Source organism: Bubalus kerabau, chromosome 10 (genome assembly GCF_029407905.1).
Source record: "Bubalus kerabau isolate K-KA32 ecotype Philippines breed swamp buffalo chromosome 10, PCC_UOA_SB_1v2, whole genome shotgun sequence".
NCBI classification, from domain to species: domain Eukaryota; kingdom Metazoa; phylum Chordata; class Mammalia; order Artiodactyla; family Bovidae; genus Bubalus; species Bubalus kerabau.
The window spans coordinates 26,966,140-27,038,228 of record NC_073633.1 but is presented as its reverse complement, the minus strand read 5'-3'; the positions used below and the strand labels follow the sequence as shown (position 1 = coordinate 27,038,228).

At 40.7% G+C, this 72,089-nt stretch overlaps 1 gene segment (V, D, J or C); it reads left to right on the top strand.

Moving 5' to 3' along the window:
* Positions 1 to 42,229: 42,229 nt before the first annotated feature.
* Positions 42,230 to 56,862, top strand: LOC129620745 (T cell receptor alpha variable 27-like). The segment is given in 3 exon segments: positions 42,230 to 42,275; positions 42,497 to 42,991; positions 56,828 to 56,862. Coding segments are annotated over 3 exon segments (576 nt in total).
* Positions 56,863 to 72,089: the final 15,227 nt, after the last annotated feature.

Genomic DNA, 72,089 nt, shown 5'->3' with positions numbered 1-72,089 from the left:
CCGGGTATGCAGTAGTCTTCAATTTTGAGACCATAGAGGCTAAGCCTCTGCCACCAGGCACTTCAGCCCAATTAGCTGAGCTCATAGCCCTGACTCAAACTTTAGAGCTGGGAAAAGGAAAAAGAATAGCCATTTACACTGACTCCAAGTATGCCTTTCTGATGCTACATGCACATGCGGCTATTTGGAAAGAAAGGGGCCACTTGACCACTCGAGGGTCTCCAATCAAATATGGTGATCAGATTCTTCAATTCTTGGAGGCAGTCCATCTGCCCACTGAGGTTTCAGTCTCCCACTGTAAAGGACACCAAAAAGGGAGCACGGAAGTGGCATGAGGGAACCAAGCAGCTGATCAGGCAGGTAAGATTGCAACATTACAGAACCATCACCTAATAGGGATTGCCACCTTAGTTCCACAGACTAATTTGCCAGAAACTCCTTCATATACTGAAGGTGAGACTCTTCAAGCTAAGAGTGAGGGCTTTCAAGAAGATCATATGGGGTGGTTCCAAAAGGAGGGACTCCTTTTTCTGCCTGGGAACCTCCAATGGAAGTTGGTTAACTCCTTACATGCCACTACTCATCTAGGAGGAAAGGCCCTCCAAAGATTACTAGAAAGGTCCTTCAGAGGAACAGGCTTCCAAACAACTATAAGACAGGTGGTCTCCTCTTGTCCCACTTGCCAATTAAACAACCCCCAAGGAGCTCGAAGACCCCAGCTGGCCCAGCCCATCCAACGATGTGGGGCCTACCCAGGAGAGGACTAGCAGATGGACTTCACCCAGATACCAGTTTCTCAAGGGTATAAATAGCTATTAGTTATGATAGATACATTCACAGGATGGATTGAAGGCTTTCCCACCCGGACTGAGAAGGCTGAGGAGGTGGTAAAAAAAAACTGCTCCATGAAATCATTCCAAGATTTGGTCTGCCCTGGTCATTACAAAGTAACAGTGGGACATCATTTACTTCTAAGGTCACCCAAGGAGTCTCGAAAGCATTGGGCATTACTTATTATCTCCATTGTGCCTGGAGGCCTCAATCTTCAGGAAAAGTAGAAAGAGCCAATCAATTCTTAAAATCAGCGGTAAAAAAGATAACCCAGGAGACCTCCCTGGGATGGAAGGAGGCTTTACCAATAGCTTTCCTCTGCACCCACATTGCCCCTAAGGAACAGGTTTGTTTTAGTCCTTATGAGATGCTATATGGGAGACCTTTTGTTTATGTCAATGACCTTTTCCTAGATCTAGAGGTTCAGACCCTCCAGTCTTATACCATAGCCATTGGGCAATTCCAACAGGATACACGCTTGTGGGGTATGAACCAGGACCCAAAAGATTCTAAAGAGTCACCACTATATGCTCCAGGAACTCAAGTCCTTATTAAAGTCCAGCCCACATGGAAGGGCCCCTACCCTGTAATACTTTCTACCCCCACAGCAGTCAAGGTACCAAGACATGACTTCTGGATTCACTACTCACGAGTCAAGCCATGAAAGAAAACAGAAGAGGACACTCAATACACCTGTGAGCCCCTGGGAGATCTCAGATACCTATTAAGAACTACAAATGAGTGCCATTCTAATGAACACCCCCAAAAATCTGGTTTCTGGGGATAACATTTCTCAGGATAACTCTAAGGAGCCAACACAGCTTGACAGAGATTGTACTCCAAGACAGACAGGAGATAGATCTTCTGATCCCTGAACAAGGAGGGACTTGAGCTATCCTGGCGATGTGAATTTAAAATTGACCAATGTCCCTACTAGTCTTTGTTATGCTATATTGATGATGATTATGATTATTCCATGTACTGTCAATTGTGTAACCTGTTTTGTCTCTGTCCAGGTCAGCCAGCTACAACATGCAGTGCCAGTTCAACAAATATATAAAACTACAGCTAACCACGGAATATATCACACACCCTTGGACACCACTATAAGGGCTCTGAGGATTGAGACTAGCAAGAGGGGGAGGCCCAATACACCTCACCACCCCAGTTCAGCAGGAAGTAGCCAGAAAGACCTCAACGCCCCTATTCCCAAAGAATTGGGCCTCCCATCTCTTGAGGGGGGAATGTTAGGTAGGTAGAATAGGGAAAAGGAGTCCAAAATGGCAGTGGCTAAGACAAGGAAGGTCTGAGGACCAGAGTGAAGACTTCAGGCAGAACAAACAGAACAAACAGCACTCCTGGCTAAGCCCAATTTGCATAGGGCAGGCCCAGGTGGAGGAAAAAACATATAAAAGGAGGAGCCAAAGTGCTTTCTCTCGGACTCTCTCTCCCACGTGCGTGCACTCTTTTCTTTCTCTCTCTCTCTCTCTCACTCTCCTGCTATCTTCTAAATAAAATAGAGCTGTAACACTGAAAAAAATAAATAAATAAAAATAATCTGATGATCTGAATAAACATTTTCCCAAAGACATACTAATGACAAGAAGGTAAATCAGAAGAGGTTCAACATCTCTAATCATCAGGGAAATGAAAATCAAAACCAAAAAGAGCTATCCCTTTACATCTGCCAGAATGGCTACTATCAAAAAGACAGGGAATAAAAAATTTTGACAAGAATGTAGAAGAAAGGGAACCCTGCCCACTGTTGTTGGAAATACAAATTGGCACAGCCTCTATGGCAAACAGTGTGGAGGTTCCTCAAAAATTAAAATTAGCTCTACTATGATATTCAGCATTTCCACCTCTGAGTATTCATCTGAAGAAAATGAAGTCATGATCTCAAAAAGATACCTGTACCCCATGTTTACTGCAGTTCATCTACAACAGCTGAGACATGGAAACAACACAAGTGTCCTCTGACAGATGAATGGATAAAGAAAACATGATTAAAAAAGAAATATTTTCATAGATTTACAACAACATGAATGAATCTTGAGGGCACAATACTAAGTGAAATAGATCAGGCAGACAAAGTCAAATACTGTATGAAATCATTTATATGTGGACTCTAAGACACAGGTGCAGGAACACACACACAGAGAGACATATAGACACACAGACACACACCCAGACCTCATAGATACAGAGAATAGATTGTGGGTGTAGGGTGTGGAATAGGTGACTATGTTCAAAAGACAGAAACATCTAGTTATAAGAGAAATAAGTCCTGGGGATGCAATATACAGCATGATGACTATAAAAAAAATTTTAGTGGTGTCAGGGTGTAAACCCTCTTGGCTCAAATACTTTTTTAATTACAAAAAAGTGGCTGCTCTGGGTCTATGCTGCTGCACACGGGCTTTCTCTAGTTGCACTAAGCGGGGGCTGCTCTTGGTTGCAGTGCACAGGCTTACTGTCCTGCCTTCTCTTGTGAAGCACAGGCTCTAGGAGCACAGGCTTCAGTAGTTGCAGCATGCAGGCTCCAGGGCACGTGGGCTTCAGTAGTTGTGGCACACAGGCTCAGAAGTTGCAGCTCTTGGGCTCTAGAGCAAACCTCCATAGTTGTGGTGCCCGGGCTCAGTGGCTCCAGGGCATGTGGAACCTTCCCAGACCAGGGATTGAACCCATGTCCCCTGCATTGGCAGGTGAACTCCCATCCACTGTACCACCAGGGAAATCCTCTCGAAGTTTGTTTTGCTTTTTCTTCTAGTAGTTTGAACAGTTGAATAACAAGTTTGGAATAGGATGTATAACTACTGGACTGGAGTATCTTTCATTGGACTGAAATATGCAAAAGTCAAAATAGGATGTAGTACCCAGATTGGAATGCAAGGTGAGCTGCAGAAGACAGTCACCAGAGATGCAAGAGGGAGAACTAGGGAAGATCTGGGAACCTCAGTAGTAATTCTGTGCCCTCATATGCTATGTGAGTTTGGGGATTCCTATGAAGGAATCACGGAGAATCCAAGGACAATCTATTATAAAATAACTCAGTTAGGTCTTCCCTGGAGGCTCAGTGGTAAGAATCTGCCCGCCAAATCAGGAGACATTGGTTCAACCCCTGATACAGGAAGATCCCACATGTCATGGAGCAGCTGATCCTGTGCACCACAACTATTGAGTCTGTGCTCTAGAGCCTGTGCTCCACAGTAAGAGAAGCCACCGCAATGAGAAGTGCAAAGACAGAGGAAGCCCCTCTCTCTGCAGCTAGAGAACAGCCTGTGTAGTAATGAAGACCCAAAACACTCTAAATTAATAAATAAATAAAATTATAAAAAGAATAAGTTATTCTTATTGGGGTTTCTTTATGAGGTGTTGAAACAAAAATAAAATGCTTGAAATTTGATTAATTTGATGTAAATGACTTCATTAGTTGAAATTTCAGAATAAAATGAAATAGAATTTTCATTCCTTCAATGTCAAGAAAGGGAAATATTTTTATTTTAGAAATATATATTAATTTTATTAATTATATATATATTAATTTTAACAACATATATATACATACATATTGTTAATAGCTTTTAATATTTTTACTGATTAAGCAACATTTTAGGAGAAGTTTTGTCCTCATGACAACTATAATGAGAATTATAAGACTGTACTAAAGAGTATAACTGCATTCATGACAGCACCATGGTCAAATATTTGAATTTAGAAGACCCATTGGTTCTTGCTTCTTAAACCTTTAATAAGCTAATCACAGAGTTACATCACAAATGAATATGACTTTACAGCCATTACCATTCGGTATTCCAATACTCAACTGGAGAGATTACAGAAGTCAGAAGCCTATTCTGTGTTCATTTGTCTGTGTGATATCTGCTATTCTGAAGTTATGTGCTAAAGTTACCAGTTCACATGGTTTGGTGGGTAAACGGGAAGAAAAGGGAGTCCATGGCTTATTGTTGGTCTTTTTTAGGGAAACTAGGGAGCAGTTAGTATAATTCATCTTAGAATCAAAATCAGAAAGGCAAGAGAACAATCAGAACTTGAATGAATATTTGCAATCCCAGCATGATTCATAATGAATTTGTTTCAGAAAACATCCCAGATTTTAGAAGAGATTAATTTACTACTAAATTTGGAAGTTTTAAGTAAAAAATCTGTTTCAATTTCATCCTTCAATTTTAAACTCTGGCTTGTCCTTTACCAGGTATTATCATTTATTAGTAAATCACAAGGGAAGGCAGAACAATGTTTAGGACAGTCTAAATCTTCCAACCTGAGTGTCAGCACATTCAGACTGGATCCAGCCAGAAGCTACACTTTTCAGAGTCAGAGTCTATAATGCAGCTGAGGGAACATGCACCGTTACTGTCAGGAACTCAGAGCAAGGCCATATCAACAAAGGGAAAAACCGCCTTCATGCTCTCCCTGTGTTGTTGTGGGCATTTGTGGTGTCCTCGACGGGCCCCTCAGAAGTGCACAGGGAGGTCCTGCACTCAGCACCCCAAGTCAAGGCTGACTTGTGGACCCAGAATCTGAAAGGAAGTCTATAGGCGGCTGCGATGGGCAAGCCAAAGCGCAGGCGGCTGCAACGGGCGTGCCAAGCACGGCCAAGAGGAGCCACCCCACGTCCGAGGTCAGGGGCAGAAGCAAGGAGGACCCCATGCCTGAAGGGCAGTGGCCAAGAGGAGTTACCCCGCGTCCGAGGTCAGGGGCTGCGGCCGGGAGGAGCTACACCACGCCCCTAAGCCTGAGGCCAGGGGCGACGGGTGGGAGGAGCTACCCCACATCCCTAAGCCCGAGGCCAAGGGCGGCGGCAGGGAGGAGCAACTCATGACGGAGGCCAGGGGCAGTGGCCGGGAGGACCAATCACAGGTCCAAGGAGCCGTGGTTGCGCCGGCACAGGAGGGCTTAGAGGAGCTATCCCACAATGAAGGTCAGGAAGGGTGGTGGTGAGGAGATACCCCTCCTCCAAGGTAAGGAGCAATGGCTGCGCTTTGCTGGAGCAGCTGTGAAGAGATACCCCACGCCCAAGGTAAGAGAAACCCAAGTAAGACGGTAGGTGTTGCAAGAGGGCATCAGAGGGTAAACACACTGAAACCATACTCACAGAAAACTAGTCAATCTAATCACACTAGGACCACAGCCTTGCCTAACTCAGTGAAACTAAGCCATGCTCATGGGGCAACCCAAGACAGGCGGGTCATGGTGGAGAGATTTGGCAGAATGTGGTCCACTTGAGAAAGGAATGGCAAACCACTTCAGTATTCTTGCCTTGAGAACCCCATGAACAGTATGAAAAGGCAAAATGATAGGATACTGAAAGAGAAACTCCCCAGGTCAGTAGGTGCCCAATATGCTACTGGAGATCAGTGGAGAAATAACTCCAGAAAGAATGAAGGGATGGAGCCAAAGCAAAAAGAATACCCCGCTGTGGATGTGACTGGTGATAGAAGCAAGGTCTGATGCTGTAAAGAACAATATTGCATAGGAACCTGGAATGTCAGGTCCATGAATCAAGGCAAATTGGAAGTGCTCAAACAAGAGATGGCAAGAGTGAATGTCGACATTCTAGGAAAGAGTGAACTGAAATGGACTAGAATGGGTGAATTTAACTCAGATGACCATTATATCTACTACTGCAGGCAGGAATCCCTCAGAAGAAATGGAGTGGCCATCATGGTCAACAAAAGAGTCTGAAATGCAGTACTTGGATGCAATCTCAAAAATGACAGAATGATCTCTGTTCATTTCCAAGGCAAACCATTCACTATCACAGTAATCCAAGTCTATGCCCCAACCAGTAACGCTGAAGAAGCTGAAGTTGAACGGATCTATGAAGACCTACAAGACCTTTTAGAACTAACACGCAAAAAAGATGTCCTTTTCATTATAGGGACTGGAATGCAAAAGTAGGAAGTCAAGAAACACCTGGAGTAACAGGCAAATTTGGCCTTGAAATACGGAATGAAGCAGGACAAAGACTAATAGACTTTTGCCAAGAAAATGCACTGGTCATAACAAACACCCTCTTCCAACAACACAGGGGAAGACTCTATACATGGACATCACCAGAGGGTCAACACCAAAATCAAATTGATTACATTCTTTGCAGCCAAAGATGGAGAAGCTCTATACAGTCACAAAAACAAGACCAGGAGCTGACTGTGGCTCAGACCATGAACTCCTTATTGCCAAATTCAGACTTGAATTGAAGAAAGGAGGGAAAATCACTAGACCATTCAGGTATGACCTAAATCAAATCCCTTATGATTATACAGTGGAAGTGAGAAATAGATTTAAGGGCCTAGATCTGATAGACAGAGTGCCTGATGAATTGTGGACGGAGGTTCGTGACATTGTACAGGAGACAGGGATCAAGACCATTCCCATAGAAAAGAAATGCAAAAAGCAAAATGGCTGTCTGGGGAGGCCTTACAAATAGCTGTGAAAAGAAGAGAAGTGAAAAGCAAATGAGAAAAGGAAAGATATGAACATCTGAATGCAGAGTTCCAAAGAACAGCAAGAAGAGATAAGAAAGCCTTCTTCAGCGATCAATGCAAAGAAATAGAGGAAAACAACAGAATGGGAAAGACTAGGGATCTCTTCAAGAAAATCAGAGATACCAAAGGAACATTTCATGCAAAGATGAGCTCGATAAAGGACAGAAATGATATGGATCTAACAGAAGCAGAAGATATTAAGATGAGATGGCAAGAATACACAAAAGAACTGTACAAAAAAGATCTTCACAACCCAGATAATCACGATGGTGTCATCACTGACCTAGAGTCAGACATCCTGGAATGTGAAGTCAAGTGGGCCTTAGAAAGCATCAAACAAACAAAGCTAGTGGAGGTGATGGAATTCCAGTTGAGCTATCTCAAATCCTGAAAGATGATGCTGTGAAAGTGCTGCACTCAATATGCCAGCAAATTTGGACAACTCAGCAGTGGCCACAGGACTGGAAAAGGTCAGTGTTCATTCCAATCTCAAAGGAAGGCAATGCCAAAGAATGCTCAAACTACTGCACAATTGCACTCATCTCACATGCTAGTAAAGTAATGCTCAAAATCTCCAAGCCAGGCTTCAGCAATATGTGAACCGTGAACTTCCAGATGTTCAAGCTGGTTTTAGAAAAGGCAGAGGAACCAGAGATCAAATTGCCAACATCCACTGGATCATGGAAAAAGCAAGAGAGTTCCAGAAAAACATCTATTTCTGTTTTATTGACTATGACAAAGCCTTTGACTGTGTGGATCACAATAAACGGTGGAAAATTCTGAAAGAGATGGGATTACCAGAACACCTGATCTGCTTCTTGAGAAATTTGTATGCAGGTCAGGAAGCAACAATTAGAACTGGACATGGAACAACAGACTGGTTCCAAATAGGAAAAGGGGTTCGTCAAGGCTGTATATTATCACCCTGTTTATTTAACTTCTATGCAGAGTACATCATGAGAAACGCTGGACTGAAAGAAATACAAGCTGGAATCAAGATTGCCAGGAGAAATATCAATAACCTCAGATATGCAGATGACACCACCCTTATGGCAGAAAGTGAAGAGGAACTAAAAAGCCTCTTGATGAAAGTGAAAGTGGAGAGTGAAAAAGTTGGCTTAAAGCTCAACATTCAGAAAATGAAGATCATGGCATCCAGTCCCATCACTTCATGGGAAATAGATGGGGAAACAGCAGAAACAGTGTCAGACTTTATTTTTCTGGGCTCCAAAATCACTACAGATGGTGACTGCAGCCATGAAATTAAAAGATGCTTACTCCTTGGAAGGAAAGTTATGACCAACCTAGATAGCATATTGAAAAGCAGAGACATTACTTTGCCAACAAAAGTTCGTCTAGTCAAGGCTATGGTTTTTCCTGTGGTCATGTATGGCTGTGAGAGTTGGACTGTGAAGAAGGCTGAGCGCCAAAGAATTGATGCTTTTGAACTGTGGTGTTGGAGAAGCCTCTTGAGAGTCCCTTGGACTGCAAGGAGATCCAACCGGTCCATTCTGAAGATCAGCCCTGGGATTTCTTTGGAAGGAATGATGCTAAAGCTGAAACTCCAGTACTTTGGCCACCTCATGTGAAGAGTTGACTCATTGGAAAAGACTCTGATGCTGGGAGGGATTGGAGGCAGGAGGAGAAGGGGACAACAGAGGATGAGATGGCTGTATGGCATCACTGACTCGATGGACGTGAGTCTGGGTGAACTCCGGGAGTTGGTGATGGACAGGGAGGCCTGGCGTGCTGTGATTCATGGGGTTGCAAAGAGTCGGACATGACTGAGTGACTGATCTGATCTGATCTGATCTGATCTACTTAGTTACAAATAATTGGAAACCAGGACATCAGCTGCCTGCCAGCACCCAGAAGTGAAATGGAACAGAGCAGTAGATGTCTCAGCTAAATATAAACTCTCCTCCCTGCATCACTCATTAATGTGTTACTTTGACTTTAAAATCTAAGAACTGGCACTGTTTTAGATATTTCTGTACTTTCTTTTGTACTTGTCTATTTGCCTTTGTTTCTTTTATATTAATTCATCTATTAAAACAATGAAATCAAATGGAAGATTGACAATGACATTCTACATGATCATGTACAGTATGCAAAACTTCAGTCACCAAATAGCTTGGTGTCAACATTTACCAAGTGTTACAGAGACCATATTTTGTAGGAGCGCACTGTAGCATTGTGGCACAGAAAAAGTCAGCATGCTTAGCTTGACTTTACAGAGAAAAATAACAAAACACTAAGAAGAGAAACTGAACACTTTGGGGTAAAAAATATGACATAAGGACAACTTAAGGACAGCGATTCATGGGGTCACAGAGTCAGACACGACTGAGCGACTGAACTGAACTGAACTGAACTGATCTAATAAATACAATTCTACTTGTAAAGACAGCAGGATTGAATATACTGATGCTCTTCAAAGTCTATTAAGTAAAAACTCAATGTCAGATTTCAAAGATTAATATTTTTTCCTGTTAACCATTTCATTAAAAAATACATACAACTGAATAGATTCTGAAAGTCAGGAGTGATTTTTTATCATTTGATATTGAAGTAAATTTATTTATTGAAAAATATAAACAAAGACCTAGAACCAAGTGAAAAAAGAAAAAGATACATTAGTTATTTTGGAAAAGACTGTCTTTTGTCGAGAAAGCTAAAGGGCTTCCCAGGTTGAGCTAGTGGTAAAGAACCCAGCAGGCAATTCAGGAGACATGAGATGCTGGTTCAGTCCCTGGGTCAAGAAGATTCCCTGGAGGAGGACAGGGAATCCTACTCCAGTATTCTTGGCCCTTCCCAAGTGACGCTAGTGTTAAAGAAGCCATCTTCGAATGGAGGAGATGTAAGAGACGAGGGTTTGATCCTTGGGTTGGGAATCCACTCCAGTATTCCTGCAGAATCCCCATGGGCAGAGGAGCCTGGCAGGTTACAGTCCATGGGGTTGGAAAGAGTTGCACATGACTGAAGCAACATCACAGCACACACAGAAGAAAGCTAAAGATCTGTGAGTTTGTTTTATTGTGTTTTTTTTTTCCCAAAGAGTCTTTAAATTCTAGATAAAGAAATGTAAGCATAGGCTAAATGAATGACCAGAATGACCAGTAAGTAGATTATAGGAAGGATTCATAGTGTATACTAATATGTTTTGAATGGGCTGGCAAAACTATTATCAATGTATGTCAGCTTTTTAGTCTTCTGTTTCTCTCAGCTCAAACTCTTAACATGTATGTGTGTTAGTCGCCCAGTCGTGTCCAACTCTTTGGGACCCCGTAGACTGTAGCCACCAGATTCCTCTATCCATGGAATTCTCCAAGCAAGAACACTGGAGTGGGTTGCCATTCCTTTCTCCAGGGGATCAAACCAGGGTCTCTTGAATTGCAGGCATATTCTTTACCATCTGAGCCATCAGGGAAGCCCTCACACACATAATACTAACTGCTTTTTCCATGATGCTTTCAGGATCTACCTAAGGTAGTAATCAGGGAAAGAAAATTAAACATCTGTGAGCCAAAAGTTTTTCCCATCTGTGAAAAAGACCATGTGATCTATGAACATGACAAACCCCACTTCCTGTCTGAAGGAGTCACACAGGAACAGGTACTATGTAAATGTGCTGCCAGGCACACTAAGACACTGAACTCTCAGCTGAGGCAGAACTGAGCACATTTGTGCAAGGGAATCCATGCCTCATGCCGCTCTCCAGCCTGCTGTGGGTGTTCCTGGCCTTCACCTTCTCTGGTAGGGATGCTTCCAAACGTGGGTGCGAGTGTTCAGGGTGAAAGGGCTGCACACAGGCGCATGGAGCTTCACAGGGACTTGGGGAGGAAAGGAGGATTGGAGAAAAAGGAGCATTTTATAATTGCAATTTGATTTGTCTCTGGGTCCTAAATTAGTCTAAATCCCACACTATTTTATTTAGTGCTTCATCTCTGTTTTCTGATTTTTTTCCCCATAGGATCCAGTGTGGCCCAGCAAGTAACCCAAGTCCAGACAGCCATACCCAGTCAAGTGGGGCAGACAGTCACCCTGAATTGTCGATATGAAGTAAGTTGGACCAAGAACTACTACTACATTTTTTGGTATAAACAGCTTCCCAGTGGAGAGATGACTTTCCTTATTCGTCAGTATTCAGTACACCTGAATGCAAGGAACGGCCGATACTCTGTAAACTTCCAGAAAGCAGATAAATCCATCAGCCTCATCATTTCAGCCTTACAGCTCGAAGACTCTGCAAAGTACTTCTGTGCTTTCTGGGGGCTCACAGTGCTTGAAGTAATGGGAAAAGCTGAACAAAAGCCCCAGAGCTTAATAAGAGAGAGCCCCACTGCTTCAGGACCTCAGTTGAAGTGCACACCTGCACATCCCAGAAGAGAGATGGTAGTCCTGTGGTTGCTTCATCTGTGGTTGCTTCATCTGTGGTCTGGATCAGAGGATTTAATTCTAAATAAAAGCTCCTTCTAGGTGGATCACCAAGCTACAGCTGGAACCAGGTGGGCCTGCCCCACAGGAACTGGAGCCTGAAGAAGACAGGGAATCACTGAGGTTTCTCCCTCCCTTTGGACCCCCAATTTCCCACCACTGCTTTGGGTCCCCCTTTTGAGCAGGAGGCGGGTAGATGCTGGAACTGGGAAAGCACATCTTATCTCCTACAACTCCTTTCTGGTGGATCCACTTCACAGCTCTTGCCTCCCCTTTCACTAAGAGTTTCCTCTGATTGCCCAGGTTGATACAGGCTTTCAGCTCTTGCTAGTATCTTGATAATTCCCATCTCTTCTTTGTTTTCCTTAACCCTGTCTGCAAATCTATAAATAATCCCTTCATTAAATTTTGTAGTTAAATCTTCAAGTAAATCAAAGATCTTTCTATGTTATTTGGAAGCAGGTGTCCACAGTAACTTTCTACTAATACATTCTTCTCTTGAACTTTCGACTTTAACTCAATCATACAGAACATGTGTAAACTTGTCTAAAGCTATAAACTTGCTCCATAATAATTTAAAGTGACTGCTTCACTAAAGTACACTCACATCACAAATCTGGGTATACTTATCTGGAATCATTATGAAAATCATTTCCTTAGTCCTTTCTTCTTAAACTTTGTGTTACTTAAGGTACAATCAGGGAAGCAGACCATCAGTGATGTTGAATAAGAGATTAGTTACATATAAAGATTAGAACTCAGGCAGTTGCTAGAGTTGATGGAGTAGTCTATACAAGCAGAAAAGATATAAGCACTCTAATGTTCATTGCAGCACTAATTATATTAGGTGGACATGGAAGCAACCTAAATGTCCAATGATGGAATAATAGATTAAAAAGATATGGCATATATATACAATTGAATATTATTCAGCCATGAGAAAGAACAAAACAGTGCCATTTGCAGTGGCATGGATGGACCTAAAGATTGTCATGCTGAGTGAAGTAAGTCAAACAGAGAAAGACAAGTGTTATCTGATATCTCTTTTATCAGATGGAATTTTAAAAAGTGGTATGTACAAATGAAGGTGTTTACAAAACTGAAATAGAGTCCAGGATGTAGAAAACTAATTATGGTTACCAAAGGGGGAAAGGGATATGAGGGATAAACTGGCAGACTGAGATTCACATATACACACTGCTATGTATAAAATCAGAGAAGGCAATGGCACCCTACTCCAGTACTCTTGCCTGGAAAATCCCATGGACGGAGGAGCCTGGTAGGCTGTAGTCCATGGGGTCACTAAGAGTCGGACACGACTGAGCAACTTCACTTTCTCTTTTCACTTTCATGCATTGGAGAAGGAAATGGCAACCCACTCCAGTGTTCTTGCCTGGAGAATCCCAGGGATGGGGAAGCCTGGTGGGCTGCCGTCTATGGAGTCACACAGAGTCGGACATGACTGAAGTGACTTAGCATAGCATAGCATATATAAAATAGATAACTAATGAAAACCTTCTGTATAACACAGGAAACTCTACTCAATATTCTATAATGACCTATACAGGAGCACAATCTAAAAAAGAGTGGATATATGTATGCATATAACTGATTCACTTTGCTGTACAACAGAAACTAACATTGTAAAGCAACTATACTCCAATAAAAATTAATTTTAAAAGTAGAGATAATAAATCTACTGGAAAAAAATAAGAGTTTTCAGAATTTTGAAAAAACAGTGATACCTGACTTCTCATCCAGACCAATAGAAGTTACAAAGGAAAAGTATTTTTAAAGTGTTTAAGAAAATAAATAAATAAAACTTTCCAGCTAGCTTCTTATGAAAATGAAGATATATATTAAAATGTCTGTGTTGAATATCAATGCTAAGAGGGTGGAAAGTCCATGTGCAGACTTTTAAACTATATTTGCAATGCATATTTCTGAAAAAGGACTCAAATGAAAAAAATATATAAAGCACATACAAATTAATCAGTAAAGAAAACAGTCAAGGAGAATGGGACAATCTTGGAGATCCAATTCAGAAATTTTATATTCAATACCTAATAAATATATTAAAATAATATTATTGTTCATCAGGTAAGTGAAAATAAAGCTTCCTCTGAGTGCTCCGTCTGTGTCTTTTCAGCACCCTGAATGTACTAATGTAGCTAGGAGAATATGACCCAAGAGGACAGGGGAAAATAATGACTGTCTCAAAGAAAATAAGTGATTAAATAAATTTCCTATAGTTTCCCTCATCAAACCAATGTGGTGAAAAAAAAAAAGTAGTAACAAGTCACAGATTCTGGATATTGAAGAAAAGGCAGGTTTCACTAGAAAAAAAGAAAGATGGTATTTCTTGAGCTTATTCTATGTCAGGCACTGTGGTATGCATTTCAGACTCATCATCTAATTTAAATATCAAAACCCTATGAGATAGGCTTTATTGTTACATTTTTTTTAATCTTTGGGAAATGAGGATAACTTTCTTAACTGTGAAATGCTTCTCTACCTTTTATTATCAGCCAGAGTGTAGCATTTTAGGGGGCTCCTGAGGAGCAAGGTCTGGACTACGGAGAAGAACTTGGACTCAAAATAAGGTGGCTGGACATCTGAGTGATGGTGACATTACCGGTTTAAACTGAAACCAAAAGTGAGCTAGAATAGAAGATTCCAAACCTAGGCACAAAGTCCCAGGATGAGTGGATGAGGAAATCATCACTAACCAGTTAACAGTGCTGAATGCTTTAGCAAGTTGTTTATATAATAGTATGCTGGGGAAATTGAGGGCTACGATGGGGTATTATTCTTTAAACACTCCTGTGATGCTGTCTTCCCAAATATCTACATGGTGTTATCTCTGAAGTTCCTTTACATCTTTACTCATCTTTACCTGGTAAATTCTTTATTTAAATCTTTCTTCCTTGAGAATTTTTCCTTCCTTGAGAATCAGACTCCGGCACAGTGTATGTAGCAGGCATGAAAGCTGAAGCACTGCCACCTGGGGTCCTACTCAGAGGTTTTGTGATACTTACACTGGCTTCCTTGCTGCCCTCTGTGCTAAGTCTCTTCAGTCGTGTCCAGTTGCAACCCCATGGCCTGTAGCCCACCAGGCTCCTCTGTACGTGGGATTCTCCAGGCAAGAATACTAGAGTGGGGTTGCCATGCCCTCCTCCAGGGGACCTCCCCCACCCAGGGATCAAACCCACACCTCTTAGATCTCCTACACTGACACTCCTATACTCCTTTACCACTAGCGCCACCTGGGAAGCACTAAATTGTGAGGAAGTCTAGTCAAGGTCAGGAAGCAACAGTTAGAACTGGACATGGAACAACAGACTGGTTCCAAATAGGAAAAGGAGTACGTCAAGGCTGTATATTGTCACCCTGCTTATTTAACTTATATGCAGAGTAAGTCATGAGAAAAGCTGGGCTGGAAGAAGCACAAGCTGGAATCCAGATTGCTGGGAGAAATATCAATAACCTCAGATATGTAGATGACACCACCCTTATGGCAGAAAGTGAAGAAGAACTTAACAGCTTCTTGATGAAAGTGAAAGTGTAGAGTGAAACAGTTGGCTTAAAGCTCAACATTCAGAAAACGAAGATCATAGCATCTGGTCCCATTACTTTATGGGAAATAGATGGGGAAACAGTGGAAACAGTGTCAGACTTTATTTTTGGGGGCTTCAAAATCACTTCAGATGGTGACTGCAGCCATGAAATTAAAAGACGCTTACTCCTTGGAAGGAAACTTATGACCAACCTAGATAGCATATTCAAAAGCAGAGACATTACTTTGCCAACAAAGGTCCGTCTAGTCAAGGCTATGGTTTTTCCAGTGGTCATGTATGGATGTGAGAGTTGGACTGTGAAGAAAGCTGAGCGCCGAAGAATTGATGCTTTTGAAGTGTGGTGTTGGAGAAGACTCTTGAGAGTCCCTTGGACTGCAAGGAGATCCAACCAGTCCATTCTAAAGGAGATCAGTCCTGGGTGTTCATAGGAAGGACTGATGCTGAAGCTGAAACTCCAATGCTTTGGCCCACCTCATGTGATGAGTTGACTCATTGGAAAAGACCCTGATGCTGGGAGGGATTGGGGACAGGAGGAGAGGGGACGACAGAGGATGAGATGGCTGGATGGCATCACCGACTCAATGGACGTGAGTCTGAGTGAATTCCAGGAGTTGGTGATGGACAGAGAGGCCTGGCGTGCTGTGATTCATGGGGTCGCAAAGAGTCAGACACGACTGAGTGACTGAACTGAACTGAACTGAACTAGTCAAGGTTGGGCCTGTGGTTGCTGAACCAGTCAGTAAACTCAATGCAGACATCTGAAGAGAGAGAATTCAGGAGAACTGGCCCCCCCTTTTTCCCCCCTCTCCCTCTCTTTTGCCTGCCGGATATAAAAGGGATTGACGTCAAACATAGAATACAAATACATAGGATGATTCTGGCTGGAGAGTAAGAGGCTACCTTGGAAAGAAAGCTCTAAATTACTTCACAAGGTGAGAGTTTCTTCCCTGATAAGTGAAATTGTGCTTACTGTTATGTCCTTTCTTGTAGTATAGAAGTATCCTGAGAAGTGGGAGCAAGAGTCAATAATAGGAAAAATCAACAATCATAGCAAATATTGCTTGGTTATACTCATTACATATTATAATATTCCACCCATTCTCTCAACATAACACCATATGAACTGATTTCCCATTGACAGTGAGAAACATGATAGACCATGGATACTTAGGATAATACATGCAATATGCTATGTAAACTGATAAAATACACCTGAGAAAAATATTGAGCTTTATCTGTGGGTAGATTCCTCTGCAATTTCAAATTCTGTCTCCCAATCTCCTGCCCCAAGAATTTGTACATCGCCTGCAGCTGGTTGAGTGTTTATAACAGGATTTCTGCATCTCTTCTCTTGGGCAGGAAAAATAGAGGTTAATCATTGAGATGGCTTCCAATTCTGTTCCACTTTTCAGAACAGAATTTAAATTTGAGTATGTAGAAGGCATTGCTGTCTAGTTTTCACACCTACTCTGTTTCCTTTGTTTATTTCAGTTGTTCACTGGAAATAAGTTTATGTAGTCAATTTATACTATCAATTTCTCAGAAGTAGATTTATATTCCTTAATTAGTGCTATCTTGCACTATTAAAATTTCCCTGATTATGTTTTATTTTTCTGACAATATTTTGAGCTTACAGAAAACAGAGAATATTGCTTTTATAACTTTTGGAGCTTAGAAATCATGGGCACAAAATCATTGTTTAAACAAATGTGTGCATGTTCAATGAAACTAACCTGATTCATGAGCTGTGACACAGGCAAAATAGAACATAAATCTTGTCTATTTAACCAGCTATATTGAGGTATAACACATTCTATAAAATTCATCCATTTTGCATCTACAGTTCAATGATTTTTGGTAAATTAGCTTAGTTATAAAATTATTTCAATAATCATAATCATTACCATGGCCCTTCCACACACTTTCTTTTAGTTGTCTCTCAGGGAAGCTGTTCATCTCACCTGATGCCTCACAAAAGCATAAGCTGAGAAAAAGCATAAGTCTTCATGTTTAGTCTCACTACTGCCACAATAGTAACTTTGATGCATCTGTTTATTACAGTGAGTCATCAAGCCAGCACAGATTCAGTGTGCACAGGGTCTACACAAGGGCATGGATAGCAGGAAGCAGGGATCATTGGAAGAATTTCGGTCTCAAATTTGTGATACTTTGTTATGATAGAAGGAGGATTCTAACACAGTTTCTAAAAGTAACGTTTCTAAATGGCTATAGCCAATCTTTGATAGTATACATTCATGGGAGAATGCATTTAAATTGGTCTTTGGCCTATGTTGAGTTCAAACTCTCAAGCATGAAAATACACACATTTATTTATCACTCAACAAATGTTTGAGTGTTCACTATTCACCAGGTATTCAAGTAGTTTCTGGGAACATGGTTATGAACAATAAACAAATATTTGTTTAGTGTATACCACATACCTGGGACTTTAATTATAATATGAAAGACAAAATTTCTTGTTTTCATAGATCTTCCCTTCTAGAACATCACAGTCTAAAAGAACTCTCAGAGGTGGTGGAAATGTTCTCTATTTTCACTGTCTAATAACCCCTAGCCTAGAAGTATAAGTGTGGCCTGTAGCCCAGCAGGCTCTGCAGGCAAGATTCTCCAGGCAAGAACACTGGAGTGGATTGCCATGTCCTTCTCCAAGGATCTTCCTGACCCAGGGATCAAACCTGCATCTCTTATGTCTCCTGCATTGGCAGGAAGGTTCTTACCACTAGCACCATCTAGGAAGCCCCAAAATGAGGCTAGTATGACTGAAAAGCTAAAATTTAAGTCTATTTAATTTGCAGTTCAGTTCAGTTACTCAGTCATGTCTGACTCTTTGAGACCCCATGGACTGCAGCACACCTGACCTCCCTGTCCATCACCAACTCCCAGAGTTTACTCAAACTCACGTCTATTGAGTTGGTGACGCCATCCAACCATCTCATCCTCTGTCAGTCCCTTCTCCTCCCACCTTCAATCTTTCCCAGCACCAGGGTCTTTTCAAATGAGTCATTTCTTTGCATCAGGTGGCTAAAGTACTGTAGTTTCAGCTTCAGCATCAGTCCTTCCAGTGAATATTCAGGACTGATTTCTTTTAGGATGGGAATCCTTGCATCCTAGTTGGATCTCTTTGTAGTCCAAGGGACTTTCAAGAGTCTTCACCAACACCACAGTTCAAAAGCATCAATTCTTGGGCACTTAGCTTCCTTTATAGTCCAACTCTCACATCCATATATGACTTCTAGAAAAATCATAGCTATGTCTAGATGGACCTTTGTTGGCAAAGTAATGTCTCTGCTTTTTAATATGTTTTCTAGGTTGGTCATAACTTTTCTTCCAAGGAGCAGGTGTCTTTTAATTTCACTACTGCAGTCACCTTCTGAAGTGATTTTGGAGCCCCAAAAAATAAAGTCTGACACTGTTTCCACTGTTTCCGCATCTATTTCCCATGAAGTGATGGGACTGGATGCCATGACCTTAGTTTTCTGAATGTTGAGCTTAAGCCAACTTTTTCACTCTCCTCTTTCACTTTCATCAAGAGGCTCTTTAGTTCTTCTTCACTTTCTCCCATAAAGGTGGTGTCATCTGGGTATTTGAGGTTATTGATGTTTCTCCCAGCAATCTTGGTTCCAGCTTGTGCATCATCCAGTCCAGAGTCTCTCGTGATGTACTCTGCATATAAGTTAAATAAGCAGGGTGACAATATATAGCCTTGGGATACTCCTTTCCCAATTTGGAACCAGTCTGTTGTTCCATGTCCAGTTCTAACTGTTGCTTCCTGATCTGCATACAGATTTCTCAAGAGGCAGGTCACATGGTCTGGTATTCCCACCTCTTGAAGTATTTTCCACAGTTTATTGTGATCCACACAATCAAAGGTTTTGGCATAGTCAATAAAGCAAAAGTAGATGTTTTTCTGGAATTCTCTTGCTTTTTTGATGATCCAACTGATGTTGGCAATTTGATATCTGGTTCCTCTGCCTTTTCTAAAGCCAGCTTGGACATCTGGAAGTTCATGGTTCACGTACTGTTGAAGTCTGGCTGGAGGATTTTGAACTTTATTTTACTAGCATGTCAGAGGAGTGCAATTGTGCAGTAGTTTTAACATTCTTTGGCATTGCCTTTCTTTGGGATTGGAATGAAAACTGACATTTTCCAGTCTTGTGGCCACTGCTGAGTTTTCCAAATATGCTGGCATATTGAGTGCAGCACTTTCACAGCATCATCTTTCAGGATTTGGAATAGCTCAACTGAAATTCCATCACCTCCACTAGCTTTGTTTGTACTGATGCTTCCTAAGGCCCACTTGACTTTGCATTTCAGGATGTCTGGCTCTAGGTGAGTGATCACACCATCGTGATTATCTGGGTCATGTAGATCTTTTTTGTACAGTTCTTCTGTGTATTCTTGCCACCTCTTCTTAGTATCTTCTGCTTCTGTTAGGTCCCTACCATTTCTGTCCTTTATTGAGCCCATCTTTGCATGAAATGTTCCCTTGGTATCTCTGATTTTCTTGAAGAGGTATCTAGTCTTTCCCATTCTACTGTTTTCCTCTATTTCTTTGCATTGATCACTGAGGAAGGCTTTCTTATCTCTCCTTGCTATTCTTTGGAACTCTGCATTCAAAGGGGTATATCTTTCCTTTTCTCCTTTGCCTTTCACTTCTTTTATTTTCAGCTATTTGTAATGCCTCCCCACAGAGCCATTTTGCTTTTGTGCATTTCTTTTCCGTAGGGATGGTCTTGATCCCTGCCTCCTGTACAATGTCATGAACCTCTGTCCATAGTTCTTCAGGTACTCTGTCTATCAGAGTTAATCCCTTGAGTCTATTTCTCACTTCCACTGTTTAATTTTATTTTACTTTAAATTAAGCAGCTAGCAGCTTGTAGCCAACATATAGGACAGCTTAGTTCATGATGATAATACAGTACCTGCCCTCTAGGCACATGGAACCAGCCCCCACAATTAACAAACCATTATAATACAAGCTAATAAGTGCTAAGCGGGAAATTCTGAAATTCTGTAGAGCCATAGGATGGTATTCTATTCAACTATTTAGTTTTAAGAAACTCTTCTTAGAGAAGTTCATGTCTGATAGATAAGACTCTTTCAAATTATATTGATTTCTTAAAATCCCTGATATGTGGTAAAGTAACATGGTGAGACAGCCAGTATATGAGCTTATATATAAGAAGATGTAAAACTGCCCCAATTTGCAGACAATATGATTTTCTACTTAGAAAATCTCAGAAAATTTACCCAAAAAAAAAGCCTTTCTAGAACTATTAAATGGATTCAGCAAGATCACTGAATGTAAGATCAAAATACAAAAATAAAATGTATTTCTGTCTCTAACAGTGAACATGTGGACACATAAATTAAAAATATAATACCATTTACAATGGCTCAAAAAAAAAACTCAAAAAACCCAAATCCTTGGAAGTAAATCTAATAAAACATATACAGAACTTTTGTGCTGAAAACTATAAAACACTGATAAAAGAAATCAAAGAAGACAAATGAAGAGATATCCTCTGTTTGCAAATTAGAAGGCTCCAAAAAGTACATGTGTCATTTCTCTCAAATTGATATACACATTTTACATAGTGCCTGTTAAAAAACAAACAACCCAATCAAAAAGTGGGAAAAGGACCTAAACAGACATTTCTCCAAAGAAGACATACAAATGGCTAACAAGCACATGAAAAGATGGTCAACATTGCTCATTATTAGAGAAATGTAAATCAAAACTACAATGAGATATCACCTCACACCAGTCAGAATGGCCATCAGCAAAAAGTCTACAAAAAATAAATGCTGGAGAATATATGGAGAAAAGGGAATGCTCCTGCATTGTTGGTGGGAATATAAATTGATACAGCAACTATGGAAGACAGCATGGAGTTTCCTTAAAAAACTAAGAATAAAACCACCATATGACACAGAAATCCCATTCCTAGGCATATATCCTGAGGAAACCAAAATTGAAAAAGACACATGTATCCCATTGTTCATTGCAGCACTATTTACAATAGCTAGAACATGGAAGCAATCTACATGTCCATCAACAGATGAATGGGTAAAGAAGTTGTGGTACATATTCACAATGGAATATTACTCAGCCATAAAAAGGAATGCATTCTAATGAGGTGCATGAACCTAGAACCTATGATACAGAGTGAAGTAAGTCAGAAAGAGAAAGATAAATATCACATTCTAACACATGTATACAGAATCTAGAAAAATCGTAATGAAGAATTTATTTACAGGGTAGCAATGGAGAAACAGACAGAGAATAGACTTATGGATGTGGGGAGGGGGGAGGAGAGGGTGAGATGTATGGAAAGAGTAACATGGAAACTTACATTACCATATGTAAAATAGATAACCAATGGGAATTTGCTATATGGCTCAGGAAACTCAAACAGGGGCTCTATGTCAACCTAGAGGGGTGAGATGAGGAGGGAGATGGGAGGGAGGTTCAAAAGGGAGGGGGATATATATATATATATATATATATATATATATATATATATATATATATATATATACCTATGGCTGATTCATGCTGAGATTTGACAGAAAACAACAAAATTCTGTAAAGCAATTATCATTCAATTAAAAAAATAAATAAATGTTTTAAAAATCCATGCAGGATTTTTTATAAATACAGGCAAGTTTATTTTAAAATTTTTATGAAAAGACAGCAATACTGGAAAAGCTAAAATAACCCTTTAAAAAAGAAGGAAATAGAAGCCATCAGTCTACCTGATTTCAAGCTATAGCTGCAGTAATCAAGATTGCACATAATTTGATTGGGATTCTGTTGAATCTATAGATTCATTAGGTAAAACTGATAATCTTAACAAATGGAGTCTTCTAATTCATATGATGTCCTGTTCATTTATGCAGGTCCCCTTTAATTTCTTTTATTAATGTTATAATTTTTATTCTAGAGGACTTGCATATTTTATATTAAATTATTTAAAATTGATAAGTGGTGTCTTAATTTAATTTTCCAGAGATTTTTGACTGAAAGGGCTTCCCAGTTGGTGCTAGTTGTAAAGAATCTGCCTGCTAATGCAGGAGGCACAAGAGACGTCAGTTCGATCCCTGGGTCAGGAAGATCCCTAGAGTAGGAAATGGCAACCCACTCCAGCATTCTTGCCTGTAAAATTCCACAGACAGAGGAGACTGATGGGCTAGAGTCCATGGGGTTGCAAAGAGGTGAACACAACTGAGCACATATGCTTTGACTGAAATCTAGAAATAAAATTGATTTTTGTGTTTAGTGACTTTGTAGTTTGTTTATAGATTCCTTTGTATATTCTACATACACAGATGTGTCACCTATGAATAAAAATGGCCTCCTTCTCCCTTTTCAACCTTAATACACCTTATTTCCTTTTCATAACTTGATACCAGAACCTCCAGTATGATAGTAAACAGAAGTAATGATAGTGAATCTATCTTATTTATTACCTTAGACAGAACAATATTGAATTTGGATATTTTCATTGGTACCCTTTATCAGATCCAGGATTTCTCTTCTATTTCTGGATTGTTGAGAGTATTCATCATGCAAGCGTTGGCCTTTTATCAAGTCTTCTAGTTTTTATGAAAGTAAGTTAAGTACATTATTTTCATTTTCATTAAGCAGAGGAAGATAACCTTACTCCATATGGGCCAGAGATAATAAGATCTTTTAAATTCAAGACTCTGAAAAGAGCCAATACATATTTTATGATTTTCCAGCGCCAAATAGAGTGATTTTTGGTTTTCAATACAATTTAAAATGCTACTTTTAATGGCCTCTGTCTTCTAAAAAATAAAGACAAACCAGCAAACAAAAAAGTTGTTATTGCTTTTCTTCTGCAGCGACTTAGCAGTAGCAGCAGCAACAGCAGCAACACTAGCCCAAATCCTTTCCATGAATTTCCCTAAACACTGCTTTCTCTGTTTCTCTTTTCTGTTATCTCTTCCCTTCCCTATTCCTTATGCTCTTTTTTCTTCCCTCTTCCAACTTTTTCTACCAGCCTCACCCACCTCCACCCTGTCCCACCTTGTTTGCTTTCCCTTCTGTCTTTTCTCCCTGCCTCAGCATCCTTAGTGTACCTACAAGCATAGGCATAGAGAACATAAGGATTAAGGACCACTGTTCAAAGAAAATGAGGTGAACACCATCAGAGTCATCAGTTACTATGTCAAGAATGGATGCATTGAGAAATTTCTACCTAGAGGGCAGTAGATGCTTGAAAACAGGGACCTTTATAGGAACTCTGAGCCTGAGCCCCAGAACATTTAACTTTTTGTCTCAACATTATTAATTTTTCCTGCCCTCACTGATCACATCATTGCCTACTTTGGAAACTCACATATATTTTCTGGAATGTGGATAGGAATTTTCATCTCCTTACAACACAGTGGTCAGTTCAGTTTTCTAGGATTAATCAGTGCTTTCTACAAGCTTCATGGGGCATCAGAAAGTTTCTTTAAAAACACAAATGATGGAACAATGGTTGTGGATAGACACAATATTGTGTTTGGTGTTCCTCGTCCAGAGCCAGACTTTAAACTTCACAGGGATGACAGTGGGCACCCTGTGAGCTGGGGATGACTCTTCTTCTTTGGGGGGCATGACTAAAACAGAGGAGGAAAACCCAGACAAGGAACTGCACAATGATTGGCTGAGAAGGTCCTGGCAACAAGACAGTGGTACCTGCACCGGCTGTAAGTCTCTACAAGCAGCAGTTGCTTCTGTTCTCTGGAACCTCTTTATCCAGGATTAGACACAAGTCTGAGCTCTGAGCCCATGACCCTGGTTTATCCTTGAAGTATGAGGCTGGTGACTGAGGTAACTGTGTTTCTGACATTGGGTAAGTGTTCTGTGTCTGCAAGGGATGATTTGAAACTAAAGGACCATGAAGGGTCATTTGCTCTCTACTCCTCTCCCTGTGCTTTATCCAGCGTTATAGTAATGGAATTGAGAAATGATCTGTGGGTAGTTAGGGAGCACAAGCTTCTACTGGAGTAGGAAATGGCAACCCACTCCAGTATTCTTGCCCAGAGAATTCCATGGACAGAGGAGCCTGGCGTGCTATATACTCCATGGGCTTGCAGAGTCATACACGATTGAACGACTAATACACTTGCACACACAAGCTTCTACATGACAGGTCAAATTATCTATGATCCCAGAAGAACACTTAGCAATAACTAGCTTGTAAGAAATCTCTGGAGTTATTGAGCCAAGGACCCATGGAATAAAGCCTATGGAGCCTCTGCTTCTTGCCATGTATCTTTGGTCTCTATATAATAAGCATCAGTGATGTGTTTGCAGGACACAAATGAAAACACTGGAGTAGGGGGTAGGTCCAGACAGTTATGGGAATACTGTACGCTTGATGCACAGAATTACACTGATTTGTGGTCAGGGGATAATTTTATTTTCTTGACTCTTTAGGGATTATGGTTGATGCTGAGATCACCCAGCTCAGTTCCATGGATTGTGCTGAAGGAGAAGATGTAAACCTGCCTTGTAACCACTCTACCATCGATCCATTGGACTATAAACGTTGGTATCGGCAAAATCCCAACCAGAGTCCACAGTATGTCATTCATGGCTTACGAGACACAGTGAACAGCAGGATGGCCTCTCTAAACATAGCTTCAGACAGAAATCCAGCACCTTGGTCCTGCCCCAGGTCACCCTGAGAGACACCGCTGTGTACTACTGCATTCTGAAAGAGGCACACTGGGATAGACCAGGCTGCACCTGTGCAGTATCTCTCTGGGGGGAAGAAAGGGGGACACAGTGGGGGAGCAGTCATGAGAGCAAATCTAGAGTCATCTGGAGGGAGAGTCAGAAGAGCAGTAAGAGATGAGGAAAATGAAGGGAAGAGAAATGGAAGAAGATGGATAAAAACAGAAGAAAAAGAGGACAAGGAAGAAGTGCTTCATTGGTTCACATGGCTGAGACGAATTATGAGAAGAATCTTAATTTTAACATAGAAATGAAGTGAAGAGGTATTAATCATTTATCATGGCTCCTCTTCATGTCAATAATGTCGGTTTCAGTATATTAGCCTCCACATAAAAGGTGAGGAAAATACAAATTGTCCTATAGACTTCTTTCCTTCGAACCCAAGGCCAGTCCAGACTCTGAAAATCACATTATTATCATTGTTCCACTTAATAGAAACAAATTCTTGTCCTGAGAAATATTTCAATTTTTTTTGTTGTTAGTCTACAACATGTATATATGTGATGAAGCTATTTTTTGGAAAGAAACAAAAATCAGGTGAATATTAATTTATTTTTATTTATCAAGAAACCCCTGTCCTATAAAAGACCTTTTATCTGTTTTTTGTATTCCTTGAGTAACACATGGGGCTTCGCAGGTGGGCTCAGCAGTTAAGAATCCACCTGCAATGCAGGAGCCACAGGAGACATGGGTTCTATCTTGGGTCAGGAAGATCCCTTGGAGAAGGGAATGGCAACCCAATCCAGAATCCCATGGATGGAAGAGTCTGTTGGGCTACAGTCCATAGCATCGCAAAGAGTAGGACATGACTGAAGTGACTTACCAAGCAAGCAAGCAACACATGGGCTTCCCAAGTGGTTCAGTGGTAAAGAATCTGCCTGCCAGTGCAGGAGACACAGGGGATTTGATCCTTGGGTCAGGAAGATCCCCTGGAGGAGGAAATGGCAGCCCACTCCAATATTCTTGTCAGAAAAATCCCACGGACAGAGCAGCCTGGCAGGCTACAGTCCATGGAGTCACAAAGAATCTGACACTGATAGCTTATGGTGAACAGTATGGGATTCATGATCTCCAAAGAAGAAAATTTAGCTTCAGGATCAGGGGCCAGGCTGGACCACTCAGGGCTCTTGTCTGGCAGAAGTTTTATTACAGTGAAAAAGGACAGATAAAACTTCTGATAAAGACATCAGATGGGGGCAGGTAGTGTTCCCCTCACTAGTCTTAGCAAGGGAGCTATATACTTTTCAGTTGGTTATTACAGTAAATCAAAAGACTGTAAAGGTTTTACCAGGCTCACTCCCAGAATTTAAATTTTAATATAATGGGTTTAGAATTAACAATAGAAAGATCTTACCAGTTCAGTTCAGTTCAGTTCAGTCACTCAGTCGTGTCCTACTCTTTGTGACCCCATGAATTGCAGCACACCAGGCCTCCCTGACCATCACCAGCTCCCGGAGTTCACTCAAACTCACGTCCATCGAGTCAGTCATGCCATCCAGACATCTCATCCTCTGTCATCCCCTTTTCCTCCTGCCCCCAATTCCTCCCAGCATCAGAGTCTTTCCCAATGAGTCAACTCTTCGCATGAGGTGGCCAAAGTACTGGAGTTTCAGCTTTAGCATCATTCCTTCCAAAGAAATCCCAGGGCTCATCTCCTTCAGAATGGACTGGTTGGATCTCCTTGTAGCCCAAGGGACTCTCAAGAGTCTTCTCCAACACCACAATTCAAAAGCATCAATTCTTTGGCACTCAGCTTTCTTCAGAGTCTAACTCTCACATCCATACATGATCACTGGAAAAACCGTAGCCTTGACTAGATGGATCTTTGTTGGCAAAGTAATGTCTCTGCTTTTCAATATGCTATCTAGGTTGTTCATAACTTTCCTTCCAAGGAGTAAGCGTCTTTTAATTTCATGGCTGCAGTCACCATCTGCATGGAATTTAGAGCCCCCCAAAATAAAGACTGACACCATTTCTACTGTTTCCCCATCTATTTCCCGTGAAGTGATGGGACCAGATCTTCATTTTCTGAATGTTGAGCTTTAAGCCAACCTTTTCACTCTCCTCTTTCACTTTCATCAAGAGGCTCTTTAGTTCCTCTTCACTTTCTATCATAAGGGTGGTGATATGTGCATATCTGAGGTTATTGGTATTTCTCCCAGCAACCTTTATTCAAGTTTGTGCTTCTTCCAGCCCAGCATTTCTCATGATGTACTCTGCATAGAAGTTAAATAAGCAGGGTGACAATATACAGCCTTGACATACTCCTTTTCCTATTTGGAACCAGTCTGTTGTTCCATGTCCAGTTCTAACTGTTGCTTCCTGACCTACATATAGGTTTCTCAAGAGGCAGGTCAGGTGGTCTGGATTTCCCATCTCTTTCAGAATTTCTCACAGTTTATGGTGATCCACACAGTCAAGGCTTTGGCATAGTCAATAAAGCAGAAATATATGTTTTTCTGGAACTCTCTTGATTTTTCGATGATCCAGCAGATGTTGGAAATTTGATCTCTGGTTCCTCTGCCTTTTCTAAAACCAGCTTGAACATCTGGAAGTTCACGGTTGACGTACTGCTGAAGCCTGGCTTGCAGAATTTTGAGCATTACTTTACTAGCGTGTGAGATGAGTGCAATTGTGCTGTAGTTTGAGCATTCTTTGGCATTGCCTTTCTTTGAGATTGGAATGAAAACTGACATTTTCCAGTCCTGTGGCCCCTGCTGAGTTGTCCAAATTTGCTGGCATATTGAGTGCAGCACTTTCACAGCATCATCTTTTAGAATTTGAAATAGCGCAACTGGAATTCCATCACCTCCACTAGCTTTGTTCAGAGATGCTTTCTAAGGCCCACTTGACTTCACATTCCAGGATGTCTGGCTATAGGTGAGTGATCATACCATCTTGATTATCTTGGTTGTGAAGATCTTTTTTTGTACAGTTCTGTGTATTCTTGCCACCTCTTTTTAATATCTTCTGCTTCTATTAGGTCCATATCATTTCTGTCCTTTATCCAGTCCATCTTTGCATGAAGTGTTCCCTTGGTATCTCTAATGTTCTTGAAGAGATCTCTAGTCTTTCCCATTCTGTTGTTTTCCTCTATTTCTTTGCATTGATTGCTGAAGAAGGCTTTCTTATCTCTTCTTGCTATTCTTTGGAACTCTGCATTCAGATGTTTATATCTTTCCTTTTCTCTTTTGCTTTTCACTTCTCTGCTTTTCACAGCTATTTGTAAGGCCTCCCCAGACAGCCATTTTGTTTTTGGCATTTCTTTTCCATGGGGATGGTCTTGGTCCCTGTCTCCTGTACAATGTCATGAACCTCTGTCCATAGTTCATCAGGCACTCTATCTATCAAATCTAGTCCCTTAAATTTCTTTCTCACTTCCACTGTATAATCATAAGGGATTTGATTTAGGTCATACCTGAATGGTCTAGTGGTTTTCCCTACTTTTTTCAATTTAAGTCTGAATTTAGCAATAAGGAGCTCGTTATCTTATCCACAGTCAGCTCCCAGTCTTGTTTTCACTGACTGTATAGAGCTTCTCCATCTTTGTCTGCAAAGAATATAATCAATCTGATTTCGGTGTTGACCATCTGGTGATGTCCATGTGTAGAGTCTTCTCTTGTGTTGTTGGAAGAGGGTGTTTGCTATGACCAGTGCATTCTCATGGCAAAACACTATTACCTTTGCCCTGCTTCATTCTGTATTCCAAGGCCAAATTTGCCCATTACCCCAGGTGTTTCTTGACTTCCTACTTTTGCATTCCAGTCCTCTATAATGAAAAAGACATCTTTTTTGGGTGTTAGTTCTAAAAGGTCTTGTAGGTCTTCATAGAACCGTTCAACTTCAGCTTCTTCAGCGTTACTGGTTGGGGCATAGACTTGGATTACTGTGATATTGAATAGTTTGCCTCGGAAACAAACAGAGATCATTCTGTCATTTTTGAGATTGCATCCAAGTACTGCATTTAGGACTCTTATGTTGACCATGACGGCTACTCCATTTCTTCTAAGGGATTCCTGCCCGCAGTAGTAGATATAATGGTCATCTGAGTTAAATTCACCCATTCCAGTACATTTTAGTTTGCTGATTCCTAGAATGTCGACGTTCACTCTTGCCATCTCCTGTTTGACCACTTCCAATTTGCCTTGATTCATGGACCTAACATTCTAGGTTCCTATGCAATATTGTTCTTTACAGCATTGGACCTTGCTTCTATCACCAGTCACATCCACAGCTGGGTATTCTTTTTGCTTTGACTCCATCCCTTCATTCTTTCTGTAGTTATTTCTCCACTGATCTCTAGTAGCATATTGGGTACCTATTGACCTGGGGAGTTTCTCTTTCAGTATCCTATCATTTTGCCTTTTCATACTGTTCATGGGGTTTTCAAGGCAAGAATACTGAAGTGGTTTGCCATTTTCTTTTCCAGTGGACTACATTCTGTCAGACCTCTCCACCATGACCCGCCCATTTGGGTGGCCCCACAGGGCATGGCTTAGTTTCATTGAGTTATATAAGGCTGTGGTCCTAGTGTGATTAGATTTACTAGTTTTCTGTGAGTATGGTTTCTGTGTGTCTGCCCTCTGATGCCCTCTTGCAACACCTAGCGTCTTACTTGGGTTTCTCTTACCTTGGACAAGGGGTATCTCCTTACTGCTGCCCCTCCTGACCTTGAACGTGGAGTAGCTCCTCTAGGCCCTCCTGCACCCATGAAGCCATCACTCCTTGGACGTGGGATTGCTCCTCTCGGCCACCGCCCCTGACCTTGGATGTGGGGTAGCTCCTCTTGGCTGCTCCTGTGCTGTCACAGCCTGGCACTCTTTGCCGCCGCCCCTGACCTTGGATGCGGGGTAGCTCCTCTTACCAGACCACTCCCATAATAAACATTTTAAGATAACAGGATTTGTCAGAAGATTCTTAAGAAGGAGAAACACTCCTCCAGCAGGACACATTGTTCTTATATAATCATTGGTACAGAGTTTAAGGAAAAACACATCCTTCAGCAAGATGAGCTGTTTTATTGTAAAATCATTCAGTTCAGTTCAATTCAGCCGCTCAGTCGTGTCCAACTCTTTGCGACCCCGTGAACTGCAGCACACCAGGCCTCCCTGTCCATCACCAACTCCCAGAGTTTGCTCAAACTCATGTCCATTGAGTTGGTGATGCCATCCAACCATCTCATCCTCTGTCGTCCCCTTCTCCTCTGGCCTTCAATCTTTCCTAGCATCAGGGTCTTTTCAAATCAGTCAGCTCTTCGCAGCAGGTGGCCAAAGTATTGGAGTTTCAGCTTTGACATCAGTCCTTCCAATGAACATCCAGGACTGATTTCCTTTAGGATGGACTGGTTGGACCTCCTTGCAGCCCAAGGGACTCTCAAGAGTCTTCTCCAACACCACAGCTCAAAAGCACCAATTCTTCGGCACTCAGCTTTCTTCACAGTCCAACTCTCACATCCATACATGACTACTGGAAAAACCATGGCCTTGACTAGACAGACCTTTGTTGGCAAAGTAATATCTCTGCTTTTTAATATGCTTTCTAGGTTGGTCATAACTTTTCTTCTTTGCTAGATAATCATTAGCTCTGGGCTTAAAGAAAAAAAGCAAGAACAAAACGTTTTATGTGACTAAGACTAAGGAATAAAGAAAAGAATTGTTTGTCCTTTTCTCCTCCCTTTCTCCTCATTAGGAACCGGACTTCTTATCAACCTACCTAAGAATTAACTCTCTCAACATGGCTGAGTCGACTGAGTGAGCACACAGAGAAGCAACACATAGATCCATCTCATCACAAAAGTCTTAGACAGAGCAAAAATAAAAGCCCATGGCTCCCATGGTCCTCTGAGAAAACCAGTTCTGATAGTTTATGATACCAGCCCATTCTGTTTCAATTAAGTATGTCTTTGCAGATCATTTTATGCAACTACATATACATTAACAGGGTTTCCCTGGTGGCTCAGTGGGTAAAGAGTCTATCTGCAGTGCGGGAGAACCATGTTCAATCCCTGGTTTAGGAAGAGCCCCTGGAAAAGGAAATGGCAACCCACTCCATTATTCTTGCCTGGAGAATTCCATGGATAGTGGAGCCTGGGGGCTACAGGCCATGAGGTTGCAAAGAGTCAGACACGACTGAGTGATTAACACTATACATTAACACACACATGCACTCCTATATGTGTACACATACATGCACACACAGAATTTGCCATGTAAAATGGATTATTTTAATTTTTCCATCTTGCCTTTTTATTTTCATTTAATAGGGTCCTGGAGATATTTCTATAATTAAAAAATGTAAAGAGGTTTACTTTATCCTTTTTGATACTGATTTAGTACTTTGAAACATTTTGTTATTTAATAAATTATTATCTTATTAATGCATATGTGTTTCTGTTTCTTTGCTGTCATAGAGAATGTTTTATACATCTATGTACATACAATTTTTTGTATGTAGAAGTATCCATTTAATGAAATTTATGAAATTGTAAGTGCTATGAAAGTGAAAGAAAGCCATTTGTTTTCTAAAGAAGTGAAAGTGAAAGTTGCTTAGTCATGTCTGACTCTTTGTGACCCCATGGACTGCAGCCCACCAGGCTCTACTGTCCATGGGATTATCCAGGCAAGAATACTGGAGTGGGTTGCCATTCCCTTCTTCAGGGGATCTTCCTGACCCAGGGATCAAACCTAGATCTCCTGCATTGCAGGCAGATTCTTTATCTTTTGAGCTACCAAAGAACCCTAAAGAAAAACACATTGTTAATGAAGACAGTGACCATTTGCCCTTCAAATTGTTTAAATAATTATACTTCTATTAACAGTGAATGAGCAGGTACACTTTGCATTCTCCACAAATTGGGAACTACTGGTGTTTTTTACTTTAACAATCCAAACATACTTTACCTACATACATTTTTTTGACCCCTAGTGCTTTTGAGCAACTTTTTCTCTATGAATTGGCACTCTGGTATTTAACACTGGGCATATCCTTATCTTTGATCATTTTTCTTTAAGGTTTTCTCTTTTTATTTGTAGAAATTATTTCTATATCTTAGTATTTTGATTTTGTATTTTCACATATTTTATTCTAACATACAAGCTTTTACTTTGCTTATGTATTAATGTGGTTGTCCTTAATTCTTACATTGTCAAGTATGTATTCCACTTTGACTTCAAAGTAAAGAAACTGCCTGCAATGCAGGAGACAAAAAAGACCAGGTTTGATCCCTAGATCAGAAATATCCCCTGGAGGAGGAAATGACAACCCACTCTAGTATTCTTGCCTGAAAAATCCCTTGGACAGAGGAGCCTCACAGGCTACAGTCCATGGGGTTGCAAAGAGTTGGACATGACTGAGAGACATTCACTGCTGCTTACTGACCCATGCCATATGACTCAGAAAATATGATACAGTTTCATAAAAAACACAGCACACACTCACCCACAAATGCAGTTTACATACACACTTCACTGATCAACATGCTTGTTGAGGATATCAGAAATGATAAGATGATATGTTCTTTATCTTCTGTTATCTTAGATAAAAATGGTAAATTTTATTTTTAATTTATTTTTTATTTTTTAATATAAATTTATTTATTTTAATAGGAGGCTAATTACTTTACAATATTGTATTGGTATTGCCATACACTGACATAAATCCGCAATGGGTGTAAATGTGTTCCCTATCCTGAAGCCCCCTCCCATCTCCCTCTCCATACAATCCCTCTGGGTCATCCCAGTGCACCAGCCACAAGCATCCTGTATCATGCATCAAACCTGGACTGGGGATTCGTTTCACATATGATAATATACATGTTTCAATGCCATTCTTCCTAATCCTCTCACCCTAGCCCTCTCCCACAGAGTCCGAAAGACTGTTCTATCCCATAACTTCATGGGAAATGGATGGGGAAACAGTGGAAACGGTGTCAGACTTTATTTCTCTGGGCTCCAAAATCACTGCAGATGGTGACTGCAGCCATGAAATTAAAAGACGCTTACTCCTTGGAAGGAAAGTTATGACCAACCTAGATAGCATATTCAAAAGCAGAGACATTACTTTGACAACAAAGATCCATCTAGTCAAGGCTATGGTTTTTCCTGTGATCATGTATGGATGTGAGATTTGGACTGTGAAGAAGGCTGAGCGCTGAAGAATTGATGCTTTTGAAGTGTGGTGTTGGAGAAGACTCTTGAGAGTCCCTTGGACTGCAAGGAGATCCAACCAGTCCATCCTAAAGGAGATCAGCCCTGGGATTTCTTTGGAAGGAATGATGCAAAAGCTGAAACTCCAGTACTTTGGCCACCTCATGCGAAGAGTTGACAAATTGGAAAAGACTCTGATGCAGGGAGGGATTGGGGGCAAGAGGAGAAGGGGACGACAGAGGATGAGATGGCTGGATGGCATCACTGACTCGATGGACATGAGTCTGAGTGAACTCTGGGAGTTGGTGATGGACAGGGAGGCCTGGCGTGCTGCGATTCATGGGGTCGCAAAGAATCAGACACGACTGAGAGACTGATCTAATCTGATCTGATCTGATATATCTACGTCTCTTTTGCTGTCTCACATACAGGGTAATCGTAACCATCTTTCTAAATTCCATATATATGCGTTAGTATGCTGTATTGGAGAAGGCAATGGCACCCCACTCCAGTAATTTTGCCTGGAAAATCCTATAAATGAAGGAGCCTGGTGGGCTGCAGTCCATGGAGTCGCGAAGAGGCGGACACAAATAAGCGACTTCACTTTCACTTTTCACTCTCATGCATTGGAGAAGGAAATGACAACCCACTCCAGTGTTCTTGCCTGGAGAATCCCAGGGATGGGGGAGTCTGGTGGGCTGCCATCTATGGGGTCGCACAGAGTCAGACACAACTGAAGCGACTTAGCAGCAGCAGCAGCAGTATACTGTAATGGTGTTTTTCTTTCTGGCTTACTTCACTCTGTATAATAGGCTCCAGTTTCATCTACCTCATTAGAACTGATTCAAGTGTATTCTTTTTAATGGCTCAGTAATACTCCATTGTGTATATGTACCACAGATTTCTTATCCATTCATCTGCTGATAGACATCTAGGTTGCTTCCATGTCCTGGCTATTTTAAACAGTGCTGTGATGAACATTGGGGTACATGTGTCTCTTTCAATTCTGGTTTCCTTGGTGTGTATGCCCAGAAGTGGGATTACTGGGTCGTGTGGCAGTTCTATTTCCAGTTTTTAAAGGAATCTCCACACAGTTCTCCATAGTGGCTGTACTAGTTTACATTCCCACCAACAGTGTAAGAGGGTTCCCTTTTCTCCACACCCTCTCCAGCATTTACTGCTTGTAGACTTTTGGATAGCAGCCATTCTGACTGGCGTGAATTTGTACCTCACTGTGGTTTTGATTTGCATTTCTCTGATAATGAGTGATGTTGAGCATCTTTTCATGTGTTTGTTAGCCATCTGTATATCTTCTTTGGAGAAATGTCTATTTAGTAATTTGGCCCATTTTTTTAATTGGGTCGTTTATTGAACTGCAGGAGTTGCTTGTATATTTTTGAGATTAATTCTTTGTCAGTTGCTTGATTTGCTATTATTTTCTCCCATTCTGAAGGCTGTCTTTTCACCTTGCTTATAGTTTCTTTTGTTGTGCAGAAGCTTTTAATTTTAATTAGGTCCCATTTGTTTATCTTGCTTTTATTTCCAATATTCTGGGAGGTGGAATAAATCCTGCTGTGATTTATGTTTGAGAGTGTTTTGCCTATGTTCTCCTCTAGGAGTTTTATAGTTTCTGGTCTTACATTTAGATCTTTAATCCATTTTGAGTTTATTTTTGTGTATGGTGTTAGAAAGTGTTCTAGTATCATTCTTTTACAAGTGGTTGACCAGATTTCCCAGCACCACTTGTTAAAGAGATTGTCTTTTCTCCATTGTACATTCTTGCCTCCTTTGTCAAAGATAAGGTGTCCATAGGTGCATGGATTTATCTCCGGGCTTTCTATTTTGTTCCATTGATCTATATTTCTGTCTTTGTGCCAGTACCATACTGTCTTGATGACTGTGACTTTGTAATACAGCCTGAAGTCAGGCACGTTGATTCCTCCAGTTCCATTCTTCCTTCTCAAGATTGCTTTGGCTATTCGAGGTTTTTTGTATTTCCATACAAATTGTGAAATTATTTGTTCTAGCTCTGTGAAGAATGCTGTTGGTAGCTTGATAGGGATTGCATTGAATCTATAGATTGCTTTGAGTAGTATACTCATTTTCACTATATTGATTCTTCCGATCCATGAGCATGGTATATTTCTCCATCTATTAGTGTCCTCTTTGATTTCTTTCACCAGTGTTTTACAGTTTTCTATATATAGGTCTTTTGTTTCTTTAGATAGATATATTCCTAAGTATTTTATTCTTTCCATGGTGAATGGAATTGTTTCCTTAATCTCTCTTTCTGTTTTCTCCTTATTTGTGTATAGGGATGCAAGGGATTTCTGTGTGTTGATTTTATATCCTGCAATTTTACTATATTCATTGATTAGTTCTAGTAATTTTCTGGTGGAGTCTTTAGGGTTTTCTATGTAGAAGATCATGTCATCTGCAAACAGTAGAGTTTTACTTCTTCTTTCCCAATTTGGATTCCTTTTATTTCTTTTTCTGCTCTGATTGCTCTGGCCAAAACTTCCAAAACTATGTTGAATAATAGTGGTGATAGTGGGCACCCTTGTCTTGTTCCTGACTTTAGGGGAAATGCTTTCAATTTTTCACCATTGAGGATAATGTTTGCTGTGGGTTTGTCATAAATGGCTTTTATTATGTTGAGGTATGTTCCTTCTATTCCTGCTTTCTGGAGAGTTTTTATCATAAATGGATGTTGAATTTTGTCAAAGGCTTTCTCTGCATCTATTGAGATAATCATATGGCTTTTATTTTTCAACTTGTTAATGTGGTGTATTACATTGATTGATTTGCGGATATTGAAGAATCCTTGCATCCCTGGGATAAAGCCCACTTGGTCATGGTATATGATCTTTTCAATGTGTTGTTGGATTCTGATTGCTAGAATTTTGTTAATTATTTTTTTTTGCATCTATGTTCATCAGTGATATTGGCCTGTAGTTTTCTTTTTTTGTGGCATCTTTGTCTGATTTTGGTATTAGGGTGATGGTGGCCTCATAGAATGAGTTTGGAAGTTTACCTTCCTCTGCAATTTTCTGGAAGAGTTTGAGTAGTATAGGTGTTAGCTCTTGTCTAAATTTTTGGTAGAATTCAGCTGTGAAGCCATCTGGACCTGGGCTTTTGTTTGCTGGAAGATTTCTGATTACAGTTTCAGTTTCTGTGCTTTTGATGGGTGTATTAAGATTTTCTATTTCTTCCTGGTTCAGTTTTGGAAAGTTGCACTTTTCTAAGAATTTGTCCATTTCTTCCACGTTGTCCATTTTATTGGCATATAATTGCTGATAGTAGTCTCTTATGATCCTTTGTATTTCTGTGTTGTCTGTTGTGATCTCTCCATTTTCATTTCTAATTTTATTGATTTGATTTTTCTCCCTTTGTTTCTTGATGAGTCTGGCTAATGGTTTGTCAATTTTATTTATCCTTTCAAAGAACCAGCTTTTGGCTTTGTTGGTTTTTGCTATGGTCTCTTTTGTTTCTTTTGCATTTATCTCTGCCCTAATTTTTAAGATTTCTTTCCTTCTACTAACCCTGGGGTTCTTCATTTCTTCCTCTTCTATTTGCTTTAGGTGTAGAGTTAGGTTATTTATTTGACTTTTTTCTTGTTTCTTGAGGTATGCCTGCATTGCTATGAACCTTCCCCTTAGCACTGCTTTTACAGTGTCCCACAGGTTTTGGGTTGTTGTGTTTTCATTTTCATTCATTTCTATGCATGTTTTGATTTCTTTTTTGATTTCTTCTGTGATTTGTTGGTTATTCAGCATCATGTTGTTCAGCCTCCATATGTTGGAATTTTTAATAGTTTTTCTCCTGTAATTGAGATCTGATGTTACTGCATTGTGGTCAGAAAAGATGCTTGGAATGATTTTAATTTTTTTGAATTTACCAAGGCTAGATTTATGGCCCAGGATGTGATCTATCCTGGAGAAGGTTCCATGTGTGCTTGAAAAAAGATGAAATTCATTGTTTTGGGGTGAAATGTCCTATAGATATCAATTAAGTCTAACTGGTCTATTGTATCAATTAAAATTTGTGTTTCCTTGTTTATTTTCTGTTTAGATGATCTATCCATAGGTGTGAGTGGGGTATTAAAGTCTCCCAGTATTATTGTGTTATTGTTAATTTCCCCTTCATACTTGTTAGCATTTGTCTTACATATTGTAGTGCTCCTATGTTGGGTGCATATGCATTTATAATTGTTATATCTTCTTCTTCGATTGATCCTTTGATCATAATCTAGTGTCCTTCTTTGTCTCTTTTCACAGCCTTTGTTTTAAAGTCTATTTTATCTGATATTAGTATTGCTACTCCTGCTTTCTTTTGGTCTCCATTTGCATGAAGTATCTTTTTCCAGCCCTTCACTTTCAGTTTGTATGTGTCCCTTGTTTCAAGGTGGGTCTCTTGTAGACAACATATACAGGAGTTTTTTTATCCATTCAGCCAGTCTTTGTCTTTTTTGGGGCATTCAACCTATTTACATTTAAGGTAATATTTGATAAGTATGATCCCATTGCCATTAACTTTATTGTTTTGGGTCGAGTTTATTCTGTTTCCTGTCTAGAGAAGATCCTTTTGCATTTGTTGGAGAGCTGGTTTGGTGGTGCTGAATTCTCTCAGCTTTTGCTTGTCTGTAAAGCTTTTGATTTCTCCTTCATATTGGAATGAGATCCTTACTGGGTACAGTAATCTGGGCTGTACGTTATTTTCTTTCATCACTTTAATATGTCCTGCAATTCCCTCCTGGCCTGAAGAGTTTGTATTGAAAGATCAGCTGTTACCCTTATGGGAATCCCCTTGTGTGTTGTTTGTTGTTTTTCCCTTGCTGCTTTTAATATTTGTTCTTTGTGTTTGATCTTTGTTAATTTGATTAATATGTGTCTTGGGGTGTTTCACCTTGGATTTATCCTGTTTGGGACTCTCTGGGTTTCTTGGACTTGGGTGACTATTTCCTTCCCCATTTTAGGGAAGTTTTCAACTACTATCTCCTCAAGCATTTTCTCATGGTCTTTCTTTTTGTCTTCTTCTGGGACTCCTAAGATTCGAATGTTGGGGCATTTAACATTGTCCCAGAGGTCTCTGAGATTGTCCTCATTTCGTTTTTCTCTTTTCCTCTCTGTTTCATTTATTTCTACCATTCTATCTTCTACCTCACTTATCCTATCTTCTGCCTCCGTTATTCTACTGTTGTTTCCCTCCAGAGTGTTCTTGATCTCATATATTGCATTATTCATTATATATTGACTCCTTTTTATTTCTTCTAGGTCCTTGTTAAAACTTTCTTGCATCTTCTCAATCCTTATCTTCTGGCTACTTATCTGTAACTCCATTTTGTTTTCAAGATTTTGGATCATTTTCACTATCATTATTCAGAATTCTTTATCAGGTAGATTTCCTATCTCTTCCTCTTTTGTTTGGTTTGCTAGGCTTTTATCTTGTTCCTTTACCTGCTGGGTATTTCTCTGCCTCTTCATCTTGTTTATATTGCTGTGTTTGGAGTGACCTTTCCGTATTCTGGCAGTTTGTGGAGTTCTCTCTATTGTGAAGTTTCCTCACTGTTGGTGGGGTTGGACGGGTGGCCTGTCAAGGTTTCCTCATTAGGGAAGCTTGTGTCAGTGTTCTGGTGGGTGGAGCTGAATTTCTTCTCTCTGGAGTGCAATGAGGTGTCCAGTAGTGAGTTTTGAGATGTCAGTGGGTTTTGTGTGACTTTGGGAAGCCTGTATATTGAAGCTTAGGGCTGTGTTCCTGTGTTGCTGGAGAATTTGTGTGGTATGTCTTGCTCTGGAACTTGTTTGCCCTTGGGTGGTGCTTGATTTCAGTGTAGGTATGGAGGCATTTGATGAGCTCCCTTCAATTAATGTTCCCTGGAGTCAGGAGTTCTCTGGTGTTCTCAGTATTTGGACTTAAGCCTTCTGCCTCTGGTTTTCAGTCTTATTCTTACACTTACACAAGCCTCAAGACTTCTCCATCTATACAGCACTGATGATAAAACATCTAGGTTAAAGATGAAAAGTTTCTCCACAGTGAAGGACACCCAGAAAGGTTCACAGAGTTACATGGAGAAGAGAAGAGGGAGGAGGGAGATAGAGGTGACCAGGAGGAGAAGAGGGAGAATCAAAAGAGGAGAGAGCAAGCTAGCCAGTAATCACTTCCCTATGTGCTCTCCACAGTTTGGATCCCTCAGAAATATTCATGGAGTTACACAGAGAAGAGAAGAGGGAGGAAGGAGACAGAGGTGGCCAGGAGGATAAATGTGGGGGGGGTGGGGTGGTCAAAGGAAGAGAGACAGATTCAGTTCAGTGGCCAGGAGGATAAAGGGAAGGATCAAAAGGAGAGAGACAGATCCAGTTCAGATCAGTTCCCTAAGTGTTCTCCACAGTCCAGAACACACAAAGAGATTCACAGAGTTGGGTAGAGAAGAGAAGGAGGAGGGAGGAGATACAGGCGACCTGGTGGAGAAAAAGGAGAGTCCAAAGTGGGAGAGAGAAGTCAAGCCAGTAATCTCGCTTCCAAGTCAAAATGGGTACTGAAGACTGGGTTCTTAAAGGTACGAAATTGATAGCAAATATCAAAAAGCAAAGCTTAAAAATCTAGAGTAGAGGTTGGATTCTCAAAAATACAATATTAAAAAAAAAGTCACAAAAATTATAAAATATATATATATATATATATATATATATATAAAGTTTGCTTTCAAAAATAGGGTCCTTTTTTGCAAAGTAATAGTAGGTAATAAAAATGAAAATTAAAGGAGTCATAGAGGACTTAAAAATAAAAATAAAAAAAATTTAAAGAATGACAATAGTAAAAATGTATCTAGGACTTTCTCTGGTGTTGTGGACAGTGTGGGGTCAGTTCATTTTCAGATAGTTCCTTGATTCAGCTTATACTTCTCAAGATCTATAGGCCCCGTCCTATGTAGTCGGTGCTAACTACAGGATTTTAATCTGTTGCACCTGTCACTTCCACCGCAGTTCCCTCTGTTTTAGCTTCTTCTGTTTGCTGGTCTCTTCAGTGTCTAATTTCCGCCCTGACACTAGGGGGCGGTGGTGGATGCTTTTTTAGGCTCACTTGTTCAGTCCTGCTGTGGGGAGGGAGGAACACTGCAAAAAAATAACACAGGCGTGTGTGGGGATTGCTCGCAGTGACTCGGCCACATTGGGTTTGCCCCCGCTCAGGGTGTGTGTGCTTTCCCAGTCTACACTGCTCAGGCTCTAGGTTGCTCTGTCGGGAACTGTCTGAGGTGGGCCCTGGGTTGCATGCACTTCCCAGGTCTAAGCCACTCAGGTTCAGGTACTCAGGTATTCCTCAAAGGCACAGAATCGCTTGGGCCTGCGTTTTGTGCCCTTCCCAGGTCTGAGCAGCTCAGGTGACTAGGTGTTTGGCGAGCACGGATGCTGTGACTTATCACCTCCCCCGTCCCTGCCGCTCGGTTTTCTGGGTGTACAACTGGCGCACCTTCTCAGGTGGATGTCGACCGTCCAGAAACCCAAGAAGTCTTGGTTAGCAATGAAGCCTGTTTGCAATTTGGTTGATGATGCCTCTCTGGGGCCACGATTGCCCCCTTCTGGCTGTGGCTGCCCTTGCCTGCCTGTCTCCAGCGGGGGATGAGCTGGTCTGCAGCCGGCTAGCTCTGCTCAGTCCTTTGTTCTGTGAACAGGCATGGCGGTGTCTTAGGTTAGGGCTTTTCACAAGGTAGCTATCCCACAGTCTGGTTTGTTATCTCAAGTTAGTTCCCTCAGCTTGGCCTTGGGGCATTCAGGCCCAGTCCTTACTCTAAGCAATGCAGCGCTCGCATGCTAGTGGCTGATGCAGGCATCTGCACTGCTTCTCTGCTAGGAGTTGCCTTAGGCACGTAATCTGTGGGTTTTAATTATTTATTTATTTTTCCTCTAGGTTATGTTGCCCTCTGAGGTTCCAAGACTCGCCACAGAGTCACCAGTGAGAGTGTTTCCTGGTGTTTGGAAACTTCTTTCTTTTTTAAGACTCCCTTCCTGGGACAGATCTCCGTCCCTACCTCTTTTGTCTCTCTTATTATCTTTTATATTTTTTCCTACCTTCTTTCGAAGACAATGGGCTGCTTTTCTGGGTGCGTGATGTCCTCTTCTGGCATTCAGAAGTTGTTTTGTGGAATTTACTCAGTGTTCAAATGTTCTTTTGATGAATTTTGGGGGGAGAAAGTGGTCTCCCCGTCCTATTCCTCTGCCATCTTAGGACCGCCTCCTAAAAATAGTAAATTTTAAAGGTCATATTTTCATGTCTGACCAGGTCACCAACTTATTTAAATCTTGATACTTGTGTATACCAAATGAAATTTGGAGAAACAGAAGCATCATTGAAAGTAAGCCACTTTTCAGTAAGGATATTCCGACATTTCCCTTCCCTGCTGCAGGTTTCTTAGCCTAGAGAAGGTGAAAATATGACTTTCTCACATTTTAAGTAGACTTAAAATGAAAGAGAAATTAACCTTTTGGTATTAGGCTACTCTTATAGTTTTTACTATCTGAGAGTGACTAGAAAAGCCCTGGAGTCTGCCAAAATTATAATTAGGGTCAAGGAAGAACTCAACAGAGCAGGTTTCAAGGGACAATGGTGAAAAAGAAAAAACGTATTCTCTAATTGTACTCTACTGGGTTCAATCTGTTAAACTGTCAATAAGAAGAATAAAAAGAAAGTAAATTACTTTTTTACCTCTCCACAGGAGGGTAGTATTTCAAAAGGCAAAGTCCTTCCCAGAATCAAAGTAGAGTTTGAGGTTGGATGAAACGGGAGTGGGGGTGGAGGGTGAATGATTCAATTGGCTGACACAGAGGTCTGTACCTTTTTACTGAGATCAAAGTGGGTAGCAAGTGTTACTATAGCCCAGAAAAGCCTCTTTCAGGAGGGAATCTTTCAAGGACAACTAAAATCAGCGACTGTAGCCACCAAATGAAAGAAGAAAAGATGCTCCAGAAACTCTTGGTGTTGGTCTTTTGGATTCAACTGGCATGTGAGTTTGAGAAGTTACTGATTACATGAACAGAAAATCCTCAGCAGATAAAAAATAACCTTGAAGGCAGGTTATTTTATGGTAAAGAGCAAAAGGAAATATTAGGAAGGAAAGTAGAAAGGGAGAGAGCAAGAGAGGAAAAAGGGAGAAAATAATCATTTAGGGTTGGGAAGGAGGTCCTAATTCCCTTCTCTGATGCATTCTGTTTTGTTTCTAAACAGGGAAGAGCACCCAGCAGGTAGAGCAGAATCCGCAGTTTCTACGTATCCAGGAGGGAGGAAATGTCACCGTGCACTGCAACTCCTCAAGCACCTTCACCTTCTTTCAGTGGTACAGACAGAAGCCCGAGCAAGGGCCTGTCCTCTTGATGACATTAACTAAACCTAAAGAAATGAAGGAGCAGAAGAGAATAAGGGCTCAGTTTGGTGAGGCAAGAAAGGACAGCTCGCTGCTCATCACTGCAGCCCAGCCTGGGGATGCGGGCACCTACCTCTGTGCAGGGGCACAGTGCTCCAGGGTCTCCTGCTGCCTGCACACATACCCTGCTGCAGGTCCCCAGGCACGCAGCTGCCTCAGTCCTCCAGCTCCACCTCACACATATTTTCTCATGGAGGAGAGCCATTTCTGCTGCCTTTCCAGAACATTTCCCACATATGCTGGAGGACCAGATTCATCTGCTATAAGACGAGCTTCTGGAAATGAAACTCAGTACTCAAGTGAATGGGCTTCCCAGTGGCAAAGAATCTGCCTGCCAATGCAGGAGATGTAAGAGATGCAGGTTTGATACCTGGGTCTGGAGGATCCTCTAGAGTAGGAAATGGCAACCCACTCCAGTATTCTTGCCTGGAGAATCCCATGGACAGAGGATCCTGACAGGCTATAGTCCATGGGGTAGCAAAGAGTCAGACACGACTGAGTACATGGGCATGCAAGCACTTAAGTGAGTAAAGATAAAGCTTTACAAAATATCATATACTAATGCGTATACATGGAATATAGAAAGATGGTACTGAGGAACCTACATGAATTACAGCAAAGAAGACACAAACATAAAGAACAGACTTTGGGATTCAGTGGGAGAAGGAGAGGGTGGGATGATTTGAAAGAATAGCACTGAAACATATACATTGCTATATGTAAAATAGACAGCCAGTGGGAGTTTGATATATGACACAGGGACCCAAAGCTGATGCTCTGTAACAACCTGGAGGGATGACGTGGGGAGGAAGGTGGGAGAGTGCTCAGCAGGGAGAGGACACATGTACGCCTATGAATATTTCATGTTGATGTATAGCAAAATCCATCTTAATATTGTAAAGTAATTATCTTTCAATTAAAATAAATTAATTAACTTCAAAATATTTACAGTTTCTCAGGGTAGGCAGTAGGGGTGAGAAGACAGTCAATATGGAGGATATCAGATCAGATCAGATCAGAACTGTTGCTCAGTCGTATCTGACACTTTGCGACCCCATGAATCGCAGCACGCCAGGCATCCCTGTCCATCACCAACTCCCGGAGTTCACTGAGACTCACGTCCATCGAGTCAGTGATGCCATCCTGCCATCTCATCCTCTGTCGTCCCCTTCTCCTCTTGCCCCCAATCCCTCCCAGCATCAAAGTCTTTTCCAATGAGTCAACTCTTCGCATGAGGTGGCCAAAGTACTGGAGTTTCAGCTTTAGCATCATTCCTTCCAAAGAAATCCCAGGGCTGATCTCCTTCAGAATGGACTGGTTGGATCTTCTTGCAGTCCAAGGGACTCTCAAGAGTCTTCTCCAACACCACAGTTCAAAAGCATCAATTCTTCGGTGCTCAGCTTTCTTCACAGTCCAACTCACATCCATACATGACCACAGGAAAAACCATAGCCTTGACTAGATGGATCTTTGTTGGCAAAGTAATGTCTCTGCTTTTGAATATGCTATCTAGGTTGGTCATAACTTTCCTTCCAAGGAGTAAGCGTCTTTTAATTTCATGGCTGCAGTCACCATCTGCAGTGATTTGGGAGCCCAGAAAAATAAAGTCTGACACTGTTTCCACTGTTTCCCCATCTATTTCCCATGAAGTGATTGGACCGGATGCCATGATCTTCGTTTTCTGAATGTTGAGCTTTAAGCCAACTTTTTCACTCTCCAGTTTCACTTTCCTCAAGAGGCTTTTGAGTTCCTCTTCACTTTCTACCGTAAGGGTGGTGTCATTTGCGTATCTGAGATTATTGATATTTCTCCCGGCAATCTTGATTCCAGTTTGTGTTTCTTCCAGTCCAGCGTTTCTCATGATGTACTCTGCATATAAGTTAAATAAGCAGGGTGACAATATACAGCCTTGACATAATCCTTTTCCTATTTGGAACCAGTCTGTTGTTCCATGTCTACTTCTAACTGTTGCTTCCTGACCTGCATACAGATTTCTCAAGAGGCAGATCAGGTTGTCTGGTATTCCCATGTCTTTCAGAATTTTCCACCGTTTATTGTCATCCATGCTGTCAAAGGCTTTGGCATAGTCAATAAAGCAGAAATAGATGTTTTTCTGGAACTCTCTTGCTTTTTCCATGATCCCGTGGATGTTGGCAATTTGATCTCTGGTTCCTCTGCCTTTTCTAAAACCAGCTTGAACATCTGGAAGTTCACGGTTCACATATTGCTGAAGCCTGGCTTGGAGAATTTTGAGCATTACTTTACTAGCGTGTGAGATGAGTGCAATTGTGTGGTAGTTTGAGCATTCTTTGGCATTGTCTTTCTTTGGGATTGGAATGAAAACTGACCTTTTCCAGTCCTTTGGCCACTGCTGAGTTTTCCAGATTTGCTGGCATATTGAGTGCAGCAGTTTCACAGCATCATCTTTCAGGATTTGAAATAGTTCAACTGGAATTCCATCACCTCCACTAGCTTTGTTCAGAGATGCTTTCTAAGGCCCACTTGACTTCACATTCCAGGATGTCTGGCTCTAGGTGAGTGATCATACCATCGTGATTATCTGGTCATGAAGATCTTTTTTGTACAGTTCTCTGTATTCTTGCCACCTCTTCTTAATATCGTCTGTTTCTGTTAGGTCCATACAATTTCTGTCCTTCATCGAGCCCATTTTGCATGAAATGTTCCCTTGGCATCTCTAATTTTCTTGAGGAGATCTTTAGTCTTTCCCATTCTGTTGTTTTCCTCTATTTCTTTGCATTGATAGCTGAGGAAGGCTTTCTTCTCTCTTCTTTCTATTCTTTGGAACTCTGCATTCAGATGCTTATATCTTTCCTTTTCTCCTATGCTTTTTGCTTCTCTTCTTTTCTTTTCATAGCTATTTGTAAGCATTTCTTTTCCATGGGGATGGTCTTGATCCCTGTCTCCTGTACAATGTCACGAACCTCATTCCATAGTTCATCAGGCACTCTATCTATCAGTTCTAGTCCCTTAAACCTATTTCTCACTTCCACTGTATAATCATAAGGGATTTGATTTAGGTCATATCTGTATGGTCTGGTGGTTTCCCCTACTGTTTTCAATTTAAGTCTGAATTTGGTAATAAGGAGCTCATGATCTGAGCCCCAGTCAGCTCCTGGTCTTTTTTTTTTTTTTTTTTTTTAGCTGACTGTATAGAGCTTCTCCATCTTTGGCTACAAAGAATATAATCAATCTGATTTTGGTGTTGACCATCTGGTGATGTCCATGTGTAGAATCTTCTCTTGTGTTGTTGGAAGAGGGTGTTTGCTATAACCAGTGTATTCTCTTGGCAAAACAATTAGCCTTTGCCCTGCTTCATTCTGTACTCCAAGGACAAATTTGCCTGTTACTCCAGGTGTTTCTTGACTTCCTACTTTTGCATTCCAGTCCACTATAATGAAAAGGACATCTTTTTGGGGTGTTAGTTCTAGGTCTTGTAGGTCTTCATAGAACCGTTCAACTTCAGCTTCTTCAGCGTTACTGGTTGGGGCATAGACTTGGATTACTGTGATATTGAATGGTTTGCCTTGGAAACGAACAGAGATCATTCTGTCGTTTTTGAGATTGCATCCAAGTACTGTATTTTGGACTCTTTTGTGGACCATGATGGCCACTCCATTTCTTCTAAGGGATTCCTTCCACAGTAGTAGATACAATGGTCATCTGAGTTAAAGTCACTCATTCTAGTCCATTTTAGTTCGCTGATTCCTAGAATGTCGACATTCACTCTTACCATCTCCTGTTTGACAACTTCCAATTTGCCTTGATTCACGGATCTAACATTCCAGGTTCCTATGCAATATTGCTCTTTACAGCATCGGACCTTGCTTCCATTACCAGTCACATCAACAAATGGGTATTGTTTTTGCTTTGGCTCCATCCCTTCATCCTTTCTGGAGTTATTTCTCCACTGATCCCCAGTAGCATATTGGGCAGCTACTGACCTAGGGAGTTCCTCTTTCAATATCCTATCATTTTGCCTTTTCATACTGATCATGTGGTTCTCAAGGCAAGAATACTGAAGTGGTTTGCCATTCCCTTCTCCAGTGGGCCACATTCTGTCAGACCTCTCCACCATGACCCGCCCATCTTGGGTGGCCCCACAGGGCATGGCTTAGTTTCATTGAGTTAGATAAGGCTGTGGTCCTAGTGTGATTAGATTGACTAGTTTTCTGTGATTATGCTTTCAGTGTGTCTGCCCTCTGATGCCCTCTCACAACACCTACCATCTTACTTGGGTTTCTCTTACCTTGGACATGGGATATCTCTTCACAGCTGCTCCAGCAAAGCGCAGCTGCTCCTCCTTACCTTGGATGAGGGGTATCTCCTCACCACCTCCCCTCCTGACCTTGAATGTGGAGTAGCTCCGCTAGGCCCTCCTGCGCCACGCAGCCACTGCTCCTTGGACATGGGATTGCTCCTCTCGGCCGCTGCCCCTGGCCTCAGGCTGGGGGTAGCTCCTCTCAGCTGCTGCCCCTGACCTTGGACGTGGGGTAGCTCCTCTTACCAGAGCACTCCCATAATAAACATTTTAAGATAACAGGATTAGTCAGAATATTCTTAAGAAGGAGAAACGCTCCCCCAGCAGGACACATTGTTCTTATATAATCATTGGTACAGAGTTTAAGGAAAAACACATCCTTGAGCAAGATGAGCTCTTTTATTGTATAATCATTCAGTTCAGTTCAGTCGCTCAGTCGTGTCCAACTCTTTGCGACCCCATGAACCACAGCACACCAGGCCTCCCTGTCCGTCACCAACTCCTGGAGTTTGCTCAAACTCATGTCCATTGGGTCGGGGATGCCATCCAACTATCTCATCCTCCGTAGTCCCCTTCTCCTCTGGCCTTCAATCTTTCCCAGTATCAGGGTCTTTTCAAATGAGTCAGCTCTTCACATCAGGTGGCCAAAGTAATGGAGTTTCAGCTTCGACATCATTCCTTCCAATGAGCATTCAGGACACATTTCCTTCAGGATGGACTGGTTGGACCTCCTTGCAGTCCAAGGGACTCTCAAGAGTCTTCTCCAACACCACAGTTCAAAAGCATCAATTCTTCCGTGCTCAGCTTTCCTTATAGTCCAACTCTCACATCCATACATGACTACTGGTAAAACCAAAGCCTTGACTAGACAGACCTTTGTTGGCAAAGTAATGTCTCTGCTTTTTAATATGCTGTCTAGGTTGCTTATAACTTTTCTCCTCTTCTATATAGTCATTAGCTCTGGGCTTAAAGAAAAAAGGCAAGAACAAAACGTTTTATGTGACTAAGACTAAGGAATAAAGAAAAAAATTGTTTGTCCTTTTCTCCTCCCTTTCTCCTCATTAGGAACCGGACTTCTTATCAACCTATGTAAGAATTAACTCTCTCAACACAGCTGAGTCGACTGAGTGAGCACACACACACAGAGAAGCAACACATAGATCATCTCATCACAAAAGTCTCAGACAGACCAAAAGTGAAAGCCCATGGCTCATTCCACCACAGCTCCCATGGTCCTCTGAGAAAACCAATTCTGATAGTTTATGATACCTCCCATTCTATTTCAATTAAGTATGTCTTTGCAGATCATTTTGTGCAACTACATATACATTAACAGGGCTTCCCTGGTGGCTCAGTGGGTAAAGGGTCTATCTGCAGTGCAGGAGAACCATGTTCAATCCCTGGCTTAGGAAGAGCCCCTGGATAAGGAAATGGCAACCCACTCCAGTATTCTTGCCTGGAGAATTCCATGGACAGAGGAGCCTGGTGGGCTACAGGCCATGAGGTCACAAAGAGTTGGACACGACTGAGTGATTAACACTATACATTAACACACACATGCACTCATATGTGTGTACACATACATGGACACATAGAATTTGCCATGTAAACTGGATTATTTTAATTTTTCCAACTTGCCTTTTTATTTTCATTTGATAGTGTCCTGGAGATATTTCTATAATTGAAAAATATAAAGAGTTGTACCTTATCCTTTTTGATACTGATTTAGCACTTTGAAACATTTCATTATTTAATTAATTATTCTCCTATTAATGCATATGTGTTTCTGTTTCTTTGCTGTCATAGGGAATGTTGTCTTATACATCTATGTACATACAATTTTTATGTATGTAGAAGTGATTATTTAATGAAATTTATGAAATTATAATTGCTATGAAAGTGAAAGAAAGTCACTTTTTTTCTAAAGAAGTGAAAGTGAAAGTTTCTTAGTCATGTCTGACTCTTTGTGACCCCATGGACTGTAGCCCACCAGGCTCTACTGTCCATGGGATTATCCAGGCAAGAATACTGGAGTGGGTTGACATTCCCTTCTCCAGGGTATCTTCCTGACCCAGGGATCAAACCTAGGTCTCCTGCATTGCAGGCAGATTCTTTATCTTTTGAGCTACCAAAGAACCCTAAAGAAAAGCACATGCAAATGAAGACAGTGACCATTTGCCCTCCAAATGGTTTAAACAATTATACTTCTATTAACAGTGAATGAGCAGGTACATTTTGCATTCTCCACAAATTGGGAACTACTGGTGTTTTTTACTTTAACAATCCAAACATACTTTACCTACATACATTTTTTGACCCCTAGTGCTTTTGAGCAACTTTTTCTCTATGAATTGGCACTCTGGTATTTAACACTGGGCATATCCTTATTTATATTTTTTGATCATTTTTCTTTAAGGTTTTCTCTTTTTATTTGTAGAAATTATTTCTCTATCTTAGTATTTTGATTTTGTATTTTCGCATATTTTATTCTAACATACAAGCTTTTACTTTGCTTATGTATTAATGTGGTTGTCCTTAATTCTTACATTGTCAAGTATGTATTCCACTTTGACTTCAAAGTAAAGAAACTGCCTGCAATGCAGGAGACAAAAAAGACCAGGTTTGATCCCTAGATCAGGAAAATCTCCTGAAGGAGGAAATGGCAACCCACTCCAGTATTCTTGCCTGAAAAATCCCTTGGACAGAGGAGCCTCACAGGCTACAGTCCATGGGGTTGCAAAGAGTTGGACATGACTGAGAGACTTTCACTGCTGCTTACTGACCCATGCCATATGACTCAGAAAATATGATACAATTTCATAAAAAACACAGCACACACTCACCCACAAATGCAGTTTACACACACACTTCACTGATCAACATGCTTGTTGAGGATATCAGAAATGATAAGATGATATGTTCTTTATCTTCTGTTATCTTAGCTAACAATAGTAAATTTTATTTTTATTTTCTTTTTTAAATTTATTTTTTATTTTTAATACAAATTTATTTTAATAGGAGGATAATTACTTTACAATATTGTATTGGCTTTGTCATACATTGTCATAAATCCACCATGGGTGTAAATGAGTTCCCCATCCGAAAGCCACCTCCCACCTCCTTCCCCATCCCATCCCTCTGGGTCATCCCAGGGCACCAGCCCCGAGCACCCTGTATCATGCATCAAATCTGGACTGGAGATCATTTCACATATGATAATTTACACGTTTCAATGCCATTCTCCCTAATCCTCCCACCCTCGCCCTCTCCCACAGAGTCCAAAAGACTGTTCTATACATCTGTATCTCTTTTGCCATCTCACGTGCAGGGTTATCTTTACCATCATTTTAAATTCCATATATATGCTTTAGTATACTGTATTGGTATTTTTCTTTCTGGCTTACTTCACTCTGTATAATAGGCTCCAGTTTCATCCACCTCATTAGAACTGATTCAAATGTATTCTTTTTAATGGCTCAGTAATATTCCATTGTGTATATGTACCACAGCTTTCTTATCCATTCATCTGCTGATGGACATCTAGGATGCTTCCATGTCTTGGCTATTATAAACAGTGCTGCAATGAACATTGGGGTATACGTGTCTCTTTCAGTTCTGGTTTCCTTGGTGTGTATGCCCAGCAGTGGGATTGCTGGTTGTATGGCAGTTCTATTTTCAGTTTTTTAAGGAATCTCCACACAGTTCTCCATAGTGGCTGTACTAGTTTGCATTCCCACAAACAGTGTAAGAGGGTTCCCTTTTCTCTGCACCCTCTCCAGCATTTATTGCTTGTAGACTTTTGGATACCAGCCATATAATGAGTGATGTTGAGCATCTTTTCATGTGTTTGTTAGCCATCTATATGTCTTCTTTGGAAAAATGTCTGTTTAGTTCTTTGGTCCATTTTTTGATTGGGTCATTTATTTTTCTGGAATTGAGCTGCAGGAGTTACTTGTATATTTTTGAGATTAATTCTTTGTGAGTTGCTTCATTTGCTGTTATTTTCTCCCATTCTGAAGACTGCCTTTTCACCTTGCTTATAGTTTCTTTTGTTGTGCATAAGCTTTTGATTTTAATTATGTCCCATTTGTTTATTTTTGCTTTTATTTCCAATATTCTGGGAGGTGGAATAAATCCTGCTGTGATTTATATCAGAGAGTATTTTGCCTATGTTCTCCTCTAGGAGTTTTATAGTTTCTGGTCTTATGTTTAGATCTTTAATCCATTTGAGTTTATTTTTGTGCATGGTGTTAGAAAGTGTTCTAGTTTCATTCTTTTACAAGTGGTTGACCAGTTTTCCCAGCACCACTTGTTAAAGAGATTGTCTTTTCTCCATTGTACATTCTTGCCTCCTTTGTCAAAAATAAGGTGTCCATAGGTGCGTGGATTTATCTCTGGGATTTCTATTTTGTTCCATTGATCTCTATTTCTGTCTTTGCGCCAGTACCATACTGTCTTGATGACTGTGGCTTTGTAGTAGAGCCTGAAGTCAGGCAGGTTGATTTCTCAAGTTCCATTCTTCTTTTTCAAGATTGCTTTGGCTATTCGAGGTTTTTTGTATTTCCATACATTTTGTGAAATTATTTGTTCTAGCTCTGTGAAAAATACCATTGGTAGCTTGATAGGGATTGTATTGAATCTATAGATTGCTTTGGGTAGTATACTCATTTTCACTATATTGATTCTTCTGATCCATGAACATGGTATATTTCTCCATCTATTAGTGTCCTCTTTGATTTCTTTCACCAGTGTTCTATAGTTTTCTGTATATAGGTCTTTTGTTTCTTTAGTTAAGTATATTCCTAAGTATTTTATTCTTTCCATGGTGAATGGAATTGTTTCCTTAATCTCTCTTTCTGTTTTCTCATTATTTGTGTATAGGAATGCAAGGGATTTCTGTGTGTTGATTTTATATCCTGCAACTTTACTATATTCATTGATTAGCTCTAGTAATTTTCTGGTGGAGTCTTTAGGGTTTTCTATGTAGAGGATCATGTCATCTGCAAACAGTGAGAGTTTTACTTCTTTTCCAATTTGGATTCCTTTTATTTCTTTTTCTGCTCTGATAGCTGTAGCCAAAACTTCCAAAACAATGCTGAATAGTAGTGGTGACAATGGGCACCCTTGTCTTATTCCTGACTTTAGAGGAAATAATTTCAATTTTTCACCATTGAAGATAATATTTGCTGTGGATTTGTCATATTATGTTGAGGTATGTTCCTTTGAATCCCACTTTCTGTAGAGTTTTTATCATAAATGGATGTTGAATTTTGTCAAAGGCTTTCTCTGCATCTATTGAGATAATCATATGGCTTTTGTTTCTCAATTTGTTAATGTGGTGTATTACATTGATTGATTTGTGGATATTGAAGAATCCTTGCATCCCTGGGATAAAGCCCACTTGGTCACGCTGTATGATCTTTTTGATGTGCTGTTGGATTCTGATTGCTAGAATTTTGTTAAGGATTTTTGCATCTATGTTCATCAGTGATATTGGCCTGTAGTTTTCTTTTTCTGTGGCATCTTTGTCTGATTTTGGTATTAGGGTGATGGTGGCCTCATAGAATGAGTTTGGAAGTTTACCTTCCTCTGCAATTTTCTGGAAGAGTTTGAGCAGGATAGGTGTTAGCTCTTGTCTAAATTTTTGGTAGAATTCAGCTGTGAAGCCGTCTGGACCTGGGCTTTTGTTTGCTGGAAGATTTCTGATTACAGTTTCAATTTCCGTGCTTGTGATGGGTCTGTTAAGATTTGCTATTTCTTCCTGGTCCAGTTTTGGAAAGTTGTACTTTTCTAAGAATTTGTCCATTTCTTCCGCGTTGTCCATTTTATTGGCATATAATTGCTGATAGTAGTCTCTTATGATCCTTTGTATTTGTGTTGTCTGTTGTGATCTCTCCATTTTAATTTCTAATTTTATTGATTTGATTTTTCTCCCTTTGTTTCTTGATGAGTCTGGCTAATGGTTTGTCAATTTTATTAATCCTCTCAAAGAACCAGCTTTTGGCTTTGTTGATTTTTGCTATGATCTCTTTTGTTTCTTTTGCATTTATTTCTGCTCTAATTTTTAAGATTTCTTTCCTTCTACTAACCCTGGGGTTCTTCATTTCTTCCTTTTCTAGTTGCTTTAGGTGTAGAGTTAGGTTATTTATTTGACTTTTTTCTTGTTTCTTGAGGTATGCCTGTATTGCTATGAACCTTCCCTTTAGCACTGCTTTTACAAGGTCCCACAGGTTTTGGGTTGTTGTGTTTTCATTTTCATTCGTTTCTATGCATTTTTTGATTTCTTCTGTGATTTGTTGGTTATTCAGCAGCATGTTGTTCAGCCTCCATATGTTGGAATTTTTAATAGTTTTTCTCCTGTAATTGAGATCTAATCTTACTGCATTGTGGTCAGAAAAGATGCTTGGAATGATTTCGATTTTTTTGAATTTACCAAAGCTAGATTTATGGCCCAGGATGTGATCTATCCTGGAGAAAGTTCCGTGTGCACTTGAGAAAAAGGTGAAATTCATTGTTTTGGGATGAAATGTCCTATGGATATCAATTAGGTCTAACTGGTCTATTGTATCAATTAAAGTTTGTGTTTCCTTGTTAATTTTCTGTTTAGTTGATCTATCCATAGGTGTGAGTGGGGTATTAAAGTCTCCCACTATTATTGTGTTATTGTTAATTTCCCCTTCATACTTGTTAGCATTTGTCTTACATATTGCGGTGCTCCTATGTTGGGTGCGTATATATTTATAATTGTTATATCTTCTTCTTGGATTGATTCTTTGATCATTATGTAGTGTCCTTCTTTGTCTCTTTTCACAGCCTTTGTTTTAAAGTCTATTTTATCTGATATGAGTATTTCTACTCCTGCTTTCTTTTGATCTCTATTTGCATGGAATATCTTTTTCCAGCCCTTCACTTTCAGTCTGTATGTGTCCCTTGTTTCAAGGTGGGTCTTTTATAGACAACATATGTAGGGGTCTTGTTTTTGTATCCATTCAGCCAGCCTTTGTCTTTTGGTTGGGGCATTCAACCCATTTACATTTAAGGTAATTATTTATAAGTATGATCCCATTGCCATTTACTTTATTGCTTCGGGTTTGAGTTTATTCTGTGTTTCCTGTCTAGAGAAGATCCTTTAGCATTTGTTGGAGAGCTGGTTTGGTAGTGCTGAATTCTCTCAGCTTTTGCTTATCTGTAAACTTTTGATTTCTCCTTCACATTGGAATGAGATCCTTGCTGGGTACAATAATCTGGGCTGTAAGTTATTTTCTTTCATCACTTTAAGTATGTCCTGCCACTCCCTCCTGGCCTGAAGAGTTTCTATTGAAAGATCAGCTGTTATCCTTATGGGAATCCTCTTGTGTGTTATTTGTTGTTTTTCCCTTGCTGCTTTTAATATTTGTTCTTTGTGTTTGATCTTTGTTAATTTGATTAATATGTGCCTTGGGGTGTTTTGCCTTGGGTTTATCCTACTTGGGACTCTCTGGGTTTCTTGGACTTGGGTGACTATTTCCTTCCCCATTTTAGGGAAGTTTTCAACTATTATCTCCTCAAGTATTTTCTCATGGCCTTTGTTTTTGTCTTCTTCTTCTGGGACTCCTATGATTCGAATGTTGTGGCATTTAACATTGTCCCAGAGGTCTCTGAGATTGTCCTTATTTCTTTTAACTTGTTTTTCTCTTTTCCTCTCTGTTTCATTTATTTCTACCATTCTATCTTCTACCTCACTTATCCTATCTTCTGCCTCTGTTATTCTACTGTTGTTTCCCTCCAAAGTGTTCTTGATCTCATGTATTGCATTATTCATTATGTATTGACTCTTTTTTTATTTCTTCTATGTCCTTGTTAAACCTTTCTTACATCTTCTCAATCCTTGTCTCCAGGCTATTTATCTGTAACTCCTTTTTGTTTTCAAGATTTTGGATCATTTTCACTATCATTATTTGGAATTCTTTATCAGGTAGATTCCCTATCTCTTCCTCTTTTGTTTGGCTTGGTGGGCTTTTATCCTGTTCCTTTACCTGCTGAGTATTTCTCTGCCTCTTCTTCTTGTTTATATTGCTGTGTTTGGAGTGTCCTTTCTGTATTCTGGCAGTTTGTGGAGTTCTCTTTATTGTGAAGTTTCCTCACTGTGGATGGGGTTGGATGGGTGGCCTGTCAAGGTTTCCTAGTTAGGGAAGCTTGTGTTAGTGTTCTGGTGGGTGGAGCTGGATTTCTTCTCTCTGGAGTGCAATGACGTGTCCAGTAATGAGTTACGAGATGTCAGTGGGTTTGGAGTAACTTTGGGCAGCCTGTATATTGAAGCTCAGGGCTATGTTCCTGTGTTGCTGGAGAATTTGTGTTGTATGTCTTGCTCTGGAATTTGTTGGCTCTTGGGTGGTGCTTGGTTTCAGTGTAGGTATGGAGGCGTTTGATGAGCTCCTTATCGATTAATGTTCCCTGGATCAGGAGTTCTCTGGTGTTCTCAGGATTTGGACTTAAGCCTCCTGCCTCTGGTTTTCAGTCTTATTCTTACAGTAGCCTCAAGACTTCTCCATCTATACAGCACCAATGATAAAACATCTAGGTTAAAGATGAAAATTTTCTCCACAGTGAGGGACACCCAGAGAGGTTCAGAGAGTTACATGGAGAAGAGAAGAGGGAGGAAGGAGATAGAGGTGACCAGGACGAGAAGAGGGGGAATCAAAAGAAGAGAGAGAAAGCTAGCCAGTAATCACTTCCCTATGTGGTGTCCACAGTCTGGATCCCTCAGAGATGTTCATGAAGTTACACAGAGAAGAGAAGAGGGAGGAAGGAGACAGAGGTGGCCAGGAGGATAAAGGGGGGACTCAAAAGGAGAGAGAAAGATTCAGCCAGTAATCAGTTCCCTAAGTGTTCTCCATAGTCCGGAACACACAAAGAGATTCACAGAGTTGGGTAGAGAAGAGAAGGGGGAGGGAGGAGATAGAGGCAACCTGGTGGAGAAAAAGGAGAGTCCAAAGTGGGAGAGAGAAGTCAAGCCAGTAATCTCACTCCCAAGTAAAAATGGATACTGAAGATTGGGTTCTTAAAGGTGAAAAATTGATAGCAAATACCAAAAAGCAAAGCTTAAAAATCTAGAGTAGAGGTTGGATTCTCAAAAATACAATATTGAAGAAAAAGACAAAAAACAAAGTCACAAAAATTATAAAATATATATATATATATATATGAAGCTTGCTTTCAAAAATACGATCTTTTTTTTTGCAAAGTAATAGTAGGTTATAAAAATGAAAATTAAAGTAATAATAGAGGACTTAAAATAAAATAAAAAAAAAAAAGAATGACAATAGCAAAAATATATCCAGGACATTTTCTGGTGTTGTTGTGGACAGTGTGGGGTCAGTTCATTTTCAGATAGTTCCTTGATCCGGCATATACTTTTCATGATCTATAGGCCCCTTCCTATGTAGTCAGTGCTAACTACAGGGTTTTAATCTGTTGCACCTGTCACTTCCAGGGAGGTTCCCTCTGTTTTAGCTTCTTCTGTTCGCTGGTCTCTTCAGTGTCTAATTTCCACCCTGACGCAAGGGGGCGGTGGTGGATGCCTTTTTAGGCTCACTTGTTCATTGGTGCTGTGGGGAGGGAGGAACACTGCAAACAAATAACACTGGCATGTGTGGGGAGTGCTCGCAGTGACTCGGCCACAGTGGGTTTGCCCCCATTCAGGGCATGTGTGCTTTCCAGTCTACACTGCTCAGGCTCTAGGTTGCTCTTCTGGGAACTGTCTGAGGTGGGCCCTGGGTTGCGTGCACTTCCCAGGTCTAAGCCACTCAGGTTCAGGTACTCGGGTACTCCTCAAAGGCGTAGACTAGGTTGGGCCTGCGTTTTGTGCCCTTCACAGGTCTGAGCAGCTCAGGCGACGAGGTTGTTTGGTGAGCACAGTTGCTGTGACCTATCACCTCCCCCATCCTTGCCGCTCAGTTTTCTTGGTGTACAACCGGCGCACCTTCTCAGGCGTATGTCGACCGTCCAGAATCCCAAGAAGTCTTGGTTAGCAATGAAGCCTGCTTGCAGTTTGGTAGATGATGCCTCTCTGGGGCCGCAATTGCCCTCTTCCGGCTGTGGCTGCCCTTGCCTGCCTGTCTCTGGCAGGGGATGAGCCAGTCTGCAGCTGGCTAGCTCTGCTCAGTCCTTTGTTCTGTGAGAAGGACTGGTGGTGTCTTAGGTTAGGGCTTTTTGCAAGGTAGCTATCCCACAGTCTGGTTTGTTATCTCAAGTTAGTTCCCTCAGATTGGCCTTGGGGCACTCAGGCCTGGTCCTTACTCTAAGCAATGCAGCCCACCCCTCCATGCCCAGCTCCCACATGCTAGTGGCTGATGCAGGCGTCTGCACTGCTGTCCATTGGGAGTTGCCTTAGGCAGTAATCTGTGGGTTTTAATTATTTATTTATTTTTCCTCCCAGTTATGTTGCCCTCTGAGGTTCCAAGGCTCACCACAGAGTCGCCAATGAGAGTGTTTCCTGGTGTTTGGAAACTTCTCTTTTTTAAAACTCCCTTCCTGGGACGAAGCTCTATCCCTACCTCTTTTGTCTCTCTTTTTATCTTTTATATTTTTTCTTACCTCCTTTTGAAGACAATGGGCTGCTTTTCTGGGTGCCTGATGTCCTCTGCCAGTATTTAGAAGTTGTTTTGTGGCATTTATTCAGCGTTCAAATGTTCTTTTGATGAATTTGTGGGGGATAAAGTGGTCTTCCTGTCCTATTCTTCTGCCATCTTAGGACCACCTCCTAAAAATGGTAAATTTTAAGGGTCATATTTTCATGTCTGACCAAGTCACCGACTTATTTAAATCTTGATACTTGTGCATACCAAATGAAATTTGGGAGAAACAGAAGCAACATTGAAAGTAACCCACTTTTCAGTAAGTATATTATGACATTTCCCTTCCCTGCTGCAGGTTTCTTAGCCTAGAGAACGTGAAAATATGACTTCCTTACATTTTAAGTAGACTTGAAAGAGAAATTAACCTTGTGATATTAAGCTACTCTTATAGTTTTTACTATCTGAAGTGACTAAAAAAGCCCCGGAGTCTGCCAAAATTTTAATTAGGGTCAAGGAAGAACTCAACAGAGCAGGTTTCAAGGGACAATGGTGAAAAAGAAAAAACGTATTCTCTACTTGTACTCTACTGGGTTCAATCTGTTAAACTGTCAATAAGAAGAATAAAAAGAAAGTAAATTACTTTTTTACCTCTCCACAGGAGGGTAGTATTTCAAAAGGCAAAGTCCTTCCCAGAATCAAAGTAGAGTTTGGGGTTGGATGAAACGGGAGTGGGGGTGGAGGGTGAATGATTCAATTGGCTGATACACAGAGGTCTGTACCTTTTTACTGAGATCAAAGTGGGTAGCAAGTGTTACTATAGCCCAGAAAAGCCTCTTTCAGGAGGGAATCTTTCAAGGACAACTAAAATCAGCGACTGTAGCCACCAAATGAAAGAAGAAAAGATGCTCCAGAAACTCTTGGTGTTGGTCTTTTGGATTCAACTGGCATGTGAGTTTGAGAAGTTACTGATTACATGAACAGAAAATCCTCAGCAGATAAAAAATAACCTTGAAGGCAGGTTATTTTATGGTAAAGAGCAAAAGGAAATATTAGGAAGGAAAGTAGAAAGGGAGAGAGCAAGAGAGGAAAAAGGGAGAAAATAATCATTTAGGGTTGGGAAGGAGGTCCTAATTCCCTTCTCTGATGCATTCTGTTTTGTTTCTAAACAGGGAAGAGCACCCAGCAGGTAGAGCAGAATCCGCAGTTTCTACGTATCCAGGAGGGAGGAAATGTCACCGTGCACTGCAACTCCTCAAGCACCTTCACCTTCTTTCAGTGGTACAGACAGAAGCCCGAGCAAGGGCCTGTCCTCTTGATGACATTAACTAAACCTAAAGAAATGAAGGAGCAGAAGAGAATAAGGGCTCAGTTTGGTGAGGCAAGAAAGGACAGCTCGCTGCTCATCACTGCAGCCCAGCCTGGGGATGCGGGCACCTACCTCTGTGCAGGGGCACAGTGCTCCAGGGTCTCCTGCTGCCTGCACACATACCCTGCTGCAGGTCCCCAGGCACGCAGCTGCCTCAGTCCTCCAGCTCCACCTCACACATATTTTCTCATGGAGGAGAGCCATTTCTGCTGCCTTTCCAGAACATTTCCCACATATGCTGGAGGACCAGATTCATCTGCTATAAGACGAGCTTCTGGAAATGAAACTCAGTACTCAAGTGAATGGGCTTCCCAGTGGCAAAGAATCTGCCTGCCAATGCAGGAGATGTAAGAGATGCAGGTTTGATACCTGGGTCTGGAGGATCCTCTAGAGTAGGAAATGGCAACCCACTCCAGTATTCTTGCCTGGAGAATCCCATGGACAGAGGATCCTGACAGGCTATAGTCCATGGGGTAGCAAAGAGTCAGACACGACTGAGCACATGGGCATGCAAGCACTTAAGTGAATAAAGATAAAGCTTTACAAAATATCATATACTAATGCGTATACATGGAATATAGAAAGATGGTACTGAGGAACCTATATGAGTCACAGCAAAGGAGACACGAACATAAAGAACAGACTTTGGGATTCAGTGGGAGAAGGAGAGGGTGGGATGATTTGAGAGAATAGCACTGAAACATATGCATTGCTATATGTAAAATAGACAGCCAGTGGGAGTTTGATATATGACACAGGGACCCAAAGCTGATGCTCTGTAACAACCTGGAGGGAGAGGTGGGGAGGGAGGTGGGAGGGTGCTCAGCAGGTAGAGGACACATGTACACCTATGAATATTTCATGTTGATGTATAGCAAAATCTATCATAATATTGTAAAGTAATTATCTTTCAATTAAAATAAATTAATTAACTTCAAAATATTTACAGTTTCTCAGGGTAGGCAGTAGGGGTGAGAAGACAGTCAATATGGAAGATATCAGACATCAGATCAGATCAGATCAGACCAGTCGCTCAGTCGTGTCTGATTCTTTGCGACCCCATGAATCGCAGCACGCCAGGCATCCCTGTCCACCACCAACACCCGGAGTTCAATGAGACTCACGTCCATCAAGTCAGTGATGCCATCCAGCCATCTCATCCTCTGTCGTCCCCTTCTCCTCTTGCCCCCAATCCCTCCCAGCATCAGAGTCTTTTCCAATGAGTCAACTCTTCGCATGAGGTGGCCAAAGTACTGGAGTTTCAGCTTTTGCATCATTCCTTCCAAAGAAATCCCAGGGCTGATCTCCTTTAGAATGGACTGGTTGGATCTCCTTGCAGTCCAAGGGACTCTCAAAAGTCTTCTCCAACACCACAGTTCAAAAGCATCAATTCTTCAGCACTCGCACTCAGCCTTCTTCACAGTCCAACTCTCACATACATACATAACCACAGGAAAAACTATAGCCTTGACTAGACGGATCTTTTTTGGCAAAGTAATATCTCTGCTTTTGAATATGCTATCTAGGTTGGTCATAACTTTCCTTCCAAGGAGTAAGCGTCTTTTAATTTCATGGCTGCAGTCACCATCTGCAGTGATTTGGGAGCCCAGAAAAATAAAGTCTGACACTGTTTCCACTGTTTCCCCATCTATTTCCCATGAAGTGATGGGACTGGATGCCATGATCTTCATTTTCTGAATGTTGAGCTTTAAGCCAACTTTTTCACTCTCCAGTTTCACTTTCCTCAAGAGGCTTTTTAGTTCCTCTTCACTTTCTGCCATAAGGGTGGTGTCATTTGCATATCTGAGGTTATTGATTTTTCTCCTGGCAATCTTGATTCCAGCTTGTGTTTCTTCCAGTCCAGCGTTTCTCATGATGTACTCTGCATAGAAGCTAAATAAGCAGGATGACAATATACAGCCTTGACATACTCCTTTTCCTATTTGGAACCAGCCTGTTGTTCCATGTCCAGTTTTAACTGTTGCTTCCTGACCTGCATACAGATTTCTCAAGAGGCAGATCAGGTGGTCTGGTATTCCCATGTCTTTCAGAATTTTCCACAGTTTATTGTGATCCACACAGTCAAAGGCTTTGGCATAGTCAATAAAGCAGAAATAGATGTTTTTCTGGAATTCTCTTGCTTTTTCCATGATCCAGCAGATGTTGGCAATTTGATCTCTGGTTCCTCTGACTTTTCTAAAAACCAGCTTGAACATCAGGAAGTTCACAGTTCACGTATTGCTGAAGCCTGGCTTGGAGAATTTTGAGCATTACTTTACTAGCGTGTGAGATGAGTGCAATTGTGTGGTAGTTTGAGCATTCTTTGGCATTGCCTTTCTTTAGGATTGGAATGAAAACTGACCTTTTCCAGTCCTGTGGCCACTGCTGAGTTGTCCAGATTTGCTGGCATATTGAGTGCAGCACTTTCACAGCATCATCTTTCAGGATTTGGAATAGCTCAACTGAAATTCTATCACCTCCATTAGTTTTGTTCGTAGTGATGCTTTCTAAGGCCCACTTGACTTCACATTCCAGGATGTCTGGCTCTAGGTCAGTGAACACACCATCGTGATTATCTGGGTTGTGAAGATCTTTTTTGTACAGTTCTTTTGTGTATTCTCGTCATCTCTTCTTAATATCTTCTGCTTCTGTTAGGTCCATACCATTTCTGTCCTTTATCGAGCCCATCTTTGCATGAAATGTTCCCTGGTATCTCTGATTTTCTTGAAGAGATCTCTAGTCTTTCCCATTCTGTTGTTTTCCTCTATTTCTTTGCATTGATCTCTGTGGAAGGCTTTCTTAGCTCTTCTTGCTATTCTTTGGAACTCTGCATTCAGATGCTTATATCTTTTCTTTTCTCCTCTTCTTTTCACTTCTCGTCTTTTCACAGCTATTTGTAAGGCCTCCCCAGAGAGCCATTTTGCTTTTTTGCATTTCTTTTCCATAGGGATGGTCTTGATCCCTGTCTCCTATACAATATCATGAACCTCATTCCATAGTTCATCAGGCAGTCTATCTATCAGATCTAGGCCCTTAAATCTATTTCTCACTTCCACTGTATAATCATAAGGGATTTGATTTAGGTCATACCTGAATGGTCTAGTGGTTTTCCCTACTTTCTTCAATTTAAGTCTGAATATGGCAATAAGGTGTTCATGATACGAGCCGCAGTCAGCTCCTGGCCTTCTTTTTGCTGACTGTATAGAGCTTCTCCATCTTTGGCTGCAAAGAATATAATCAATCTGATTTCAGTGTTGACCATCTGGTGATGTCCATGTATAGTCTTCTCTTGTGTTGTTGGAAGAGGGTGTTTGTTATGACCAGTGCATTTTCTTGGCAAAACTCTATTAGTCTTTGCCCTGCTTCATTCTGTATTCCAAGGCCAAATTTGCCTGTTACTCCAGGTGTTTCTTGACTTCCTACTTTTGCGTTCCAGTCCCCTATAATGAAAAGGACATCTTTTTTGGGCGTTAGTTCTAAAAGGTCTTGTAGGTCTTCACAGAACCGTTCAACTTTAGCTTCTTCAGCATTACTGTTTGGGGCATAGACTTGGATTACTGTGATACTAAATGGTTTGCCTTGGAAACAAACAGAGATCATTCTGTCGTTTTTGAGATTGCATCCAAGTACTGCATTTCAGACTCTTGTTGACCATGATGGCTACTCCATTTCTTCTGAGGGATTCCTGCCCGCAGTAGTAAATATAATGGTCATCTGAGTTAAATTCACCCATTCCAGTCCATTTCAGTTCGCTGATTCCTAGAATGTCCACATTCACTCTTGCCATGTCTTGTTTGACCACTTCCAATTTGCCTTGATTCATGGACCTGACATTTCAGGTTCCTATGCAATATTGCTCTTTACAGCATCAGACTTTGCTTCTATCAACAGTCACATCCACAGCTGGGTATTCTTTTTGCTTTGGCTCCATCCCTTCATTCTTTCTGGAGTTATTTCTCCACTGATCTCCAGTAGTATATTGGGCACCTACCGACCTGGGAAGTTCCTCTTTCAGTATCCTATCATTTTGCCTTTTCATACTGTTCATGGGGTTCTCAAGACAAGAATACTGAAGTGGTTTGCCATTCCCTTCTCCAGTGGACCACATTCTGTCAGACCTCTCCACCATGACCCGCCCATCTTGAGTGGCCCCACGGGCATGGCTTAGTTTCATTGAGTTAGACAAGGCTGTGGTCCTAGTGTGATTAGATTGACTAGTTTTCTGTGAGTATGGTTTCAGTGTGTCTGCCCTCTGATGCCCTCTTGCAACACCTAGCGTCTTACTTGGGTTTCTCTTACCTTGGGCGTGGGGTATCTCTTCACGGCTGCTCCAGCAAAGCACAGCCATTGCTCCTTACCTTGGACGAGGGGTATCTCCTCACCACCACCCTTCCTGACCTTCAACGTGGGATAACTCCTCTAGGCCCTCCTGTGCCCACGCAGCCACATCTCCTTGGACGTGGGGTTGGTCCTCCCGGCCACCACCCCTGGCCTTGGGCGTGGGGTTGCTCCTCACGGCCGCCGCCCCAGACATAGTACATCCCAAAGACCATGGCAAGGAATGGTTAGTACAAGGAGACAGAAATGAATGATTTTGCAGCTGTATGCAGTTGATGAAGCTTCTTCACCCCCAGTCTATGAAACCAAAGTAAAAGGCAGAAGTGCAGAAAATTTAGAAGAAGAAAGTTCCTATTTTTTGACAGAAAATGCCCCAAATGTACTCCAGTAATATCCAGCTGTGTTCCCAAAGCAACATTCCCACTAGATGGTCCTGAAACCACTGAAGCATTAACTGCAGTAGCCTGTATTTGCTCAGAATTTGCTTGGGGATTACGGCTTGCATAGCAGACATCAATAGCTTCAAGTTTTCAAGACCAGAAGAAACTAGAAGCTGACAGCTTCCTCCATCTGGCAAGTCCTCCACTGGCCCACTTTTATACCTGAAGCATTCCCAGTTGTTCTTAAAGCAAGATGATATAACACGAAGCAAAGCACATAGGTTTTGAAGTCACAGTATCCCAGATTTGAACCTGGGTCTTTGAATCCTGTTTTTGCGATTTTCTAGTTCTGTGTCCTTGGGCAGTTATTCATCCTCATCTAAGCTTCCTGGTAAATACAGGTTAATAAGAACACCTATCTTGCTACGTTGCTATGAATTAAATGAGATAACATTTTAAAAATGATATGAAGTCTCAAGTGCAATATGTACTCAATAAATGCACCTGTAAATAATATTGTTATTAATTCTTCTAAATAAATACTATCCCTACTGTGAAATTTTAACTGACTTCTCAAGGAGGAATAAGCTAACCTCTGCCAAATATTCTGAATTCTCATTTTAGTAGTCAGGGAGGCAGACACTGTGAGTTGCCTACTTAATCACCATTCTCTTCTGCTTCCTTCTTAACAGAGCTTTCAATTTTGATTTGCACAACTGTATCCCCAACTTAAAAAAATATATAACCACCACATTTCACATCTTTTCTTACAATGAGGGGTCGCATATAGCATAGTTCTGACCAATAAGTCATACTCAGAAACATGCTGAGGATTCTCTGTAATGTTTTTGCTCTTCTAGTACAGGCACTATAACTCCCTGTCCCCTTTCCAGTGATTTTCTTCCTGAAACATGGAAGTGATAACTCTACCGTGAAGGAAAGCACAGTCATAAACTCCCTCCCTAATCCCATGCCTGATCACCTCTTAGATACCAGGTCAAATCCCTCCCCCAGATTTGTTTGTGTAGGAAAATTTTTAATAAACAAGTTTTTGGTTGAATTTCTTTGCTACTTACCCGGCTTTGTGATTTTGTGTGCATGTGAAAGGATGATACGAATAAGTACTATATTTTTACAAAGGAGGGACCTGTATTTATGTTGCTCATATGTATTTCTTGAAGAGTTAATGTTCCTATAAATTTTTATTAAGAAAAAAATTTATCTTCCATTTATTTTAAAATTTCTGTCAATCTCTTACACTCATGGAAGACTATGAAATTCAGTTTTGCATCCTAAGTCATAGACAATATCAATTTCCACATAAATATTAACAAATAATAACAGTAGTGTTACATTTTTCTCACTCTGAGTCCAAATATTACTTATTTTTTTATTGATTTATAGCTTCATATTACCCCAAAAACAAATGCCTTCATTTTGAAGATTGCAAGGGCAAATATAAATTAAAAATAAGAAAAATACATTTCAATTCTGCCTCATATAAAAAGGGAAAGGCTTCACTCCCTCCCTTTTCTTAGAGTATTTACTTTAGAATATTTGTAATTATGAATTTTTTTTCTATCACTTTGAGATGTATGTAAACCTTTTAAAACACTAAATAAGCCTCTTGCCTGTTTTACAATCCAGAAATATTTGTCAAGCACCTGGGAGCCATCTCTTTGACATAGACTCATCAAGGAGGACACCCCCACCTCGAAGTGTCTGTGGAGGGCAGGAGCCTACCCTCGGCTGGCACCTTGCTCTAAGTTGTAAACTTTCCTCCTGTCAAAGAAATGAGCCATTTTTCCTTCAGGTAAAGGAAATCAGCAAGCACAAGTGGCTACCCCTACCTTTATGATGAGGTAAAGGTAAGAAAGAACTCTTGACAAATGGTGCTGTCAAGTCCTCTTACCTGAAAACTAGTTATTATTTATCTTGAGAAATGCATAAAATGGGTTGTATTTATTTGGCTACATAAAGGGGTAAAAAAATTTTTACGTCTTTGCAAAATCTTTAACGGATAGACTAGGAAGAACACTATATTCTGGTTTAACATTTATTCAATAATAAAACTGTTTCCTTTCTTTTTTTACCCTTTTGGAGAGGTGTTCTGGATTGGCAGGAATTTTTGGTTTCGTTTTCCCAAGAAGATGGCCCATGTCTTTCCTTAATCACTGCTATTACCTGTAAAAGTTGACATGATACTGTGAGAAGAGCGCAGGATATCTATGGCTCTGCCACTTACTGGCTGTGGGGCATTATATACCAATGTTGTGATCATCAATTTCCTCATAAGTACTTTAGAAGTAAATAAGTAGCACTTACTTTACAGTGCTCTTATGAGGATTAACAGTGTTTTGTGAATTGCCCAGCACAATGGATTAAAAAACTTAAAAGTTTGCAAGGCAGAACGACAGATCAATAAGATACATTAAAAACTTCATCTGAGTCCTGATATTCTGTGCAGCAAATGTGTAAAGAACACAGTTTCCACATTCAAGGAACTCATTCTTGTGATGATGGAGATCCAGTGACTAGTTCCCATAGCCATTGATCTCCATGGGCCACAACTTAACAATCCACTCACCTACAACCTCCATTCAGAAAAGTAATTTTTAAGAACAACTTGGACACTCTCCATGCTCCTGAAGCAATCTGTGCCTTAGTAAAAACACACTGTGATGTTGAAGGCCACAATCAAAACCCCTGGTTTGGGTATGGACTTCCCTGGTGGCTCAGATGGTAATGAATCTGCCTGCAGTGTGGGAGACCTGGGTTTGATCTCTGAGTTGAGAAGTTCCCGTGAAGAATGGAATGGCAGCCCACTCCAGTATTGTTGCCTAGAGAATTCCATGGACAGAGGAACCAGGTGAGCTACAGTCCATAGGGCTGCAAACACTACTGAGCGACTAACACACAAACACACACACACACACACACATATTTCTATATATGAGGTGGTGTCAGTGCTAGGTTTTAGTCCAAATGGAGGCACTCTAAGTGTCTTTAGGCTTTCAGGATTAACTGTTGAAGGAAGAATGAAGATCTCTGAAACAGGAAGGAGACTAATAATTAGGGCCAGGGCAAAGGAGGGGGAGCAAGAGAATTTCTGGACAAGAAAATTGTTCATAATGCACTTGGTCCTGCTTTCTATCACCAATTCTTATCTCCAAGTTTCAAAATGAAGCTTGAAATTAAAACAAGACAATTTTTTTCATACTTCTGTAATTTTATAGTTTCATGAATCCATATTTTTAGGTATCAGGGACCAATATGAGCTTTTATTAATTTGTCCAAAAATTCTTTTCAACCTGATTATTTTTCTTTTCCAAACCATACTGATACTTCATATAAGAAGAGAAATACAAAGATAAGAAAAATAAAAGCAAAGATATAAGCAAGTAAAGAAAAGGTAAATTATCTATGGAAAGAAGAGGATGAAGACATAAGGAGTAAGAGAAAATGGCAGAAGAGTGTTTACACTGGAAGCCATTGTCTATATGAGTTTCTCACAGCAGCATTATTAACACTTGGGGCCAGGTGACTTTTTTGTGGGAAGGGGCTTTCCTGTGCATTGGAGGATTTTTAGCAGCATCCCAGGCCTCTACTCACTAGATGCTAGTAACACACTCTCCTTTCCCCAGTAGTGACAACCAAAATGTCTTCATATACTCTCAAATGTCCCTTGGGGGACAACTGGTTGTAAACCAATGGTTTATATGTTAAATTTATAGAGTAGAAACTTATAAGAGATGATAGAAAGATAAATAACAAATGTGCATTGATAAGGGATAGATGATAGATGGACAGACACAGTAGAGCTGGATATTTAATTCAGATATTTCATTATATATATATATATATATATATATATATATATACACTCATATGCTCATAATATATATATCCTCAAAGTTTCTGCTCTCTCAATTCAACATATGGATCATCTAACATTCACTTCTTCAGTCCATTTTGTGTGTAATATTTCACATTATTTATATATATATATATATACACACACACACATACTACTGATATATGCTTTTCTAACATATATATAGATGTGAAAAAGACTGAGGAACTAAATATTTTCCTTTCTCCTATTATGACTATTTTTTATTTCAAGTGGCTATTTTTCCTAGACTGTTACTGTGTCATTTGACATTAATACATTCAAAAAGTAAAAAACATGGAGTGTAAAAATGCAAATGAGTCATATGTATTTGCCTTATTCATATATATTTGGATAATATATAATGTGCATGGTTTATGTATATATAGGTCATCACAACCCAAAAAACTCTAAGTCGGATCATATCTGATGTTTTAGCTTGGCCAATATCTCTTATCTATGGTTCTTTATAGATGAGAAACCATTTCTTTATTCTCCCTGTAAAGTATGGTCTCCCTATTCTTTACATGAATTACTCTATATATACTCAGAGTTTACAGAAATAGATTCCTAAACACTGAAAAGACAACCCTTCCATTATCCCCAACATAATAACAGACCCACACACACTCCCACAGACCACAGTGTGAAGGAGGACTAAGTCATAGATGGGTGGAGCTCCCACTATACAGCTGAGTGATGACACTTAGGGTTGGCTTCTGTTGAATCTCTCATGAAAACAATCAGACACATAGGAACAGAATCAGTCCCACAATCAAGATATTATGAAATCCAATATTTAAAGGAACTTGACATCAAGGTGTGTCCCTGTAGCAAAAGAGTAAAGAATCATGAAGACACAAAGAAGAGTTTTGCTGAGTCTCCTATGGATACAGATTTGCTGTGAGTTAAGAACATTCCAGGGGGAGCCTGAAGAAACATCAAGATCACACCTGAATTTGGAAAGGAAAAAGGTGGGAGGGGATGATGGAGGAAGAGAGAGAACACAAGTCTCTTGGGCTGTGTCCACTGTGAGGATGGAAACAAGAGGAAAATGCCCTCCATTTGGAAACAGCCACAGTCATTGTTCAGGGACCCTCACCTGTGCCTATTTCTCTCTTTCTCAACAGGGCTCAGTGTGCAGATGAAGGTGGAGCAGAGTCCTGGGGTTTTGACCCTCCAAGAGGGCAGAAATTCTTCTCTGATATGCAATTTTTCTATCTCCATAAGAAGCGTGCAATGGTTCCAACAAAATCCTGATGGACGCCTCATCTCCTTGTTTTACATAGCTTCAGGAATGCAGCAGAAAGGAAGACTGAAATCCACCATCAATAGTAAGGAGCGTTACAGTCAACTCTACATCAGAGACTCCCAGCCTGGGGACTCAGCCACCTACTTCTGTGCTGTGGAGGCACAGTGCTCTGCAGACACCTGCAGCCTGTACACAAAACCATAGTTGAGGACTTAACCCAACCCCCTGAATGGGAGCAGATACCCAATGTGATTAGAATTGAAATATTGTTGTCTTGCATTTCCTGATTCCTGCAGAAAGCATTTCTATAGAACTACACTGCAGAGTAGGCACATAAGCAGGTCTTCTGGAGATCTTTATAACTAGGTAAAATCTATAGATTGATAAACACTTTCCTATCTAATTCTGTCTTTCTGGACATAAGTGAGCAGCTGGCTCAGTGTAGAGTAGAACCCTTGATCCCTCCATCTCTAAGGGCAAGAAAGCATCAGTCTCACCTTCTCTTCAGCATCTTTTTATAGCTTACACTGGTACAGACAGAACCCTGGGAAAAGCTCTACTTTCTTTTTTAAATACATTTAAATGGGGAATAAAAGAAGCAAAAGAAGCCAAGAGCCACTATTAGTATGAAGGCTGGGCAGAACTTTCTACACACCAGATCAGAGACTTAGCCACATCTCTCTGTTGTGGGGACACAGTGCTTCCCAGGCACCTGAAATCTGAACCCAGGTGTGTGTCTGCAGTCCCCAAACCCACCACGAGATAGAGCTGTCTGAATGTTTTTATTCACACCTAACATGGTATTAAGAAGTGACTCTGGATAAATCAAAGTGATTTCACTTTCTGAAAAAAAAAAAAAAAAAAGGAAATACTGATGAATATTCAAGCTAGTAATTATCTCTTTCATTTCCTAAATAGAACTATTCCTAACATCCTAGTCCCTAAATCAGAGAATCAGTGACATAGTAATTCCAGTTAGCAAATCTTAAACCTAGTTATAAGGCTCTGTGTAAAAATGGGTATATTTAACCTGAATGCTGTTTATTCATAACCCGTATTATTCTCATGCATAAAGGGAAATCATAGAAAGTCAAACCTTAAAGTGTCAAAGAAAGACAATGCCATGCTCTGTAATTCTTCACTTGATTTTGTTTCAACTTCTTACAGTGCATTTAATCGTCAATTTTGCTCATATTCAATGGTATTTACTTATATCCTTTGTATCATTATCCTTTTTGTTATGTTTTGGAAGACCATTGGAGAAAAGCTAATTTCTAGTCATGAGAATGCTATTTCATGTTGAGAAAATGAGTCACAATTTTTGTACCTCATTCAAGAATCCTCAGCTGAGGACATATTTTCAACCCACTTATTCATGAGCTTTGTATATTCAATCATTCAACAAATATGCATTTAGTATCTGTCAGGTTCTGGATATGGAGAAGGCAATGGCACCCCACTCCAGTACTCTTGCCTGGAAAATCCCATGGATGGAGGAGCCTGGTAGGCTGCAGTCCATGGGGTCGCTAAGAGTCGGAAACGACTGAGCGACTTCACTTTCACTTTTCACTTTCATGCATTGGAGAAGGAAATGGCAACCCACTCCAGTGTTCTTGCCTGGAGAATCCTGGGGACGGGGCAGCCTAGTGGGCTGCCGCCGTCTATGGGGTCGCACAGAGTCGGACACGACTGAAGCGACTTAGCAGCAGTAGCAGTAGCAGCAGGTACTGGATAAGGAGGTTTCAGTAAATAAAGAGTTCTTTCTTTTGTTGACTATGTAGCCCTTTGACAAATAGATTTTTGTTATCATACAGTTCTTATAAAGTTAAAAAAAAGATAAAATTTGGTATTATAGAGACAAATAGATGTCAGTCAGAAAGAGGTTCCTGGATTGTGTGATGCCTCAGTTTGAAGCCTAGTAGTTTAATAGGAGATAATCAGGCTAAAGACAAAATAGGGTGGGAGAAAAGTGCTCCAATTTGAGGAAAACCATATACATGTGGAACCAGTCTATTGTTCCATGTCCAGTTCTAACTGTTGCTTCCTGACCTGCATATAGGTTTCTCAAGAAGCAGGTCAGGTGGTCTGGTATTCCCAACTCTTTCAGAATTTTCCACAGTTGATTGTGATCCACACAGTCAAAGGCTTTGGCATAGTCAATAAAGCAGAAATAGATGTTTTTCTGGAACTCTCTTGCTTTTTCAATGATCCAGCGGAGGTTGGCAATTTGATCTCTGGTTCCTCTGCCTTTTCTAAAGCCAGCTTGAACATCTGGAAGTTCACGGTTCACATATTGTTGAAGCCTGGCTTGGAGAATTTTGAGCATTACTTCACTAGCGTGTGAGATAAGTGCAATTGTATGGTAGTTTGAGCATTCTTTGGCATTGCTTTTCTTTGGGATTGGAATGAAAACTGACCTTTTCCAGTCCTGTGGCCACTGCTGAGTTTTCCAAATTTGCTGGTATATTGAGTGCAGCACTTTCACAGCATCATCTTTCAGGATTTGAAAGAGCTCAATTGGAATTCCATCACCTCCACTAGCTTTGTTCATAGTGATGCTTTCTAAGGCCCACTTGACTTCACATTCCAGGATGTCTGGCTCTAGGTCAGTGATCACACCATCGTGATTATTTGGGTCATGAAAATCTTACTTTGACAGTTCTTCTTTGTATTCTTGCCATCTCTTCTTAATATCTTCTGTTTCTGTTAGGTCCATACTATTTCTGTCCTTTATCGAGCCCATCTTTGCATGAAATGTTCCCTTGGTATCTCTAATTTTCTTGAAGAGATCTCTAGTCTTTCCCATTCTGTTGTTTTCCTCTATTTCTTTGCATTGATCGCTGAGAAAGGCTTTCTTATCTCTCTTTGCTATTCTTTGGAACTCTGCATTCAGATGTTTATATCTTTCCTTTTCTCCTTTGCTTTTCACTTCTCTTCTTTTCACAGCTATGTGTAAGGCCTCCCCAGGCAGCCATTTTGCTTTTTTGCATTTCTTTTCCATGGGGATGGTCTTGATCCCTGTCTCCTGTACAATGTCACGAACCTCATTCCATAGTTTATCAGGCACTCTATCTATCAGATCTAGTCCCTTAAATCTATTTTTCACTGCCACTGTATAGTCATAAGGGATTTGATTTAGGTCATACCTGAATGGGCTAGTGGTTTTCCCTACTTTCTTCAATTTAAGTCTGAATTTGACAATAAAGAGTTCATGATAAAGGCTGTATATTGTCACCCTACTTATTTAACTTCCATGCAGAGTACATCATGAGAAACGCTGGGCTGGAAGAAGCACAAGCTGGAATCAAGCTTGCCAGGAGAAATATCAATAACC